This window comes from Rhinopithecus roxellana, chromosome 8 (genome assembly GCF_007565055.1).
Source record: "Rhinopithecus roxellana isolate Shanxi Qingling chromosome 8, ASM756505v1, whole genome shotgun sequence".
Taxonomy (NCBI): Eukaryota; Metazoa; Chordata; class Mammalia; order Primates; family Cercopithecidae; genus Rhinopithecus; species Rhinopithecus roxellana.
The window spans coordinates 91586696-91655449 of record NC_044556.1 but is presented as its reverse complement, the minus strand read 5'-3'; the positions used below and the strand labels follow the sequence as shown (position 1 = coordinate 91655449).

Below are 68754 nucleotides of genomic sequence, written 5' to 3'. Positions count from 1 at the left end.
GGACCAGGCCCAGCAGTCTCGTGAAAGAGCCACCACAGGGCCACAGACCTGGGAGCCTGGCCCTGGGCCACAACCTGGCCACATTCATAACCATGGGGTGGGTGGTGTGGATGGCGGGCAGGCAGAAGGCACTACCTGAACCCCTGCTGCCCACAGCAACCCCGGGAGCCCACCCGCACCCACGCGTGGCCCACCTCGTGCCATACAGGTTCCCTGAGAACTCGGCATGCTCAATGAAGTCACCGGCTGCTATGTCACGCTGCATCACCTCCCTGGTTACAAAGTAGTAATCTGGGGAAGAGGAGGGGCAGTCCAGAGGGCAGACTGGACCTGCACCAGGGCTTCCAGGGCCAGCCGCCCCCAACCCAGGCATGCCTGCAGGCCCCTCCCACGCCCACGACTGCTTCAATCAGATCCTTGCCAGGCAGGAGACGTCTGAGGACCCCTCAAGTGCTGCCAAGTGCTTGAGCCAGAAACCATTTCTCACACTGTCCTCACTGATGGAGATACGAGACTGCTGGGTTCCAGGGGGGGAGTTGGGAGTTGGTGGTGGGGGGAGTGGGGACTGGAGATCAACAGGTGCTGGGGGAAGGTGGTGGGGGAACTGGTGACCATCAGGTTACAGAGGGGATGATGTGGTGGGGTGACTGGAGACCACTGGGTTGCACGTTAAGGGGCGGGGGTGCTATTGGGAAGGGGGTCCCTTGTCTTGAACCAGGCAGGCAGAGTAGCCCTTTTTACCAGGACCCCAGAAGACAGCTCAAAAGTGCTGATAAGCCCAGGACAGGGCTGGGGACAGCAGCACTGTGGCCGCCTCCAGGGTAGGAGGAAGACAGCCCTAGGCCTTGGCTGGCCTCTCACACTGTACCCAAGGAAGGCGGGACACGGCACTGTGACACTGACACCCTGATTTAGCTCACTGGCTCTTGGAGGCAAGGACCCATCTCACAGATGAGGGACCAACGGGGGCAGGAGATGGGCAGCACAGCCAACACAGCTGTAGGGCCCAGTAGCCCTGCCCACACTGGGGGTGCTCCAGTCACAGGGCCCCACCCCACTCACCTTTGCCATTCTCCTCGCCAGGCCTCGGGTTCCTTGTGGTATCTAGCAGAGAGATCTGTCACCCATGAGGGACTGCTCAGAGCGCACTGCCCCACCCAGCATTCCCCTTGCAGTCCCAACAGCACTTGAGCCCCAGGATGCAGGCAGCCAGTGGAGCACACGGCTGGGAAGGCGCAGGAGTCTACAAGGTGAGGGTTCTCCCAGAAAGAGACACTGCGGCCCAGTTATCAGTACTCGACAGACCCAGGGAAGGGAGACACAGGCACGCGGGACAGCAGGAGTGCAATAACCTCAGGTTCTGTGTGGTAGGAAGTGGGACTACTCAGCAGCCTTGAGGTCTACACACCCCCCCGCAAGAGCCCTGGACTCACGGGACACGCTGAAGCCAAAGATGCCGCTGTGCTCCTGGAGCAGCCTCTTCAGCAGGGTGCTCTTCCCAGCTCCCGAAGGCCCGCTCAGCACCACAGGCCTGGGGCCCGACATGCCTGGGGGTGAGGGGAGAGGCTGTGGATAGCAGTGTGGCCTCTGGCCCCCACCTGCTGAGCTGCCTCTGCCTTCCTGAATTCATGGCAGGAAAGGGCTGACCCAGGGATGGAGACATTGGCCTGAGAGTCTCCTGAGAGCCTGGGTGTTCTTCCCCCTGAGCTCTGTCACGTTGGAAGGCCCGGCATACATAGAGTGGCCCTCAGACCAGGATCTGGGCACACGGGAGACGAATGGAAGGCCAGCTTTACTGGGTTCTCAGCTGGGGAGCCCCCCACTGAAATCCACCACCACTGAACCCACTGATCCTGTCAGCCTCCCCAGGGGTCCCTGGCAAGCGATACTGTCTACTCTGATCACACCCTACCCCGGAGCTACCATCCCCACCTGGTGGAGTCACCTCCAAGCCCTCTGGGAGCCTGCCCTGAGACCCCCACCCCACCCAGGAGCCCAGCCATTTGCTCCCATGCATGATGCTGAGTGCTGGGCTGCTAGGTCTGGAATGGAAATGTCCCTGTCCCGCCTCTGTCCTCTGGCACCATGCCCTGCAGATATGGCCTTGTCAAGATCTGCTGAATCTATGCCCATTCCAGGAACTTCTCGTCGGACTTGGGACTCCTATCTGTGATGCTGGTAATGCCAGGAGGGGGTAGGAGGTCTCCCTCCCAGCCCCCAAGGAGAAGGCAAACAGGATCCTAGCTTGGACACTTGTGGCAGGTGAGGGCCCGGGAGCTGGCCTTTGCTTGGTGGGAATCCTCCCCAGGAACAGCGCCTACCTGTTTGCTGGGGTGCGGCCTCTGTGGCCAGCCTAGGGCGGGTCTGTCTGCTGGACTGAGAGCTGAGGGTGCTGAGTCCCTAATCCCCACCACGCCTGCTTCTGGCCCCGCCCTTCTAAGCCAGGAATAAATCCCCAGGGGGCCTGGCCTTCGGCCCTTGCAGGGAAGCAGCCCTGTCCACCTGCTCTGCGGCTGTGCAGGAAGGAAAAGACGGCTCCAGCTCCTGTCCCAAGACCTGCACCTGCCCTGACCTCCCAGCCCACATGAGCTGCACACAGGGCCAGGGCAGCATCTTCAAGTTGGGGTGGAGAGCAGAGCTGAGGAGTGGGGCCATGCACTGCAGCTGTGTTCAGGGACCAGGGCAGAGGGAAGTGGACAGACCCCTGGCGACACGCAAACCTTGGACACAACTCAGGTGAGGCGTGGATGGCCTCCTCCTGTTTGGGGCACAGCCGCCTGTGGGCAGACGAGCAGACAGTGGGAAGGACCTGAGGATGCTCTCCTAATCCCCAATTTAGGCCACCGAGGTAATCTCACAAATGCACCACGGCTGCAACTCCATCATGCACAGGGACACCCACCACACACATGCCACTCCCAGGCACAAAGGTATGCAGGATGTGTGCACAAACCTACCACAAACACACACACATGCATGCACACATACCACACACATGCACACAGATGCACACACACCACACATGTGTACCCACACAGGCACACATGCACAGGCATACATGTCACTGATCACAAACACACCAGACCCCCAGTTAAAAAGACTCAGGAGGAAGGGAACTGCAGGGCACCCACCCAGAAGTCCATGTACTCTCCGTAAGGGATAGACTCCTTCCTTACTGCCTCTTCTGGGCTTTTTGTCACAAGCACATGTCGTTTTCATCTCAGCATGCCCTCCATGCCCTCCTGGCTCTCCTACCCACAGAACTTGCTCCTGCGCTTAGCTCAGGCCTCTCCAGCCCTGCCACCTCCTCTATGTGCCAGCCAACCATCAGCACGCACCACAGTAGCCAGGGTTCTTCATCCATTCAGCTTCTCCCAGTCAGTGAGCCCTTCAACCCCCACAGCCTGGTTCCCATAATGCACTAGCTAGAAGCCCCCCAGAGTCTCCCACAATCAATGAGCCATGCCGCTTGCATGAATTTCTGGAGCCCCTGCTTCTCGCCAGGGTGGAAGGGGTGCAGTTCTCAGGACACATCCAGCAATAGCTACACACCTACTTGAAGCATCAAGATAACAGAAATTAAGACTTGATGATCTTATGGTGACTTTTCCAATACGAAGGAGAAAAAGTTAAGCTAGATCATGCGCTTCAAAGGACCCGATATGGGAGCACTACTCAGACGGTCCTGTGGGCTGGACCCCATGTGAGCTTCTGCCCTGTTGCTCCAGAGCTGGCCCTTCTTAAGGTCACTCCGCCCTGCCAACCCACAGCCAGCATGGCACTGGTGGGTCCGACAGGGCTACCCCGAGGCTGGTCCTGCCCTGTTTCCCCTAGCCCCTGGCTCCAAGCTTTTCGGGTCTGAACCTAGATGCTACGTGACTACAAATCCACACGGAAGGAAACACAGCGGTGACCTCCACTGACCAGGCCTCCCCTCCTTCCTCCTGAGGGAGCACTAAGCTACCAAGGTGAGGCTGGACCCACAGGCAGAAGATACCAGTTCACCCAGCTGCTGCCAGGCAGGGGTCCAGGCTCCAGCCTCACCAAGGGTGTTGTCTGCACAGCTGTGCCTACACTTGCCCAGCACAGGGCACAAGGCACACGTGGCACATCAATCGCCAGAAACTCTGGGAGTTTGTGTGTCCTCAGAAGGGGGAGAGCCACGCCTTCTGAGGATCCCACCAAACCACCACAAGACACTGGTCTCCATCCCCTCCTCGACACCACACCCCATCCCCGACTCCCAGGAATTGGGGAGCTCATGCTTCACTTCCAACTCCTGGGAATGGGGGAGCTGGAGTCCCATCTCTGGCTCCTGGGTTGGGGATCTCCCCCTTTCCTCGCAAGCAGTGAGCGGCAGGTGTATCTCTTCACCACAGAGCCCTGACAACTATCAGACACCAACAGATGCAACCCAGCACAGAGCAGACAGCAGACGCTGGTGGGACCCAACCCTGCCTGCTTCCTCCACAGGTGTTGCCCCTGCACCACTCTTACCCCACCAAGCCCAGGCTTCCAGGCCTCCCCCCCTCCCTCCTAAGGGAGCGCTAAGCTACTGAGGTGAGGCTGGGCCCACAGGCAGAAGACACCAGTTTGCCCAGCTGCTGCCAGGCAGGGTTCCAGGCTCTGGCCTTGCCAAGGGCATTGTCTGCACAGCTGTGCCCACTCTCACCCAGCACAGGGCATGAGGCACACATGATACACCAATTGCCAAGAACTCTGGGCGGGCCAACACTCTGCTCTTCCTGGGTCCCGAGTTCGGCTCTGCCCAAGCGTGAGGGCACAATGAGCAGACTACTAGGGGCCCTGGCCAGCCAGAGAGTGCAAAGGGCAGACAATGAGTGGATGCGGGCCTTGCAGAAGCACAGCCACACCACCATTGGAGACAAGGTGGGGGCACAGGATGCCTGCCTGCCTGGGGAGAGACCAATGGCAGAGCGGACACCAAAGCCACCTTCCATGGAGCACAACCAAGGGAGAAAATTGTGGCCCAGGCCTCATGGCTCCTACAATCTTGGGGTGGAAATCACAGAACCTGACTTTGCCCTGACCAGAATACACGTGTCAAAGGTGTCTTCCTGTGGGCAGAGAGAAGCATTCCAGCAAACAACATTCTGTGTTCTCCACTCTCACCAACCCACAGTCGCAAACCCCAGTCAGCTGCCTGGCAAGAAGCCACACAACCCACAACTGTAAGAACCTGCCAGGCACGTGGTCTCCACAGGAGCTCCGAGATGGAAGGTCTCCTGGGAGCCGCCAGCACAGATCCACGTTCCAGAATGGTCTCTGCCAGAACGCTCCCTGGACTGGGCTCCCATGCTGCCCCAGCAGCCGCTTTCCTGGAAATGCACTTCCTGCTCTGGCGGCTTAATCTCCTCCTTCTGGCTTCCAGCCATCCTAAGGACTGAACAGAGTCACCACCTTGCCCTCTGCCCACTGTTCCAGGAGATGCTAATAGAGGGCTCGACCTTCTGAGAACCGAGAGAAGTTAGCCCCTGCCTGGCCTCTCATAAGACACAATCCACCAGACGTGGGCCTGGGCTCTGGGCTGGGCCGGCTGGATGAAGGGGAAGTTGGTGGTCCAGGCGGCTGCTCTTGGCTGCAGGGTCTCTGGGCACACATCCGGGTAGCACGCGTCCTAGCCTTCAGCAACCTCGTTTTAAATGGGACCACACCAGGAGCAGCCAGGGCGCTTTCGTTTTCACTTTCTTTCCCCCAGGGGGACAGGAACATTCCTTTACCTCCTGGGGAAACCGCGCCCTTCCAGAGCCACAGACGCGAAAACCCCAGCCCTTCACGATGCTGCGCGGCTATGTTTGGGTCTGTCCATCAGGGAGAAAGAAAAACAGGCCGAGTCTTGCACAGGGTCCTCGACAGCAACCCCAGCAAAGGGCAGAGCAAGCCTGAGACAGGAAGGGGCCATGAGCCCAGGGACAGCAGAGGACGACCCAGCCCGGGGTACCAGGACTGGCCTCTTTCAAACAGAGGCGAAACCGAGGCCCACCACATGCAGGGTCAAAATCAACTTTAAGGCACCTGCTTCCCACACCAGTCCTTACTGGGGCATACTTCTAAGGCGACGCTCAAGAATGGCAGCTGGGCAGCTTCAAGAACCCTAACCCGGACTCTGGCCTTGGGAGAATCCGAACCCCAAATGCCACACTCATGCGTCGGGAGGAAGGTCTGCAGTTTCCCCAAGTCCCCATCTCTGCGCCGTGCCGCGGGGCAGGCAGAATCCTGGGAGCCCCAGAATAGCCGGCTCCATCCGCCCAGGACCCCCGGGTTTGCAGGGTAAGGTGGGAACCAGAGCGCACACCGCGCCGGGCCAGCGATAGGGACTCCCGGCTGCTCTCTTTGGCGGCGTGCCCAGCTGTCGGGAAGACACCGAGCGCTCCTACGCGCCAGAGGAGCAGCTCGACACTGCAAGAACTGCCGGCCCGCTCAGCTCCTGAGGAGCGCCCTTTCCTCCAGGACAGGAGCTCCCCCACATTGCCCGCCCGTCCGCCCTCCAGAGCTCCCCAGTTCTCAGGGTCCACAGTTGAACTCGTCACAGGGTGTCCCGGCTAGGAGCAGATCCGGAGGCGGCGTGGACTGGGGGACCGCAAAGCGCAGGGGCCGCTGCCGCTTTGGCCGCAAGTCACCCTCACGACTGTGCTCGTCGTACTCACCGTTCGCTGGGGCCCGGCCCAGGGTGGCCGCAGCCAGCCCGGCCAGCGGGCGCCGCAGCATCTGGGGCCACCTCCTCCGCCCACTGAACCTACGTCACAGCCCCGCACCGGCCCACCTCTGCCCGCGCGAGAGACTGACGTCATGATGCTCCTGCCCCGCCCATGTCTGACACGTTCCTCCCCGCCTCTTAGGGAAGTACTTACCTCAGTGCCGCGCTGGCCCCGCCTCCACTTGCGCCGGCCTGTCGCCACCGCAGGGGCGTTCACCACACCGCCCTCCCAGCCCACCTCCTCCCGCTTACGTCACAGCGCCGCGCCGGCCCGCCTCCACACAGCGCCAACTAACCCACGACCCGCTGGCCCCGCCCACGGGGTACTTGTCCCGCCCTGTCCCTCAGAGAAGTACCTCAGTGCAGCGCAGGCCGGACTTTCATCTGCTACGTCACAGCGCTGCGCCAGCCCGCCTCCTCCCACTTATGTCACAGCGCCGTTTTCGTCCTCCATCGACACTGTAGGGGCCTAACCAACGACTCTGCCAACCCGTTCCAAGCCGGCCACTTTTCAAAAACCATTAATTGGGAAATGTGGCCGTGCGCGTGGCTCACCTCTGTGATCCCAGCTCTTTGGGAGGCCGAGGCGGGAGGATCGCGTGAGGCCAGGAGTTGGAGACCAGCCTGGGGATCATAGGGAAACCCCTTCTGTACAAAAAATTTAAAAAGTTTTTTTGTGCCTGTAGCCCTTGCTACTCGGGAGGCTGACGTGGGACGGTCGCTTGGGCCTGGGAAGTCGAGGCTGCAGTGAGCGGTGTTCGTGTCACTGCACTCCAGTCTGTGTGACAGATCGAGACCCTATTTTTTTCTTTTTTTCTTTTTTGAAACGGAGTTTCGCTTTTGTCACCCAGGCTGGAGTTCAGTGGCGCCATCTCGGCTCACTGCAACCTCCGCCACCTAGGTTCAAGCGATTCTCCTGCCTCAGCCTCCCGAGTAGCTCGGATTACAGGCGGCCGCCACCACGCCCGGCTAATTTTTGTATTTTTAGTAGAGACGGGGTTTCACCATGTTGGCCAGGCTGGTCTTGAACTCAACCTCAGGTGATCCACCAACCTTGGCCTCCCAAAGTGCTGGGATTACAGGTGTGAGCCACCGCACCTGGCCACGGCACTTTATTTCTAAAAATTATTTTAAAGGTTTTTTTTGTTTGTTTGTTTGCTTTTTTGAGAGGGAGTCTCGTTCTGTCTCCCAGGCTGGAGTGCAGTGGCCGGATCTCAGCTCACTGCAAGCTCCGCCTCCGGAGTTTACACCATTCTCCTGCCTCAGCCTCTCGAGCAGCTGGGACTACAGGCGCCCGTCACCTCGCCCGGCTAGTTTTTTGTATTTTTTTAGTAGAAACGGGGTTTCACCGTGTTAGCCAGGATGGTCTCGATCTCCTGAGCTCGTAATCTGCCCGTCTCGGCCTCCCAAAGTGCTGGGATTACAGGCTTGAGCCACCGCGCCCGGCCTATTTTAAATTTTAAAAAAAGTTTTATTGAAGGCCGGGTGCGGTGGCTCACACCTGTAATGCCAGCACTTTGGGAGTCCGAGGCAGGCAGGTCACCTAAGGCCAGGAGTTTGGGACCAGCCTGGCCAACATGGTGAAACTCTGTGTGTACTAAAAATATAAGATCAGCTAGGTGTGGTGGTGCGCCCCTGTAATTCCAGCTACTGGGGAGGCTGAGGCAGGAGGATCACCTGAACTTGGGAGGCAGAGGTTGCAGTGAGCCGAGATGGAGCCATGGCACTCCAGCCTATACGACAGAGTGAGACTCTGTCTCAAAAAAAAAATTGAATGTGAACTGCAGGAGGGCAAGAAAAAAAGTAAAACTTTAAAAAATACAACTTTTAAAAAATGTGTTGGGGCCAGATACCATGGCTCATGCCTGCAGTCCCAGCACTCTTGGAGGCCAAGGCAGATGGATCACTTGCCCAGGAGTTGGAGACCAGCCTGGGCAACATGGCAAAGTCTCGTCTCTCTTTTTTAAAATACTAATAATAAAACAGTTTGTTGGACAAGGGATTGCAACCTGGAATACATGTGCTATGTCGGACCATAGGTGCTGCATTGGGGGAGGTGGGCAAGGAGAAGCTTTTTAGGCAAAAAAGGGGAAGTTCACTGTCAGAGGCAAAATTATGTCATATGTGTTCATTGGTTTCGTTGGCTTTTATTCGTGATTCACGAATTGAGGCAGCCTTCATTCTACAAAATAGAATAAAAGCCCCTGCCTGAATTAGCCAGGCGTGGTGGTGGGTGCCTGTAGTCCCAGCTATTCAGGAGGCTGAGGCAGGCAAATGGTGTGAACTAGGGAGACGGAACTTGCAGTGAGCCAAAATGCGCCACTGCACTCCAGCCTGGGCGGCAGAGCGAGACTCCATCTCAAAAAAATAAAAATAAAAATAAAAAGCCCCTGCCTGGGCGATAGCAGAACCATGGGTTTTGTAAGGTGAGGAGAATAAGGAAACAAGATAGAAAAATAACAGATTGGTAACTTTAGCTTACTTCAGATTACTCTTTTGTAAGGGTTAGAGAGCAGAAGGGACTTCCTTATTATGCCGACTGAGGAAAAACTAATCTGTTTTGGGATTTATTTTCTTATGTGGTATTTAACATAAGTGATTTAATTTTGGTTTGGTCTGGTCTATTGAACCTAGCGCAAGAGATCCGTCCAAAACAATGGCCTCCCATGATTTTTTAAAAACAATTTTTACCCATTTTGATCCGGCTGTCACCTAGCTTGACCAAAACTTAAAAGTGCCTCTCTCAGTTACTGTCAGTTTGGGTTTCTGATCTCAACACGTTATCACGTCATTGATAGGTTACAGTGTCTTCATGATCATGCCTTTTTTTTTTTTTTTTTTTTGAGACGGAGTCTTGCCCTGTCGCCTAGTGCAACAGCACAATCTCGGCTCACTGCAACCTCCGCCTTCTGGGTTCAAACAATTCTCTTGCCTCAGCCTCCCGAGCAGCTGAGATTACAGGTGCCCGCCACCATGCCCAGCTGATTTTTGTATTTTTAGTAGAGATGGAGTTTCACCATGTTGGCTAGGCTGGTCTCAAACTTCTGACCTCATGATCTGCCCTACTCGGCCTCCCAAAGTGATGGGATTACAGGCGTGAGCCACCACGCCTGGCCATTATCATGCATTTCTTTCAGTTTTTGTCATTCCAGCTGAAGAGGGACCATTTGATGTTCAACGGATGGTCACATGCAAACACTTAAAACATTTGAAAGGATACAGTGCACCAGGGCGACCACTATTGTGACTATCAGGAGGATAATACCAAGGGTTTGGAGTATGTTCCTTAGCCAGGGTCCCTGTGAACCCAACCAACGAAAACTGAATAGATCAAACTATATAAAATGGGTCTACCCATTTTATCCAAGTAGTCTGTCTGTTAATTTTTTGCAACTGAGTCTACAATACCTGATGTATTTATCCTTGTGCAACAAGATGTGCCAGAAACCACACAAGACCCATTCGTGTTCAGCTAGTAGGTGATCTATGTAAAATTAAGGCAGGGAGTGAGAAAAAGTGGGTCTGGTTTGCTTTGGTGCCAAACAGTTGCATCAGGGATGTTGCCAAACTTACCCACTAAGTAAACTAAAGAGTCTGTTGGGTCATAAAGATCAGAGTCTGGCCTGACAGACCCAATATTTTTATCAGGTAACCCACAAAAGCTACTGGTGTGAAATTCTAACTACTGAAAGAGGTAGGCATGAGCAAGGAAAAATTGAGAGGGGCAAGAGGCTAGTCTTGTTTGGATATCTGGGGAAAAGCATCACAGTGTAAAATTGTCAACTTCTGGTCCTGATTTGTATTATGACTGTCTCTGGTTATGACAACAGGTGGTTTGGTGAACTCTGTATGGTCCACACGTTGGCATGAGACTTGTCCCTTGATGTTTACATCAAGTTGTCCAGCTTAGTAGTTTTGTTCTTAAGATGGAGAATTGTCAACATATGTTGGAGGAAACAAGAAGAATTCAGGGTCCAGTCCATTCTGCAGGTAGATAACAAAAACTCTAGAACAACAAACAAGGCTACAATCTAATAACAAGTATACTATAATGTTCTTTCTTCTGAAACATACATTTTCTCTTTACAGTTGCCCCTCATTTCTACCAGAGATAATCAGAGTAAGACTAATTTGTTTGCAAAATGTTTAGCCTCATCAAACTTGCTCTGCTTATTTAGATAAGTTCAGTGAGAATAGCAATCAACCACATAGACTCTTTTGAAGTTTGCTTGGCTGGAACTTTAGATCAGGAATCTCAGAATGAACTTTTAAAAGTCTTTCAATGCTAGGAATCCAGTGTAGATAGAATGTGTCTGTAAGTACTGTAGGCAAAGTCTGTGTCTACAGTCTCAATTTCAATATCCCAGTCATAATATAACCAATATTTCCAATTGTGTCCTGTTATAAAGAGGGAAGATTCTCCTCCTCCTTCTTCCTCTTCTTTCTTCTTTCTTCTTTCTTCCTCTTCTTCTGTCAGGGCCTCACTCTGTTGCCCAGGCTGGAGCACAGTGGTGCAATAATAGCTCCCTAGAGCCTTAACCTTCTAGCCTCAAGTGATCTTCCCTCCCATCTCAGCCTCCCAAAATGTTGGGATTAATCCCTCACTTTTGGGAGACTGAGACGCCCAGCCAACAGCAGATTCTATTGAACATATATAAATAATTATTTTGTCATAAAAATAAGAATCCTCATGAGTAGTTTCTAAATTCTGGAAGGATCAGGTAGGGAGAAAAAAGCAAATGTCTCTATTTTTGTTCACAAAGGTATAAGTTACCAAATTGCCTTAAGCTATAGATAGCCTAAAAGAAAAGGTTTCCTTAAATCTGAAAAATGAAAGAACCAGCAATATTTTTGAATTTTAAAAAGACATAGAAACCCATAATTCGTCAGTCCGTTTAGTCTCATGTGATTAATTTTTGTCCTGCTTGATGTTGGGTTAGCAATTTGATGAGTCTAGTTTTTCCCTTAGAGTTCTAGAAATTCTTACCCAGCCCAATGGTATGATCTTAAAATCTTCAGAAACCTATACTTGTCACAGTCTTTTCCATCTGTGGTGTCCTGATATAGAGATGTTGTCCACAGTTCCTAGGTCATAGTTCCAAGAACCATTGTTACAGTCTTTTGTTATAATGTTGGGTGCTTTGGGTCTCAGGAGACAGAATATCTCTGCCCTTCTCTTTCACTTGCCCAAGGCAGGACTCTAATCTGATTGTGGATCAAAAGACCCTCATTCCAGAAAGGGCCCTTCCCCATACTCTGGAGGAAGGACGTGGAGATGTCTTGCTGGGTTTGGATCAGACTTTTTTTTTTTAATTCAATCATGGTTTGACACAGTTATCCATGCTTCTATCATGGACAACCAATAAAGTATAGAAGGCCCACAGGGCAGGGTTTGGGGGGCATTGAGAGAGCTGAACATGTGAAGGCTGAGAGAAAGGTGAAGAAGAACTCATCCACAGGCTGGGAGGGTGTTGCACTCTAACTCCATGAAGACAGAAGCTCCTGCACTTAGGACCCTTCCAGACCTCGCCTTATGAGTCTCTTCATCTCGCTGTTGATTTGTATCCTTAAAAATACCCTTTTTAATAAACCAGCAAACGTAAGTGTTATCTTAACTCAACTGCCACCGCACTGCCATCATAGACACTAGCCACATGCAGCCTATCAAGCTGGCCAGGGTCACCAAGGTTCTGGGCAGAACCAGCTCTAAGGGACAGTGCATGCAGATGCGCATGGAATTTATGGAGGATACGAGTTGCTCCATCATCCACAATGTAAAAGGCCCCATGTGCGAGGGCTTTGTGCTCACCCTGGAGTCAGAGCCAGAGGTCGGGAGGTTGCACCCATCTTGGCTGCTCGCTGGGTCTTGGATATTGGGTTCGACCACTTGACCAGTGAGAATGGTGTGCTGCGTTCTCCTTTATTTTATTCTTGGCCTGCCACACAGGAATTCAGATAAGTCTTGAAATAAAGCATTTGTGTTTCAAGTTAAAAAATAAAATTGGCTGGGCACGGTGGCTCACGCCTATAATCCCAGCACTTTGGGAGGCCGAGGCAGGCAGATCACCTGAGGTCAGGCGTTTAAGACCAGCCTGGCCTACATGGCAAAACCTCGTCTCTACTAAAAATACAAAAGTTAGTTGGGCATGGTGGTGGGCGCCTGTGATCCCAGCTACTCAGGAGGCTGAAGCAGGAGAATCGCTTGAACCCGGGAGGCGGAGGTTGCAGTGAGCCGAGATCATGCCACTACACTCCAGCCTGGGCAAAGGAGCAAGACTCTGTCTCAAAACAAAAACAAAAACAAAAAACAAAACAAAACAAAAAAAAACATGTTTCCCTGAGTTCCGTGAGTCACTCCAGCAAATTAATAAACCCAAAGAGAGGGTTGTGGCACCCCCAACTTGAAGCCAATTAGTCAGACGTTCCCGAGACCTGGACTTGCAACTGGTGTCTGAGAGTGTCGGGGGCAGTCTTGGGGACTGAGTCCCAAGCCTGTGAAATCTGACACTATCTCCAGGTAGATAGTGTTAGAATTGAATTGGAGGACAGCTCGCTGGTGTCTGCTGCCTGGTGTGTGGTGAAAAACCCTACACCTTTCGTCACAGAAGTCTTCTGTATTGTCATGGTGGTGTGAGAACAAAGGAAAAACCCGATTTGAGAGAGTTTTTCCCAAAGCACCAAGGTTTCCATGCATCTCCTTGAAGACACAACCACTTTAGGATTATAGTTGCTTGCAAAACACTTTTAGAAAAGCATGATTATAAACCAATTAACTGTGAACAACCAGACTTTAAATGGCCATGGGTAAAGATCTGATGAGAGTGCCTAATAATAATGTTTCAGTTGACAAGAAAATTTAATTATTTATGTGGCATACAACAATTTAATAAAATAACCAAAATCATGGCTAACATACTGGAGTCTTAGGAATTTATACAATTTATACAATTTATGAAACACATATTAATAACATGTTCATACAAAAATAATTCAAAGATGGCTTAGCATCAGTTATTTGACAATACTTCCCATATAGTTTTCTTTTGAGACAGAGTCTGGTTCTGACACCCAGTGTCACCCACTCTGTACTCTGGGTGACAGAGTACAGTGCTGCAATCTTGGCTCACTGCAACCTCCACCAACCGGGCTCAAGCAATCCTTCCACCTCAGCCTTTCGAGTAGCTGGGACCACAGTTTTGTGCCACCATGCCTGGCTAATTTTTTGTTTTTTGGTAGAGATGGGGTTTCACCATGTTGCCCAGGCTGGTCTTGAACTCCTGAGCTCAAGAGATCCATCCACCATGGCCCCTCAAAGTGCTGGAATTACAGGTGTGAGCCACCATGCCTGGCCCCCATATAATTTAATATGCCAAATGAAAATAATTGGTTTGATATATCTCTTTTGGATGTTCCAGAGGCCTTCTGGAATATCCCAAAATTAGCTTGACTCATAAAGACTTAATTTAGAATTGGATTTTGGGAAATTTGTCAAAATGTAAAAAGGTTTAAAACACTTGATTAAAATCAGATCACAGGTCACTGTGGAATAATAGTCATTGATTTAACCAGAGTAATAAAATACTTCAAAAGGCAAATATAGGTTACAGAGTTGTCAACAAAAACTTAGGTATTTAATATTGTGAAGACACACTTAAATAATCAAAGACCCAGGCTGGGCATGGTGGCTCACACCTGTAATCTCAGCATTTTGGGAAGCTGAGGCGGGTGGATTTCTTGAGTTCACGAGTTTGAGATCAGCCTGGGCAACATAGTGAAACCTTATCTTGACAAAAAAATACAAAAATTAGCTGGGCCTGGTGGTGTGCACCTGTAGTCCCAGCTACTTGAGAGGCTGAGGTGGGAGGATGCATAAGCCTAGGTGACGGAGGTTGCAGTGAGCCAGGATGGTGCCACTGCCCTCCAGCCTGGGCAATAGAGCCAGACATCATCTCAAAAATAAATAACTAAATAAAAATAAAAAATAAAGACCTAATAAAAGCCAAAGCACAAAAAATTATCTTGATAAAACACAAAATCTTCTTTTCCCACACCAATTGAAAGGAAAAAGAATCCTTTACATTCTCAGACCAATACTCCAAGAAAACTTTGTCATCTTAACAAAGAGCAAATAACTACTTTTGCACCCATGTACTATTAATGCTAAAGCTAATTTTAATAAAACCATTCAAATAAATCCATTCAATTTCAGTCAGGTTTGATAACACAAAATTTCCACAAACCATTTATAACCCCTTTGTTAAACAAAAATATGTTCTTCATATCTTTTCCTATCAAACACATATTTTTTTCCCTTGCAGACAGAGTTGTTTTCTTTCTAGTAGTTTAATCCCATATGTTATTATAACTTTTAACTGTTAGAATCTTAATTTCTAGAATACTAGCAAGCATTGTGGTGAACTTATATCAGCATTCCCCATTTCATAATTTCTGGAAACAATATTTCATATTACTAGACCTAAATACACTTAGCTTCTCTATACCATATAAAAACACGATGCCAAAGTGTTTAAACTTATGCTTAGTAATTAATGTTTCAGTATGCTAACTTACTTAAGACATATGTATACCCATGTGAAGGAAGCGTCTGGATGAAGTCCATCTGCCAAACCCTGTGTGGCCCATTAGGCAGGTCAGAATGGCCAAGGGCTGTTCACACTGGTTTTCCAGGTTTGATTTCAAAGCAGGTCTGGCAGGCGAGGTAAGCCCTTTTAGCAAGTCCATTGACATGGCCCTACCAGTACTGTTTCATAAAAATGATCCTCTTTTCCACAGCCCCATGGCTCAATTCATGCACAATACTTAACAGAAATTTCATGGAGAAAAGTAAAAGTACAAGCCTTTTACTTGGTCCACACCAGAGTTGCTCTCTGTCACTGAACCATCAGCCTGTATTTTTCCCATTGTGGTTTTTTTTTTTTTTTTTTTTTTTGGCCTCTGGTGCTCGGTAATGTTCATCTTTAGTCATTGTTCTAAGATCACATATCCTTTGGAAATCTTTCCAACTGGATAACTCCATGACAGAGAATTGATCAGTAGGACTTTTTTTTTTTTTGAGACGGAGTCTCGCTCTGTCGCTGGGCTGGAGTGCAGTGGCCGAATCTCAGCTCACTGCAAGCTCCGCCTCCCAGGTTTACGCCATTCTCCTGCCTCAGCCTCCCGAGTAGCTGGGACTACAGGCGCCCGCCACCTCACCCGGCTAGTTTTTTGTATTCTTTAGTAGAGACGGGGTTGCACCGTGTTAGCCAGGATGGTCTCGATTTCCTGACCTCGTGATCCGCCCGTCTCGGCCTCCCAAAGTGCTGGGATTACAGGCTTGAGCCACCGCGCCCGGCCAGATCAGTAGGACTCTTTTTTTTTTTTTTTTTTTTTTTGAGAGGGAGTCTCGCTCTGTAGCCCAGGCTGGAGTGCAGTGGCCGGATCTCAGCTCACTGCAAGCTCCGCCTCCCGGGTTTACCCATTCTCCCGCCTCAGCCTCCCCAGTAGCTGCCGCCACCATGCCCGGCTAGTTTTTTGTATTTTTTAGTAGAGACGGGGTTTCACCGTGTTAGCCAGGATGGTCTCGATCTTCTGACCTCGTGATCCGCCCGTCTCGGCCTCCCAAAGTGCTGGGATTACAGGCTTGAGCCACCGCGCCCGGCCCAGTAGGACTCTTAAGGGCAGCATTCTTAGCAACATTCTCAGCAAGGTGGTGTCCTCTAGCCTCCATGGAATCTAGTTTCAAATGGCCTGGAACCTTTATCATGGCCACAGCAGCAGGTATTTGTATTGCATATAATAAATCATTAGGTTCATTATTGAAAGTGAGGAAACCTGTTTCCACAACATTCCAAAATCATAAGCAACTCCAAATGCTTACCTGCTATCTGTACAAAGATTAGCAGACTTCCCCTTAGTGAGAAGGCAGGCTCCAGTGAGGGCAAATAGCTCCACCTGCTGGGCTCAAGTGGCTGAAGGCCAAGCTTTCCCAACCTCAAAGCAAGTGGGCGTAGGATATTCACCGTGATTATCCTGGAAGTATGAGCCATCTGTGAACCAGGATAGCTTCATATTGTCCAGGGGAGTTTTCTGTAAATCCTTTCGGGGAATCATAAGATGATCCACTGGCCGGGCGTGGTGGCTCAAGCCTGTAATCCCAGCAATTTGGGAGGCCGAGGCGGGCGGATCATAAGGTCAGGAGATCGAGACCATCCTGGCTAACACGGTGAAACCCCGTCTCTACTAAAAATACAAAAAAAATTAGCCGGATGTGGTGGCGGGTGCGTGTGGTCCCAGCTACTCAGGAGGCTGAAGCAGGAGAATGACGTGAACCTGGGAGGAAGAGCTTGCAGTGAGCTGAGATCGGGCCACTGCACTCTAGCCTAGGTGACAGAGCGAGACTCTGTCTCTAAATAAACAAATAAATAAAAGATGATCCACTAAAATTAGACAGTCATGTGGCATCTCATCCCAGAGTAGAGAGGAAGGAGAGTAGCAGGATTAGGTTTATTACAGCCAGAGAAAGTAATATGGGAAGTGGTTAACAGAAGGATCTCATAAAAGGTGAGGTGGATAGAAGAAAATGTGGCACAAAAATGCTGTATTGAGGATTAAGTTTCATCATGAGTTTTGGAGGAGACAAACATTCAAACCATAGCAGTTGATAATTAGGGTGTCCCAAGGCTGGGGGATTTAATAAAATTCCCTGTTTAGCTTGTCAAAAGCCATATCTTCTGGGTCTTCCCAAACAATGGGGTAAGGTTTGATGTTTTTAGCAGAGGCGTTGGGCCAGAAGAGAAGACCTGGGGATAAAGCAAACCTGAGAAATCCACAGAGCTGGTGCTCAGTTCTGGATTTATAGGGAATTATAGGGATTATACAGGATTATATGTCTTGTATGCAGTCTGGGTCTGAGTGTGGTCCACTTTCTGAAATTAGGTGGCCTAAATATTTTTCCTGGGTTTTTACCCGTTGTAATTTTTCCTTAGAAACTTAATGGCCTTTACTAGCTAAGAGTTTTAACAAGTGTACACTGTCTTCCTCACACGCTGCCTGTAAGGGAGAACAGTGGAGGTCATCCACATATTGCAATAAAGTGGACCCATGAGGAAAGTGACATCTTTCAGGTTGGCCTTTAGAATTTGGAAGTAAGAAGGGCTCTCAGTGAGGCACTGGACATGACCATCCAGGTACACTACTGGCCTTCCCAAGTGAAAGCAAAAGGCCTTGACTGGCCTGGCTGACCCGATGTTAAAGAAGGCACTGCACAGATCAATTGCAGTGAAGAACTTACCATCAGTTGGGATTGAGGTCAGCAAAGTATGGGGGTTTGGGACACCCAAGTGGTGAGGTGCAACCATATTGTTTATTGCACAAAGGTCTTGAACAAATCTCTACTCACAGCCATTAAGTTTCTTTACTGGCATAATTGAAGTGTTAAAGAACTGTGGTACACGACATCACAAGATTTTGTGCCTTATAAGCTGCAGTGATGGATTTTATGACCAATAGATCTTCCTTGTTTGAGGTAATTTAAAGAGTCAGGAAGCTCCAGGATTGAGTCAGTTTGACCTGGTTTGTCAAATCCAAAAATTATTTTCCCCTTTTGGGAGAAAGAAACTCCTGCATGATGTTTGTTTGCAGGCCAGGCACTCTGGTTCCTGCCTGTAATCCCAGCACTTTGGGAGACCAAGACAGGCAGATCACTTGAGGCTAGGAGTTTGAGACCAGCCTGGCCAACATGGCAAAAACCCATCTCCATTAATATAAAAAATATTTTTTAAAAAAAGTACTGACCAAGAAGGTGGACAGGAGCTGAATTACTAAGAACAAAGGAGATCCTGTAAGAGACTGAGGCAGAAAAGGATAGACAGAACTACAAAGACATCCTGAGGTTTGTTGTAGACTGAACACTATTTGTATTTATACTTCAAGGCAGAGGCTGGTTGAGGTTAGTGGAGCTGAACCCTGGAAGTGTGGCTCCAGTAACTATAAGGACAGTTAGGACCTCATTCTTGATATTAAGTGTTATTTCCCTAACATGGTTATGGGGAAAGATGAGAAGAATCCCTATAATTCTTTGGAGTCCATTATTGGGAGTTGATATGGTTTTAATGTCCTGCCCCAATTTCATGTTGAATTGTAATCCCCAGGCTGGGCGCAGTGGCTCATACCTGTAATCCTAAGACTCTGGGAGGCTGAGGCAGGTTGATTTTCTGGGCTCAGGAGTTTGAGACCAGTGTGGGCAACATGGCAAAACCCTGTCTCTACCAAAAATACAAAAAAACTAGCTGGGCATGGTAATGTGCACCTGTGGTCACAGCTACTCAGGAGACTGAGGTGGAAACATTGCTTGAGCCTAGGAGGCAGAGGTTGCAGTGAGCTGAGATTTTGCTACTGCATTCCAACCTGAGTAACAGGCATCGAGAGAGAGAGAGAGAGAGAGACAGAGAGAGAGAGAGAGAGAGAGAGAGAGAGAGAGAGAGAGAGAGAGAAGGAAGGAAGGAAGGAAGGAAGGAAGGAAGGAAGGAAGGAAGGAAGGAAGGAAGGAAAAAAGAAAGAAAGAAAGACAGAAAGAAAGAAAGAGAAAGAAAGAAAGAAAGAAAGAAAGAAAGAAAGAAAGAAAGAAAGAAAGAAAGAGAGAGAGAGAAAGAAAGAAAATTGCAATCTCTATCTAGTATTGGAGGTGGGGCCTGGTGGGAGGAAATTGGATCACAGGGGTGGATGTCTCATGAATGGCTTAGCACCATCCTCTTGGTGCAGTCCTCATGATAGCAAGTGAGTTCTCGAGATATCTGGTTGTTTAAAAGTGTGTGGCACCTCTCCCATGCTCTCTTGCTCCTGTTTCACATTCCGCCATGAATAGGAGCTTCCTGAGTCCTCTCCAGAAGCAGATGCTGCATGTTTCTTGCACAGCCTGCAGAACTGTGAGCCAATTAATCCTTTTTTCTTCCATATTACACAGTCTTGGGTATTTATAGCAATTCAAGAACAGCCTAATAAAGGAATATATACCTTGAGGGTTTTGAGGGAGGGGTCTTTAACTCTCTTTAACTTACAGCAACCTCTCTTCCAGTGTCCAGTTTTTTACAATAATGGTAGGGGCCAGGAGGATTTTGTTTGGGGGCTTCCGTTTGTTGCAGCTGGTGGTTGAGGATTTTGTTAATTTTCTTTTTATTGGTATCCTCATGGAGCTGATTGGCCAACCTTACTAAATGTGGAGTGGACATGGCTTCCCATTCCATGTGGGTTATTTTCACAGGTTGGGAAAATTCTTAAGTTAGGCTATTCACAAACATAGAATTAAAGGCTATTCGGGTAGAATAAACATTTACAGAAGTCCAGAATTGTCCTTAAAGACAATGCGGAGTCAATTGTAATAATTCTGAACTGGTTCATTTGAATCTTGTTCCAATCTATGGCTTTAAGGAAAACTTAAAGATAGCTCTGGGCTTCTTTAGATTGTGAGCTTGTTCCTAGTATTGGGGCATTTGTCTAGTTCAGATGGAATCCAGTTAGCTTTAGCCATCCAATGTTGGGCTTGGCCTTCATCAACAAGTGTATGAAGCAGCTGGTATAGATTGGGGAAGCTGAACTGATAGGCCTGGATTACCATGTTGAATTCATCAGCAAATCAGTTATGGTCTTCACTGACTTTTGGGAATTCCTTGGCAGTGGCTCTGAATTCAGCCTTCATCCAAGCCTTGGTCAAAGGAACATAGGAGACTTGGGATTTAGCTGGGTCATCAGTGATCATAGGAAGGGCTATAGGAAGGGGAGGAGGAGGTTCCAGGGAGGAGAGAGTCTGGGCCTCTAAGGCTTTTTTTTTTTTTTTTTTTTTTTTTTTGGCCTCTTTTAATTGTTTACTTGTCTCAACTGGCTTTGAGGCAGTGTTTTGTATAGAGGTAATTTCTGAGTTCTGAATGTGCTTTGAAGCTTCAAGATGCCAATTGTAATATGTCTCCCATTCAGACTGACCCTATAGCCATGGTCTCCTAATTTAGTTCTCAGAAAAGTAAACTTCGGAAGTTTGATCTGCAAATGGCCATTGGAGCTCCAAATTATCCTTGGTGTAATTTTTCCATTGGTTCAAAAGGGTGCACAAGGGTGAGCCTGAATGTCTGGACATGGAGCTGACTGGGGTCCTGAAGGAGGGTTGCCCCGCATGCTTTAGAATTTGGGAATCCCACTCCCTTTCTTAATCTCTCAAAAGCAAAAAGAAAATCCTATTGGTCCTTTGAGGAAACTAAAACTCATGAACAAAGTGTTCTGCTTTCATAAGTATGCCTTTCACAGGATGCTTGTTTTGCTTGGTGGGTGGCCTTTGCTCTAAGTTGTCTGACCTGTGACCACGAAGCCCTTGTTATACATAAATTTTCTTGAAACTGGTAGGCCCCCAGTGGTAATATTGCCTGTCCGTAACCAGTTTGTCCTTTCAAAGGAATCTTTGACTTTGGAGACTCTAATCTGTTATAAAATGGTGGTGAGCACCCCAGTGACTCTTAAGTGTTCAACCGTGTCTAACAATGTTGTGTTATTTTGCTCTCAAATGATGTTTAGAAACAATGAAAACAAGGGGAAAAGGTCTAATTTGCATGCAAGCAGCCAAAAATGAAACCAAAAGAATACTCACCATGTGGAGGCTAAAGCAACTCCATCTTGGATGCCGGTCTTCCATGCTCACTTCTGATTAACCCTAGTTCTGGGACTTGTAGGAGTGTGGACTCACCGCATATCCTGCTATAGGTCAAAACAGTCTCTTCACATTATCATAAACGTGAGCATAAATCCTGCCTTTTGGAAAATTCTTATCTTTCCCTGCAGGGTTGACTTCAATTGCCCTACATATTCCTTCCTTATAAAGGCCTGAGTCTAGCGGGTAACAGTGCAGGGATCCACCATCTGCAGGCTGCCTGAGTCATGGCTTTTGTCCATAAGTCTCTATCAAATTTTTTTTCTGAGATTTCAAATTTGTCAGCCTCTTTCTTCAGCCTCTCAGCTCCCCCGGCCTTTTGCAGGAAGGTTTGCATAGGCTGTTCCAGTGCAGAACACACAAGAAAGGACATGGTGTCAGTAGAAACAAATCCCAAATAAAGTCAGAGAGTTCAATCAAAAGGAGGGAGTTTGAATCCAAGACAGAACTAAACCACACAGAAGAAAGATTACTCATGGAAGCTGAGAGCGCAATGGACTCAGGTGGGTACTGCACACAGTTCCAGAGGTTGCCGATCTGGGAAAAGCTCCTCCTTTCTGTGTCAACCTGAAGTTGTTAGCAGTGGTGAATCTGTATGGGTCTGCACTGACCTGAATTCTTGACACACCAAGGCAAGTTTTAGAGCAGGAATGAAAGTTTATTATTAAAAAGTTCTAGAGCAGGAATGAAAGGAAGTAAAGTATACTTGGAAGAGGACCATGAGGGCAACTTGAGAGATTCAAGTGCGCGATCTGACCTTCAACTTGGGGTCTTATACATTGGTATGTTTCTGAGATCTTGCATCTCTTCTCCCCTGATTCTTCCCTTGGGGTGGGCAGTCCACATGCTCAGTGGCCTGCAAGAACTTGGAAGGGGCCACATGCACAGTGTGTTTACTGAAATTTTATGCATGCTCATCTGAGGCATTCTTCCCTTACCAGTTGAGTGTTCCTAGAGGAAGGTCATACACCAGTTAAACTCTGCCATTTTGCCTCTTAGTGCTCCTGCTTGACCCCACTCACCCAACTCCTGAGATCTTATTTGGAAGCTGCTGATTAACAGCTTCAGGTGTTATCTGTCTATTAGGAGACAGCTTTCCCTGGCACCAGCTGCAATCAATTATTTTAAAGCAACAGTTTAGCAACCGCCTGATCATCACCTGGTGATCGTCTGACATTCCTGGTTTGGGAGAGGGCCTCTCCTGCCCTGCTCATGTCTGCCTAACTACCTACTGTAACAAAATGAGCAAGAGAGACCAACTCTCAAAACAAAGAGTTTATTTGTGAATAGCCGAGGAATTGTAAGCCGGGATGCATGTGCTTTGGTGGACCATAAGCATATTTGAGGGGTTGGGACAAGAGGAAGCTTCTGAAAGCAAAAAAGAGTAAGCGCATGTAAGATATTTTGAAACAGAAACTGTTGTTCACAGGGGCTTATTGCAGACAGTGTTTGTTCATTGGTGGTGCTGGCTGTTGCTAGCAGAGGTGTAACTGAACTCAGGTCTGGGCCACTTGAATCTTGAAAGGCAAAAACTCAAGAGACAAGCTTTGGTAAAAGGAAAGTTAGCTTTATTCAAGATGCCAGCAACCCAGGGAAGGCAGTGAACTAGGGTTCCAAGACCACCATTCTGAGTCATGCTTCTAAATCAGAGGTTGTTAAGGGAAATTAGGGAAAATAATGAAAACATTCTCGTGAAATGTGGGCATTCTCAGGTGGGCGGTTAACCCTTGCCTTCTTGGTCAATGCTTTGTGGCCTTCTGTGGGTATGGTCAGGCCGGCCAATTCATTCCCAGAGTTGTTGGTTGGCATGTTTTTAAAAATCTCTGTTGAGGGTCCTCTTTTTCTGAGGCCATTTTTAGTGAATAATCTAAAGACTCAAGCAAAGGAATAATTGTATTCAAGCAAGCAAGTTTTCTTCTAACAGAGTCAGTACTGCTATAGAGGCTCTTCATAGAAGAGCCTCTTCTTCCATGGAAGTGACTTAACTGAAAGTTCTGATAGAGAAAGTCACCTGCTTATGTCACAGCTCTGCACTGGCCCACCCCACTTGCCCCTGCAGTGACATAGGTCACCACTGTGCAGACCTGGCTTTAGTCAACCCATGCCACCCCCTTGGGTTTTCAGCCTTATCGAGACTGGCTTTCTAGAAGAAAACATTTTATTTGGGAATAGCAAAAGATTGCAACCAAAGGTATGCATGTGTGATATTGTGAAATATACATATTTAGGTTTTGTCTCCATTTTGGGGCCTCAGAAACAGATATCCCCAAAATATGGCGCTTTGACATGTGGAAATGAAGAAGCTGCAAGGTCTCTCTGACCTTCCCCACCTCATGTCTCCCAATTCTCTGTCTCTCCCAAAGCACAGGATAAAGTTGTTCTCTTAAGCTCCCTTTTCTGCCTAAAGAAGAAAACAATTACCTCTGGTTCCTTCCCTGAGTTTTTATTAACTGAATTCATATTGCAAGGAGAAAGTCTGAAGTCAATCCACCTGGACAGATGTCACAAACCACCACCTACCCTGTGAGCCCAACAGACTTCATGGAGGCTACTGTATGCTCTTCAAGCCCTTTGAACTCCCCTAAAAATCATTTACTGAGCTCCTAAAATCATTTATGCTTCCCCATCTCCCTTGCCCCTAAGGGCATATATCCATCTGTACCCCACTCAGTGGTGGGGTAGTCACTCTGAGATTTTTCTCCCATCATATTAATAAATATGTGTGTCATATATATTCCTCTGCTTTGTCAGATGATTTCCAGCAAATCTTGAGGGTGAAAGCCCTTTTCTGGCATACAACACCTAAAGTCCTTGAAATCTCTATAAGTAAGTGATTTTTTGTATGCTAATGAGTTGACTGGTAGCTGGCAGCCCCTAGGTAGCTTCAGAATGGGGCTAGTCACTGAAAAGATCAAGGCAGGATTGGAATTTTCATCCTCATCCCCACCTCCCCATGTCTGGGGTGGGGAAAGGGACTGAAGGTTAAACTGAGTACCTGTGGCCAGTGATTCAGTCAATCATGCCTAAGTAATGAAGCCTCCATAAACACCCCAAAAGGACTAGGTTTGGAGAGCTTGGGTAGCTGAACACGTGGAGGTTCATGGAGGGTGGCTGACCCGCAGAAAGCGTGAAGCTTTCAGCCCTATAACTCGCCCTGTGTATCCCTTCATCTATATGCTTTATAATAAACCAGGAAACTTAAGTGTTTGAGTTCTGTGAGCTGCTCTAGCAAATTAATTGAATCCAAAGGGGGTCCCAGGATCCATACTTGATTGCTGGTAGGCCAGAATACAGGTAAAGTAACCTGGGGCTCGAGATTGGCATTCAAATAGAGTCGAGATGAACAAAGGAAACCCAGCTGCTATCCGCTGAAGAACTGATTGCTTGCTTAGTGTGTGGGGAGAAATACCCATCTGGTGTCAGAAGCACGTTGTGATAGCCAATGATTAAAGAATTTCTTTAAAAGTGTGTTCTAAGAGTATAATGTGAAAAACTGTGTTTGTTTTAATCCACTCAGCATGCTATGAAAGTCATAGGCCCACCTGAGGAAAATCGGGAAAAAAGGGAGTTTTAAAGACAAACAGAAATCCCTGTAAACTGCTTTGAAACTATCAATCTAAGAAAAAAAGTAGAGAAAATTATCTCTAAATATGTTGAGTTTACTCAGGAATGAGAAATGAGGATTATAATTCAGAATGCACAGAAGAGTGTGTTAAAGTGAACTATATATGGCCTGAGGGCTCCATACTTCTATATTTGAGTTTTTGTGGATGAACTATAACCTAGTTTAATAGGTAGACAGCACTGAAAACTTAGGAATATGCACCTGTAACAATAACTAAGTCTGGGCCAATCCCAGTTGCCATACTTCAACCATTCATACCCTGCTGTGTGTTCAAACTGTGTTCAAATAAGGCAAATACTAACCCGTAACCAATCCAACTGTTCTGTACCTCACTTTCGATTTCTGTATGTCATTTCCCTTTTTTTGTCTATAGATCTTCTTCCACCATGTGACTGCACTGGAGTCTCTGTGAATCTGCTGTGATTCTGGGGGCTGCCCAATTCACAAATCATTCATTGCTCAGTTAAACTCCTTTAAATTTAATTTGGCTGAAACTTCTCTTTTATCAGGTGGTGTCAGAAGTGGGATTCGAGGTAGGGCCTCTAGCAACCCCCAGGAGTGCTGAGTGAATATGCAAGGTACCTGCAGGACCCACTTGTGTCCACTGATCTCTTGGAGCAGCTGAGGATTGTGGGTAAGCTCTCAGATTTCAAAGCTCCACAGATTTGTGTTTTGAGCTCTGAGTTTCTTTGAGCAAATTTCTGATTCCAAACTGGGTTTGGAGGTCACGACAGAAACTGGGCTGGGTGGCTTGGCATGGTGGCTCACCCCTGTAATCCCAGCACTTTGGAGGCTGAGGCAGGCAGATCACGAGGTCAGGAGATTGAGACCATCCTGGCTAACACAGTGAAACCCCGTCTCTACTAAAAATACAAAAAATTAGTCAGGTGTGGTGGCAGGTGCCTGTTGTTCCAGCTACTCGGAAGGCTGAGGCAGGAGAATGGCATGAACCTGGGAGGTGGAGCTTGCAGTGAGCTGAGATGGTGCCACTGCACTCCAGCCTAAGCGACAGAGAGAGACTCCGTCTCAAAAAAAAAAAAAAGAAAGAAAAGAAACTTGCCTGGGTACAGGAACGGATTTGATCTGGGAATTAACTGGCTTTGATCCAGTTAGAGGCCTTTTACATATGACTGGGTCAGAAACAAACTGGTAGTAAGCAGTAATATTGCATGGGTTATAAAATTTGGCTCTTGAAAATTCACAGGGATTTTTGTGTTCTACCCCTTTGTTTCATTTTTCTTGTGCACTTAGGTAGGAAAAATCACTGGCTAAGTTAATTAAGAGAACCTGAGAATAAAGCCAATATTTTAGGTAAAAATAGGAGTCTTAATTTCTGGAAAACTGAGTTCCTTCTGGATTACACATTAGGCCTAGGAGGCAGCAAAGTCTTACACAAATGGCAAAATCTTACTAGAGATAACTTACAGTGGAATGTTCTGAATGAGCAATGCATTGAAGTACATTTAAAAATGAGGGCTCTCAAAAAAGTCCCTTTTGGCTAAGAACGGGTTAGGTACTATGGAATGTTAACTGCTATTCTCTTTGGAATAACCTGCCTTGCACTCTTTGCTGATGGTTGAGGGTGACAGGATTAGGCATGTATGTACAGGATAGTGGCACATGGGGAGCTTTTTCCTCCCAAAAGGGGAAACTTGAGAGCTGATGGTACTGCGGGAAAAGATATCTGTGCTACTGACAAGCAGCTACCTGAACTTTGCAGCATTGCTGCAATGAGTCAGTCTTTCTCTGGCCTCCCTGAGCTCCTCACCTTCCCCATCCTGCCACAGGTAATACTTTTCTTTCTCTACCTTTCCTTTCCTATCTTTTCTGTTACTCAGGGCAACCATCTGGCCCGGAGACCATATGTTGAAACTCCTAGTTGGAGGTTGGATTAAAGGTGATGGGGCCCATCTGGGGACAAATTTAAGACTTGCCAGTTTGATATTGGCTGCTAAGCAAAGTGGCTAATGTCTGTGTCTTATCACACATATTTTGCTCTGGCCAGAATGAAAACAGAAAATTTTCCTTTGTGTTGTGTCTTGGCCCCCAGGGCTATGGTGCAGCCAGCTGGGTCATTAGGGCCACTCAGGGAAAGAGAACCCAGAAGTCTGTCATGCTAGCAAAAGGGTAAGAATTTCTTCCCAGTCAGAATTCTGGTCTCTCTCTCTCTCTCTCTCTCTCTCTCTCTCTCTCTCTCTCTCTCTCTCTCTGTGCAAACTCATTGAATGAATGGTAAAAATCACTGTTTATCTCCTCTGTAAATTGTGATTAATGGAAGAAAGGATTTGTGAGGCTAGTCTTGAACTGTAGCAAATCTGGTGTGCTTTGTGTGCTTTTCTGTACTGTTCTGTCATGAAGAGGGGTACCTTAGGATAGACGCCTGTAAGCCCACTTTTCAAGATGGCTCAGCAAATTGGTCAGTTATGTCCTTGGGAGCTTGGCCTTTAATTATGTGACCTTTAATTATGGCCTTTAATTATGTTTTCTCTTTTCACAATGGCGGGCCAGATTCAGGGTTCAATCCCTAGATTAGGGGATGAGCCTTTCTCATTAATATTTGGGTGACCTTTGCCATTTTTAAATTCTCTTCCCCTCCACAAACTGTCTTGAATTTTCCCTTCTCAGAGCACCTATGAGGTTACTTTCGGTAAAGTTTAAAAGCCAGAAATATCAGCCATTTGGCCTGGCTAAAGTCAGATAATAAGAAATTTTAGAAGGACTTTATTAAAGAGTTCTATGGTTAAAAGTCAGCTTAATTAAAAGCAGATATTCAAGCTCTAACAGCCTGGGGCTCCTTGGGGAAAACAGGAGGCACCAGAGACCCTCTCCTGGCCCTGTTCTTCCAAGGACTCCACCCTAAAGCAAATAATCCAATTAAACTTAAAAACTGGCAAAAAACAAAAACAACAACAACAAAAAACTTACAACTACTGTAGTAATCTTTCTCTATCTGTGTAATTATATATGTGTTGTTGTGTATGTAATGTTTATATAAAAGAGCTCTGATTTGAACAAAAATAGGCACTTAAATCAAATATTTTAAAAGAAAAAAACTGTAATGCCTTTTAATTCAGGTAACTTTAGTAATCTTTGGAAAATAAAAACAGCTTTAAAAATTATTAAAAAAATAAAGACATTTATTTTAGCCTAAAATTTATTTATTTAGTATTTAGTGTTTAGTCTAAATTATGCAGGTCAGATATTAGGTTTTCTTCATACTTTAAGGTCATAAACTGCTTTGACTTTTGAAAATTGTTCAACTAATTTTGGAGACATTAAATTCTAAATAAGGCCTGGGAATATGTGGAATTAGCTATGCCCCCTAGCTATGAAAAGAAGTTTACAAAGAGAAGAGACTTTATATAAGAAAGTGTCTTGTAAGCTAAATTCTTGTCCTAAAGTAAAACGACTGGTTGTTTAAAAGAGGGATGTTTAAGACAAGCCAGGAAGTCCAAGCATGTCGTAGATGCTCTGTGTAAGTTGTGAAATGATTCATAAAAGAAAATTTATGCACCAAAAGTGAAAGTTGCTAAGAATTACCATTATAACATGTAATTGAAACTACTGAAAAAAAATAGGTTTTAAGTGTTTTTGGTTAAGAGATTATAAGAGGGCATAGGAATATAAATTTCTGCCTAATTTAGAGGGTTAAAGGATTGTTTTAAATTAAATTAAACTAAAGGTTTAAAGAAATTGTGGAAGGTTTGTAAAAATTAACCTTGTAAAATAAATTCTATGTGTGAAAATATTGACTAAATTTAAAGGGCTATTAATTGTTTTTTTTTCCCTAAAATGAACATCTAAATAAAAGCACAACAGGGTTTTCTTAAAGCACTAATCTGCTCTTTGACAAAAATTTGTAAAGGATTATAAAAGGTCTATGAAAATCTCGCCTTATGGTCAAACTGATTAAGACTGGATATGTTTGTCTGTGAGGTTATATTGAAAACTGTAGTTGACATTAATAGTCCACTAACGCAAGGGTGAAATGTGGCTTTCTCTCTTGAACAAAATTTTCATGTAATATTGAAAGATAATGAAAGATTTTGTTTGCCTTTTAAATACACTACCAAAAAAACCCAAAAAACAAACAAAAAAAAGGCGGGAGGGAATACACAAGACAGATTATTTGGAAAGGTAAGTCTTCTATTAATGAGTAAAGGTTTTTGCCTTTTGAAAAATTTTTGAGTCATGATTTTGGCCAAATGAATGACTTATGGTAAACTGGAATTCTAGTTCATAATATCAAATATTTTAAACCTTTAACATTTTTTGTTTTTTGAGATGGAGTTGCGCTCTTGTTGCCCAGGCTGGAGTGCAATGGCATGATCTCAGCTCACTGCAACCTCCATCTCCTGGGTTGAAGCAATTCTCCTGCCTCAGCCTCCCAAGTAGCTGGGACTATAGGTGTGCACCACTATGCTTTGCTAAATTTAGTATTTTTAGTAAAGATGGGGTTTCACTATGTTGGCCAGGGTGGTCTCAAATTTCTGACCTCCAGTGATCTGCCTGCCTCAGCTTCCCAAAGTGCTAGGATTACTAGGAGTACAGGTGTGAGCCACCACATCCAGCCCAAGATGGTCTTTCTTCTTCTTCTTCTTTTTTTTTTTTTTGACTGGAGCTTCATTCTTGTTGCCTAGGCTGGAGTGCAATGGTGCAATCTTGGCTCACTGCAACCCCCTTCTCCTGGGTTCACGCAATTCTCCTGCCTCAGCCTCCTGAGTAGCTGGAATTACAGGCACCTGCCACCATGCCCAGCTAATTTTTTGTGTTTTTAGTAGAGAGGGGGTTTCACCATGTTGGCCAGGCTAGTCTCAAACTCCTGGCGTCAGGTGATTCACCCACCTCAGCTTCCCAAAATGCTGGCATTACAGGCATGAGCTACCGTGCCTGGCTCCAAAATGGTCTTTTCTGACCTGTAACTTTGGAATGCTACAGAGGGCCCCTAAAGCATCCAAAAGAGAGGTAAACAGAATTATTTAACATGTTAAGTTACATGGAAGCATTGTCAAAATAAAAATATTTAATCATCAGTTTATATTTTAGTGGACAACAATATATGTTCCAAAATTGTAGGCCAGGCACAGTGGCTCATGCCTGTAATCCCAGCACTTTGGGAGGCCGAGGCGGGTGGATCACGAGGTCAGAAGATCGAGACCATCCTAGCTAACATGTTGAAACCCCATCTCTACTAAAAATACAAAAAATAAGCCAGGCGTGGTGGCGGGTGGCTGTAGTCCCAGCTACTCAGGGAGGTTGAGGCAGGAGAATGGCGTGAACCCAGGAGGCGGAGCTTGCAGTGAGCCGAGATGGTGCCACTGCACTCCAGCCTGGGCTACAGAGCAAGACTTCATCTCAAAAAAAATTTTTTTTAATAGGATTTCTAAAATTCTAATATGTCTGAGTATATACTGTCAATCATAATTATGGTTATTATGTTATTATACATGACAGAAATAACCAGATTCCCTTGTATAAAACTGCTAACCCGAGTGGAACAGAAAAAATTAACTAAATACAGGCCAGGCACAGTGACTCACACTTGTTATCCCAGCACTTTAGGAGGCCAACGTGGGCAGATCACCTGACAGGGTCAGGAGTTCAAGACCAGCCTGGCCAACATGGCAAAACCCCGTATCTACTAAAAATACAAAAATTAGCTGGGTATGCAGTGCAAGTCTGTAATCTCAACTACTTGGGAGGCTGAGGCAGGAGGATCACTTGAACCTGGGAGGTAGAGGCTGCAGTGCGCCAAGATCATGCCACTGCACTCCAGCCTGGACAACAGAGTAAGACTCTGTATCAAAAAAAAAAAAAAAAAAAGAAAAAATTATTTAAATTCCAAGAAAATACTTTGTCAGATTTTCATGTTAAACCAGCCAATACTAAAATTGTTTAGATATACAATTTGAACTTCAAGGTCTGAGTCAAATTACCTATGATAACCCATTAGTTATCAGCGCTATGTACCTAAATTGGAGAAAAAACTGGTATTCAAGAGGACGTAAGTCCAATGTTAAGCATGGACTCATGGAAAACCAGGATGGCCACCTTGTCCCTCTTGAGACTCTAAGGCTTTTGTTATTAAAGGTTCTGGATTTTATGACTCATCATGGAAAAGATAAAATGATCCAAATTGAATATACTGATGTGGTTAATTTGTAAATTGCAAAAACTGTTTAAAACTAGTGCTTCCACAGTTGCCAGGGACAGCAGAGCTGAGGCTGCTCTCCTGGACACTGAGCAGAGTCCTGTGGCTCTCAGGTCTTTTTGAGTGGGGAGCTGCTGGGCAGCCTGGGATCATGGAAGAGAAAGCGCTAGAGGTTTATGATTTGATTCAAACTATCTGGGACCTAGAAAAGCTCAATACATTAGAAGAACTGGAATTGGTAAAGGAAAGTTATATGGAAGTTAAGGAGATAAATGAAGAAGACTATCTGGTTATTACCAAGTTTACATCAGAGTACCTCATTGATATTTGGCGATTCTTATGGGGCTGTGCTTGAGAATAAAACTTCAGCGGTGTTTACCATTTAAACATAAGTTGGAAATCTACATTTCTGAAGGAACCCACTCAACAGAAGAAGACATCAGCACACAGATAAACAACAAAGAGCAAGTAGAGGCTGCAATGGAAAACCTCAGCTTATGGGAAATTGTGGAACAGTGTGTCCTTGAACCTGACTGGTAGGTATTTTAAGAGTCACTAACCTGTAATTGATATATTTGTTTAAACTCTTTGTATAATGTCAAAGACTCACGTTTAATACATAGATGATTTGTACCTCAGATCATTTTTTAAAGGATTATTTCCAAGCAAGATTTAATTTTAAGGTAGTACCTAATTTGTTCAGTGTATAACATTCTCAGGATCTGTAACACTTAAATGATCAGAATAATATTTTCTAGTCATCATGTGTAAGATGAGTTGCTATTTTTCTGATGCCCATTCTGATGCAAATACTTTTCATGTCCAATATCTACTGTGCCCAAATGTACTCAATTTAAATAATTACTCTGTAAAATAAATAAGCAGATGATTCTTATTTAAAAAAAAAAAAAAAAAAAAAAAGCAGCCGGGCACAGTGGCTCACGCCTGTAATCCCAGCACTTCGGGAGGCCGATGTGAGGATCACAAAGTCAGGAATTCAAGACCAGCCTGGCCAATATGGTGAAACCCTGTCTCTACTAAAAATGTAAAAATTAGCTGGGTGTGGTGGCGGGTGCCTGTAGTACCAGCTACTCAGGAGGCTGAGGCAGGAGAATCGCTTGAACCCAGGAGACCAAGGTTGCAGTGAGCTGAAATCAGGCCCCTGCACTCCAGCCTGGGCGACAGAGCAAGACTCTATCTCAAAAAAAATAAATAAATAAGAATAAAAAATAAAACCAATGGTTGGTTCCATATTCCTGGGAAGGTAATCAAACCTTCAGGTACATTTGGCTACCTGAAGCCAATGGGTCATTAAAACATGTATAAATAAATTTCATTGCACTGTCATTTTCAATGCATGTTTTTGTTATAACAGCTAATTACTATGCCAGAGTATATTTTCACCAGATAAAGAAAACCTTTTATGATTCACTGAGGACAATCAACCCCTTCACAATCTAGAACCTGAAGACTGAATCCTCTGAGAACATCAGAGAAAGACTGTCCTTCTATACTGCAAAAAAACTTTGGAACCTTGAACCTTGGGTTCATAAACAACTGAGAGGGGTCCCTCTACACTCTTGGAACTGTACACCTTTTGGAATCCTTAAGGTAAAACTAACCCAGAAAGTTTCTTCCCAGAAGAAGATGGCATCCTTGACGTGAACAGTTTTTCCCAAGATCACAGATCAAGACTTCTATCATGAGACTCTTATCTTTGAATATTTTTTCCTTGTTTATGCCTCTATGAACAATAGAAAATGGGTTCTATTATGTTCAGTTATAGGGTATACTTTTATTTGTGAAGGATTTTGCAGTCTTATTCATGTATAAGACATGAATAACCTTATACTTTGATAAAGACAAAATGAAGGCCCAATGTAGGTGAAAAACTTTAATTGTACATACATTTCCTCACAATCAGTAAAAACTCCTCTTAACCCACATCATGGGTTTTAACAGAGTCTCTTTAGAGAACATGGCCAGGGGGCCTTCACTTTTCTAAAAGGACGTCATTTGTTAGGTCCCTTTTCCTCGGTTTAGAATAAAATGAGCAATAATTAAAAATGTATTCCTCATAATAGGCTCTCTAGCAGATTCTACTGTAAAGGCTATCATTACACAACAGACTTTAAATTCTCTTGTGAAAGTTATGCTAAATAATAGAATTAGCTAAACAGAAAAGTACCTGTGCAGCTGCTGGCACTTGTGGCCTATGGAGGAATACATTAAATGTAGATTATAAAAATTCAGTTGTAGAGGATTAATGAAAAGATCATTTAGTCAAGCAAGTAGACCCTTTATCTCACTCATTCTTTAATCTATTTAATTTTAGGTGGTTTGGTTTATGGGGACCCTGGGTAAGGAGCATACTCCAAACTCTTGGTATTATCCTCCCAATAGGCATAATAATAGTCTCCCTGGTGCACTGTATTCTCTCTAAGGTTTTAAATGTTTGCATGTAGCCATCTCTAGAACCTCAAATGGTCTCTCTTCAACTAGAATGAAAGAGCTGAAAGAAATATGTGACCATGAGGATACCATAACCTATGAATGATGTACTGACACCAGAAACCCAAAATGATGGTAATAGAGTGGTGCTAAGGCCCCAAATTTTGGTCACAGTCTCACCTAAGTGAGAACCTGACCAAAAAGGGGGAATTTTTTAAAAAAAATACAATTATGGGAGGCCATTGTTTTGGACTAAGCTCATGCACTAGGTCCCAACAGGCCAAACCAAACTAAAATGGAGTCACTCATGCTAAATGTGACATAATCAAACTAAGAATACACATAAATCCTAGAACAGACCAGGTTTTTTCTCCTGTAAACAGAATGTTCCAGCATAAAGACATACCCTCTACTCAGACTTTGTTCCTACCTTTGGAAAACTCATTGTTTTACTGTTTCCAGTGGGTTTCAGGAGCAAATAAGTATATCTACAATGGTGACAGTGACAACAACTAAAGGTTTGGTCAATCTCTCAAAATTGAGAAAATGACCAAAAGAGGGGAGTTGTTGAAGCGAACTAAATATGGCCTGAGAAGGACTTCATACTTCTATATTTGAGTTCTTGCAGATGAACTGCAACCTAGCTTAAGGTAGATAGACTGAAAACCTAACAGGGGCATGCAACTGTAATAGCTGCCTCCTGGCCAATCCCAGAGGCTGTACTTCAATCATTCATATACTGCTGAGTGTTCAAACTGTGTTCAAATAAGGCAAACACCAACCTGAAAACAATCCAGCTGTTTTGTACTTCACTTCCAATTTCTGTACATCATTTACCTTTTTTTTGTATACAAATCTTCCACCTCGTGGCTGTGCTGGAGTCTCTGTGAATCTGCTGTGATTCTGGGGGCTGCGCGATTAGTGAATCATTCATTGCTCAATTAAACTTTAAATGTAATTCAGCTGAAGTTTTTCTTGTATCAAGTGTAAACCAAAAATAAAAAAAAACTTAGAAGATTCCCCAGCCATCTAAATAGACTTCCCCCTTGGCCAGGGAACTCTTAATTTTTTTTTTTTTTTTGACAGAGTCTTGCTCTGTCACCCAGGCTGGAATGCAGTGGTGCGATCTCGGCTCACTGCAACCTCTGCCTCCCAGGTTCAAGTGATTCTCCTGCCTCAGCTTCCTGAGTAACTGGGATTATAGGCACACACCACCACGCCCGGCTAATTTTTGTATTTTTAGTGGAGAGGAGGTTTCATCATGTTGGTCAGGCTGGTCTCAAACTCCTGACCTCGTGATCTGCCTGCCTCAGGTTCCCAAGGTGCTGGGATTACCGACATGAGCCACTGTACCCGGCCCACAGTCTTTTATCTTAACCCAGACATTCCTTTCTGTTAATCCCTGGTCTTTAGGTAAATTCAACCAATTGTCAAACAAAATTTTTAAGTCCACCTATAAGCTGGAAGCCACCATCCTTGACCCCCGCATTGAGTTGTCATGCCTTTCTGAACCAAACCAATATAGGTTTTAAATGTATTTGATTGATGTCTCATGCCTCCCTAAAACATATAAAACCAAGCTGCACCCTAACCACCTTGGGAACATGTTCTCAGGACCTCTGTCCTGAGGGCTGTGTCACAGGCCATGGTTACTCATATTTGGCTCAGAATAAATCTCTTGAAATATTTTACAGTTTGACTCTTTTTGTCAACAACAGCAAGCCACCAGCACTCCTGGTGAGGGAAGGGTAGAGGGAACTTTTTATCAGCGAAATGGGAGAGGTTGACAGAAGCTGCTTAGAAAGAGTTCATTGGTTCCAGAGGCCCAACGCCAAAGCTCAAAGTTGTCCTCAGTTCATTGGTGGAGCTGCCATTACTGGGCAAATGTTTCTTCCGAGCATCTTATCTGAATTACTGTAGTCACAAAGATCGTCTAAATTTTATCAAAGTAGGAGACCCGCGAATGACACAAAAGGGTTTCTTGCGGGGTTTTTCGAAAGTCCTTGCAAATAGTTCTTATCTCACACACTAAGCCTGAGCCTCCTGTCCTTCCCAGCCCTGTCTGTCTGGGCCTGACAACGTGATTTCATTCCTTATTTGTAACTTTCACAAAACAAAGGCCCTGGTCTCATGAACTCACTGCACAAAGTGACCCTGCTTCGCTGGGGCAGATAAGCGATGCTATCTGCCTGCCCTGGTCCAAACATCTCATCTGGAATACTGCAGGCCAGTGGAAATGCCCGGAATAAACTCTGCTTACAAGGTAATAGTAAGCCTCACTGGCATTTCAGAAATGCGTGACAGCTGCTTCCTTAGGGCCCTCCCCACTCCATTTTGGTTACGTTGTGACATAAATTACTCCATTTTGAACTACAGGGTCATTCCTCAGCCCCCGCCAACCCCGCGGATGCCCCCTCAGCTCTGCTGTATCAGCCTTTCAGATCCTCCTTCAGCCTCTCAGGTCCCCCTCAGCCCGCTGCGTCCCTCTTCAGCCCTACCTTGAACTTTCCTCATCCCCACAGATCCTCCCTCAGCCTCCCTTGATTCCCACCTCAGCGCCCAAGGATCCTCCCTCACTGCCCCCTGCGACTTCCCTCAGTTCTGCGGATCCCCCCCTCAGCCTCTTGGGACCTCTCTCACCCCTTCTAGAGCCTTCCTCAGCCCCGCAGATCCTTCCGCAGCTCCCCCTGGATCCTCCGTCAGGCCAGCTGGTGCCCACTCAGCCCCGCGGATCCTCCCTCCCTCAGCCCCCACCGGGATCCTCCCGCAGCCCCACCTGGGTCCTCCCTCAGCCCAGCTGGTGCCCCTTCAGGCCCGCGGATCCTCCCTCAGTTCCCCTGCGTCCTCCCTCAGGACCCCTCCTGGGTCCTCCCTCAGACCTCCGGGACCTCTCTCAACTCTCCTGGATCCTCCCTCAGCCCTGCGGATTCTCCTTCAGCTCCCCACCCCGGGTCCTCCCTCAGACCCGCGGGTCCCCCTCGACCCCGCTGGCCTGCCCTGGTCCTCTCGTAAGAACGGAGGTCACCTGGCCGACCCCGCCTGGCTCCTCGTACTGCCACAGCGCCCCGCAGGCCCCGCCTACCTAGGCTTCGCCCCGCCCACGAGATTACATCACATCGCGCCGGCCCCGCCCAACGGGGGGTATTCTTCGTGTCTCACCGCCCACTCTTGCCTCGCCCGGCCATAGAATACGTCCTACCGCGCGACGCAGCGCCTGCCAGTGACGTTGTGGGCTGCGGCGCTGCAGCACCCAACGCAGTGAGTGTGCCGTGACCTCCTGCGTGGCCTCGTCCCTGGTCTTAGTTTCCACCGGGCAGTGGGAGTCAGGACCGCCTGTCCTCAGGCCCCTCCGCAGCGACTGTGGCGGCTGCAGGTTGGCGCCTCGTGTGGGCCGGGAGTAGAGGCGGGGGGCGCTGTACTCTACCTGTGGAGTCGGGAGGGAGGGAGAGAGAGAGGGAAGCAGGGAAGGGGACTGGGGGCTGCACCTGTACTGGCCCCTTGTCCCCATGCGGTCTAGCAGGAAGGAAGAGGTAACTTCCCCTGAAGACCCTCCTGGACCAGCCCCAGGCTCCTGTGCTCGTGAGGCCGAGGGAGAGGGATGTCGGCATAGGACACGGAGCAGGATTTCCATTTTAGAGGCAGCCGGACCTGTCTTCAGGTCCCTTCCTTGGTGAGAGGGGTACGCCAGAGGAAGCTGGGCGCTCGGCCGCCGTGCAGCCTCGTCTCCTGGAATCTGAGTATTGGAAACTGGGCTTTTACCTCGGATACCTCAGCACAGACTCCCATGGGAATCCAGGTCACAGCAAAGCAGCCCTGGGCCTCCACTCTCCTTTAAGCAAGCATGACAATCCTCACCTGACTGGGTTTTTATTAAAACTAGCAATGACCTTAGAAAGCAAGGCATGATCTCAGCTCCACTTTTGAGGCTGCAGTCCATTTAGAGAGGTTTCCCAGACTCGGTAACGGCCAGAGCAGACAGCCTGTGCCCTGCCGCAGACTTACTCAGAATTTTTGGTAGCAGTGACCATCTTCTGCTTTTGGAAAAACCTCTACAGTCGGTTCTGAGAAGTCCAAGGGTTGCTGGGAGAGGTTGGTGAGTGGCGTGGTGATTACATGTGTCTTGGAAGCATCCTGGGCTGGGATTTGATGAGAACCCATTAGGTGGAAGAACCTTCCTTTTAAAAAAGATGTCTTCATTCTCTACCTAGCAGGTTGCACGCCAGGGCCTGTACTTACCACCACCACGTGCCACGGGACTCTAAGGAGGAATGGCGGCTGTGGGCAGCCTGCTTGGGTAAGCATGGACTTTTAGGTCCCTGGGTATTACTGTCAGGGGCCACCCAGGGAACCCCTCTCTTCAGCAGGAAATGGCCATTCTAATCCTCCCTAGTCCCAGCTATTGTCCACTGTCCCCTGTGCTGGAAGCTTTGTGCCCTTGCTCAGCCTGGCAGCCTCTTCCTGGCTAGGGGGCCAGAGCGGCTCTGACCACCACCTGCGGCTCCTCAGGAAGCCCTGAGGCTCATCCTGCTCCTAGCATGGGTCACCAGCTCTGGTAGTGTCTCCTGTTGCCTGGCAGTGCCCCATCACGGCCAGCCTCAGTCATGTTGGACCAGTGCTTGCACGTTTTTCTGCAGCCTGCTGAGGCAGAGCACTGTGAAGGCCACCGAACCTGCACTCCGCCACCTGCACACATCCTCCTGGCAGGCCGACAGCAGCAGGGCGTCACTCAGTCGTGTGCACCGCCAAGCTTATGCACGACTCTATCCTGTACTGCTGGTGAAGCAGGATGGCTCCACCATCCACATCCGCTACAGGGAGCCACGGCGCATGCTGGCGGTAAGCTTCCCTCTCCAGGTGCTTCCAGGTGCTGGGCTGGGGTTCAGGCTGTGGTGGGGGTGGTGGTGGCCAGTCGCCTTAGGATGGACATGTGGCTGTGATCACTGTACCACATGACAGGAGTCAGGGGAGCAGGTGGTTGTTGGAGGATTGGAGGAAGGCTTAGATCCAAAACTGACTCTTAAGCGCCAAAATTAGATAGGACTAACCAGTAGTGTGTTTTTATTTTTAAAATTTATTTTTTGAGACAGGGTCTTGCTCTGTCAACCAGGCTGGAGTGCAGAGGCACGATCTCAGCTCACTGCAGCCCTGAATCCCCGGACTCATGCGGTCTTCCTACCTCAGCCTCCCGAGTAGCTGGGACTGCAGGTGCACACCACCATGCCTTGCTACCTTTTTGAAATATTTTTTGTAGAGATGGGGTGTCTTTGCGTTGCCCAGGCTAGTCTTGAACTCCTGGGCTCAAGCGATCCTCTCACCTCAGCCTCCCAAAGCACTGGGATTACAGGCATGAGTGAGCCACCATGCCTGGCCTTGTGTGTTTTTAAAAACATCAAATCTGAGGAAAACACAGAACAATTTATTTTAAAGACTGAAAGCTTTGAAGGGAGAGACCAGTAAGAATGTTTGAAAATCAAGCTAGTATAGGATGAAAGACACAAGTTGACAGGAAGGCCCTGGGCTGTCCCCTCAGTAGTTCTCAAGGTCCCTCGATCCACATGGACAAAACTTGGTCTGTCCCCTGCAGATGCCCATAGATCTGGACACCTTGTCTCCTGAGGAACGCCGGGCCAGGCTGCGGAAGCGTGAGGCTCAGCTCCAGCCGAGGAAAGAGTACGAGCAAGAGCTCAGTGATGACTTTCATGTGGAGCACTACCAACAGTTCTGGAACAGGACCAAGAAGTGACCGTGGCTCCAGCCACCCCGGGACGTTGATAAGATGGGAGGGCTGTTCTTAAATCACATATTCTCGAAGCTGCCACCTGGAGTCTGTGTCTGTCCCCACACTAGGTGTAAGCCCCAGACTGGCAGCTCGTCCCCGAAAGGCACCAGCTCAAGCATGGAGAGGGCTTAGTGGACTAGCAGGGTGAGGGTTGGTTTAGATCAAACCTGTGGGTTTTGGACACTGCTCTGGGGCTGTGGTGCACACGGACAACTGCGTGGGCAGTACCCAATACCTCCAAGCTCTAAGCTGTGCCTTCCCAGCCTCAGAGGCGACTGCCCTCCTGACAGCACAGTGGCCCTCAGGTTGGTTCCTAGGAGGGCCTGGGTGTTCTGGGACTCAGGCATCAACCTTGGTGGGGCAGCCCTAGGACCATCTGGACCACAGCCTGCAGCTCCCTGCCCTGGCCCTGCATTCCCAGGCTGCCCCAGGGAAGGTCCTGCCCTGGGAGGGTCCCCAGAAGAGCAGCCAGCCCTGGTTGTCCTTGACTGCTAATGGGGTCTGAAAAGCACAGCCCAGGGAGATCCACAGACCCTGCTCCATCTGTCCAGAGGCTGATTTCACTTAGGACCAGCTCCAGCTGATGTGCAGGCACCTTCACACACACATCAGCCCAGTTTTGGACAGCTCAGGGCCCGGACTGCTTCCTGTCCCTGTCCTGGGGTGTTACTGGGTCCCAGCTGGCAGGCTGTCTCACTGACACCTGGAGTGCCCAACAAAGACTTCTTGCAGTGGTGTTCTGGAATTGCCAGGCAGGTGGGAGTGTGCTGTCATGCCCCTGTGATGACAGTGCTTATAACTGAGGAGCCTGGGCAGTGTCCCCACCTCGCAGGCCCTTCCCCTGTCCCTTAAGTTTGTTCCTGGCCCTCTGCTCATCCTGCCGGCCTTCAGCTTTGCTGAGAAGAGCCTGCAAGGGACGTTCCCTGTCCCTGCCCCTGTCCCTGTGACCCAGCAGTACCTGACCTCACATGGATGGGCTGTGTGGCCGCCTGGGACTCTGCCTTGCAGGGTTACTTCCTGAGCAGCCTCCCTGGAGCCCCCGTCTCTGAAGCTGTGGCTCAATCTCTGTGACATATAGAGCCAGCTGCCCGGCCACACTGTGCAGTCACTTGGCCCCTTCCTCCAGTGTACCCAGCCTCCTCCCTCTATAGTGGGCTCCCCTGGGAACTCCACCCTCCTGGGTCCAGCTTTGCTTCTGTCACAGAGGACACCACTGTGACCAGTGCCCCCAGCTGGGCCTCCACCCAGCAGGCACAGGCCATGCAACCTCTACCGCGGTGACCCCTCCCCTGTGGCCTACAGCTTGTCAGGCTAATGGGCTCAAAACTGACCAGGTCTTCCCCAGAAACCTGGTCCTCTTGTTGACAGGTGGCTGCTTCATCCTCACAGTTGCCCAGACCAGAGCCTCAGAGCCGTCCTGGACTCCTCCCCAACATCCACCTGGCCCTGCTATCCCCTCTCCACCACACCTGATATCCAGTCAGTGGTCACACTCCACAGCTGGGCCCTGCCCATATGGCCCAAGTCCACCCTGGCCTGGCAAGCCACAATTGTACCCAGGAGTTGATGCCCTACACCCAAGGGAGCCTTCCCAGGAGTGGGCCAGTCACCTTCTGTGTGCCTGGCTGTGGCCTGTTGCTCTGCCCTTGCCATGCACCTGCTCCATGATGCAAGCTCACGCAGCACCTCATGAGGGAGATGGCAGCTGGTATTTGCTAAGTAGATAGATGAGCCAGATGGGCTGTCTGCCAGGCTGCTCTAACAGCCTGACCCATGGACTGGGTCACTAAGAAACAAATTTCCCACAGTTCTGGACACTAGACCTGTGTTTCATCCAGTTCAACCTGTGGCTGGAATTGCCCCAAAAGTGGTGGCAGTAGAGTTCCCACAAGGGATTGCCCCACACCATCCTGAGATGGGGCTGGTTAGGATTCTACAGAAAGATTGAGCATGCCAGGGCAATGCGCCCAGAACATTTATTAGCAGGGCTTTTGTACAGAGTGGGTTGCAGCAGTTCTTGCAACGGGTGGTGAGAGAAATGAATGTTCTCTCTTGGTACTGTCCATGGGGAGGGGATTGTCGAATGGAGTTTATATGAGGGTTTAAGGAATCTGGCTCAGGCTGGGTCCAGTTTCTGTGTTTTGAGCAACAACCTAGATGCTGTCATCTGTGCCTGGGAACGTTCATGGCTATGGCTCAGGTTCAAGTCTGCAGAGGAAATTATACCGTTGGCGAGGTCACAGAGCGGCCAAGGGACTCGTTTCTTGGTCAGCACTGGGAATGAAAGTGGAAAGGTGAAGCAGGGGGACGCCACAACCTCCAAAATCAGGGTGCCCATCATGCTGAGGTTCTGGTAAGGGGTCTCTTCCAGACTACAGACTACCCGCTGCCTTCACACAGTGGAAAGCTGCACAAAGCTCTGGGGTCTCTTTTATGAAGGCTCTGTCCTCATGACCTAGTCACCTCCCAAGCACCAACGCCTTGGGTTGAGGATTTCACGTGGGAGTTAGGGTGCACATTCAGTTTACCATGGCAGGGATGGGACCAGTGCTCTGAGGGTGTCTGGATAGCTGCTGGTTCATCCAGAAGTTTACTAGGTAATACTCAGAAATTCCACAAATCATTAGGGCATTACCTTGTTAAGCTCCCCATATGGAATCGCGGCTGGCAGTGACCAATTGGCGGTGTTAGCTAGGCGCATCCTGTGTCTTTTCTTTTTTTATGGGACAGGGTCTCGCTCACTCGCTCAGGTTGGAGTGCAGTGGCGCGATCTCCTGGGCTCAAGAGATCCTCCCGCCTCAGCCTCAAAGCGTTGGGACTACAGGCGCGCGCGCGCCCGGCCCATTTTAACTTTTTTTTTTTTTGAGACAGAGTCTCGCTCTGTCGCCCAGGCTGGAGTGCAGTGGCGCGATCTCGGCTCACTGCAACCCCGCCTCCCGGTTCAAGTGATTCTCCTGCCTCAGCCTCCTGGGTAGCTGGGATTACAAGTGTGCACCACCACACCCAGCTAATTTTTGTATTTTAGTAGAGACGGGGTTTCACCATGTTGGCTAGGCTAGTCTGGAATTCCCGACTTCAAACGATCCGCCTGCCTGGGCCTCCCAAAGTGCTGCGAGAGCCACAGCGCCCAGCTCCATTTTAACCATTTCTAAACGTCCAGTTCGAAGGCGTTCCCGCGCTGGGCAGGGTAGGCGCAGTGCGCAGGCGCCCAAATCCTGCTTGGAGGTGATGCGCGTGAGCACAGAGCCGGGGCAGTGCGCTGCGCAGGCGCGCGCGGCGAGGCCGGGTGGGCGCCGGGTGACGTCACGGCGTGCGACGCGAAGGCGGGGTCGGGCCTGGGTCCGAAGGTAGTGGGTACAGAGGGTCCGGGGTTGCGGGTCGCGGGCCGCAGGCCCCAGGCAACTGCTTCCCGGGCGCCATGTTCGGTTCCAGTCGCGGAGGCGTGCGCGGCGGGCAGGACCAGTTCAACTGGGAGGACGTGAAGACTGACAAGCAGCGGGAGAACTACCTGGGTCGGTGGGCGCGGTGGGCGCAGCGGGCGGGCTCCCGGGCGGGCTCCCGGGCGGGCGCTGGGCTCACGGCGCCTACGTCCGCAGGCAACTCGCTGATGGCGCCCGTAGGCCGCTGGCAGAAGGGCCGCGACCTCACCTGGTACGCCAAGGGCCGGGCGCCGTGCGCGGGCCCGAGCCGCGAAGAGGAATTGGCAGCAGTGCGGGAGGCGGAGCGGGAGGCGCTGCTGGCCGCCCTGTGAGTGTCCGCGGACATCAGCGGTCGGTGCTTGGCACAGCGCTGCCGGGGCAGGGTGGGGCCAGGGGCGGGGACTGGGGGTCGGGCTGGGCGGGGGCTGGGGGTCGGGCTGGGCGGGGGCGGGGCTGCGGGGACTTGCGCGGGCGGGACCCTCAGGACGAAGGCTGGAGTGGTGGGGGGCCGTGGTGGGAGGAGGTCCGTCCGTCCTGACGCCTGCCCTGGTCCTCTCGCAGTGGCTACAAGAACGTGAAGAAGCAGCCCACGGGCCTGAGCAAGGAGGTAACTCCCTGGGGTGGGGGGCACGTGGAGGGCCGTGGGTGTGGGGCCGTCCCGAACGCTCCCTGTGCTCCCGCACCTGCAGGACTTCGCGGAGGTCTGCAAGCGGGAAGGAGGCGACCCCGAGGAGAAGGGCGTGGACCGGCTACTGGGGCTGGGGAGCGCCAGGTGCGAGCAGGTTTCCAGGGGAGGGCAGAATTGCTCGGGTGAGGCGGGCCCTTGACGGACTGTCTTCATCGCCGTGTTCCTGCAGTGGCTCCGTGGGCCGCGTGGCGATGTCCCGAGAGGACAAGGAAGCCGCCAAACTGGGGCTGTCTGTGTTCACGGTAATCCCCGCCCCGCCTGACCGCAGCAGGGGCCAACAGGGGTGGGGCGGGGCGGGGGCACTGAATGGAGCTCCCCGGGGCGCTGCGGGGCGTGGTGTGGGGCTGGCCCGCAGACTCCTCCCCAGAGCGCGATTCTTCCGCAGCATCACCGCATAGAGAGCGGCGGGCCCGGGACCTCGGCAACCTCGGCCAGGAGGAAGCCGCGGGCGGAGGATCAGACGGAAAGCAGGTGAGGCTGCACCTACTGGGCGAGCTGCGCGCGGGAGGGGGTCTCGGGAGGACCCAGCGGCTCCCGCTCCGGCAGGTAGCAGCTTCTCTTGGCGCAGCGGCCCAGCCGGTGGCCTGCCCTACTTTATCTCCTGTCCCACTTTTAGGTTTTTCCCCAAGGCAGTTTCTAGGGTCACCCTTGAAGAGAGGTCCTAAGTACTGGCAGTGGTCGCGGGCTGCGCCGTGGGAGGGCGCTCAGGACCTGGGGCGGGGCCTTTTCCTTCCGTGGGTGGCACCTCCAGGGCTTCTCCTGGGTGGTTAGCCTGGGCCTGACCCCAAGAGTGGCCTGGTGGGTGCAAGTAGGAAGGTGTCAACCTGTCAAGGGCACAGCTGGGGTGTAACAGGGCTGTGCTGTGGATAGGGATATCGCATCTGTTTCTAACCCAGGGCAGCCACTGGCCACGTGACTGCGTTACTGAGGAGTGGAATTTGTAGTCTGATTTAACTGATTTAAAGACGCACCTGTGGGTGGTGGCTTCATCTCCTGGTTGGGGCCTGTGTTCACTCTCTTGGCCTGCAAGACTAGTCTGAGGTACGCCTTGTATCCTCCCTGTAGCTCTGAGAGCCACAGGAAAAGCAAGAAGGAGAAGAAGAAAAAGAAAAAGAAGAAACACAAGAAAGAGAAGAAGAAGAAAGACAAAGAACACAGGCAGCCAGCTGAGGCCGCCTCCTTTCCCACATCTCCTGAGAGGTATGTCCTGGTCCATGTCTGCCTCTTGTGGGTGGGAGCCTGGTTGACTCCTTCTGAGTGACTGCCCTTGGTCTCCCCAGGCCCAGGCACCACCACAACTCCTATTCCAACTCCCCCTGTTGTAAGAGGAGGAGGCAGGGACACAGTGGGGACAGGATAAGCCCGTCTCGCAGGTGGCATGACAGAGGCTCTGAGGCCTGATGGCTGGACTGTGCTCACTGCTATTGTGGGACCCTGAACTCTCCCTTTGCCTTGCTTGCCTCCTGCCTTGGAAGCCCCTCGTGTGTGGGTGAAGCCCGGGGCTGCTCCTGTGGAAGTGGCTCTGGGCACCAGCCTGTGGGGCTAAAGGCTGGACAGCTAGCTCTGGAAAACCTCCAGGTTTCACATAGCGGGGATGGTCCCTGGCTTGCCCTGCAAAGGTGAACCTGCCCAGAGGTACCAGTAGAAGCTGGACTCCCTCTGCCAGTAGACAGCAGCCATGGGCCTATGAGCGGTCTAACTGTGGCCAAGTATGGTGACTTCTATTTTTCCTTATATTGACTCTTTATATTTCAATAAATATATTTTAAAAGGAAGGTGTATCATCCTAATTGGAAGGTCAGTGTCAGGAGTTAAATGAGATCCCACTGGGAGGTTGGAGCTGGGGTCTGTCTTCCAGGAGTCTGAGGCCTGGTGATTTTTTTTTTTTTTTAGTTTCACTTTTGTTGCCCAGGCTGGAGTGTAATGGCACTATCTCAGCTCACTGCAACCTCCGCCTCCCAGGTTCAAGCGATTCTCCTGTCAACCTCCTGAGTAGCTGGAATTACAGGCGCCTGCCACTATTCCCAGCTAATTTTTGGCATTTTTTAGTAGAGACGAGGTTTCACTGTGTTGGCCAGGCTGGTCTCGAACTCCTGACCTCAGGTGATCCACCCGCCTTGGCCTCCCGAAGTGCTGGGATTACAGGTGTCAGCCATGGCGTCCATCTGATTCTTAATGTTCTGGGGGAAAGTAGTCCTCCCATGTGTGCCCAGAGCCCCACCAAAACCCAGGGAGGGCCGAGGCCATGGAAGCGGGTGCTCAGCTGGCAATGTGGGAACCTGGGGCAGAGAGCCCTATCCCTGCGACAGGTGAGGTCAAGGACTGCAGTCTGTGGAGGCACAACCTCAATTGGGTGTGGGGGTTGCGGGGTCCACCAACTGCCTGCTGCCCCAGCCCCCAGGTCTGCTTTTCCTGGGCCAGTGGGCTAGGTGTCCCCTCTGCCTGACCCTAAGAAGGATCAGGGCTGTTCAGGATGTGTGTGGCCACCAGACTGCATGGCATAAAGATGGCACCTGGGCTGCATCATAGTTCACTGCAGCATTGCAGTTTTGGGATCAGAGGCATGAGCTCCCTCGCCTGGCCTGTTTCTGACTTCAAAGGAAGTTAAGCAGACCTTCCTCAGGGCCCTGGCCAAGGTGTGGCTCCGGTGGCTTTGACCTCTGCCCTCACCCTCACGTGGTTACTGGAGTGGAGACTGTGCCGTCTTGGGTGCTGTCAAGGGGGATGAAGGTCGTCGGGACTCTGCCCAACAGAAGGCAGACCTTAGACCTGCTGATGGCCACATCCCACAAACAGGTAGCTGACTGGCAGCTCCCTGCTGCATGGCATCTTGAGGAGAGTTGGGGGCTGTGCCCACTCCGGGACCATTCCCCGGTTGGCACAAAGCACTATGTATGCTAGCAGTAGCCCTGCCCCATAGTCAGTTATATAAAGCGGGTTCAGCAGCAGGCCGAGGGAGGGAGGGATGGAGGCTGAGGTCTTCCATGGTGCCTGCTAACCCCTGCCCTGTGTGGCCCAGTTCTCACTGGCTGGGCCCAACAGGACTGCGAACAGAGACCAAGGTCAGTGTGGGCAACCATGCTGGAAGAGCCTCTCAGACACAGAGAAGTGCCCACACACTCAGGAGGGGACATGGGGAGGGTATGGACTCAGGTGGTGGCCCTAGGCAGTCACCTGCACTTCCTGAAGCTGGCTGATCCACCATCTCCTGGGGGCAGTATGCCTACGTGGAAGCACTGGAGAGCCGGTGAAATAGTTAAGAGATTTTATTCTAATAGCTATAATTACAGTGCTTGTTTGTCGAAATGAAAACTGAAAACAAGTATACAAAACAGTTGATTACTAATCGTGTATTGAAAGCAGTAAGAGGTTCCACGACACCAAATAGACCAGTTCTGAGGTTTCCCCAAGATAAATTTAACAGCTCCAGCTTCTTCAGTGTTTATCAAAATACAAAAGAAAAAAGTAGAGGTTGTCTTTTTCGATGGCAAATCGGACCCTTGCAGGCTGAGGGAGAGAAAGCTACATCACACACAGAGGTGGGGTGCTCCCAAGGGGCTGTGGGTCTAGGTGGACCGCCTGCCCGGCTTACACGCGCTCCTGCTGGTGAGGCCCCAGACATCCTGCCAAAGTGTCTGAGCGAGCACGAGGGTTGGGGACGACGGACCCACTCTGGCCACACGGTCACCGAGGGACAGATGGGGCCCTGCGTCCCATAGGCTGCCTGAAGGTGGGTGGGGCGGCCTGCGGGAGAGTGGGGTGGCTATGGGCTCCCAGCCTGGCCCCTGCGAACCGTGGGAGCACAGGGACAAGCACATGGCTATGGAATGCAGGGTGACCCAAGGACAAGCGAGTTGCGGGGATCTCTACTATGACCATGCAGAATTGATCGCGGTCTGCTGCGCCACCACATGTTCCTGAGGGAACAGCTGGGCTGGTGACCAGCATCCAGGCCATAACTGCAAATCTATGCTAGGCGGGGTCTCCCTTCTGTGTGTTCAAGTGTTCTTGACTTGGATTCTTAACTATTTTAAAAAATGCACTGAGTTTGGGTTAAAAACCAACCACCAAAATGGATTTCAACACAGCTCTAAAGCCAAGGGCATGCCCAGCTCTCCCAACACAGCGACTCCTGGAGGCCAGGTGCCCATGGGCCTAACTCCCCTCTCAGCACTTAACAGTGAGTTGATTTTTCTTTTTACAATAAAAAAAGCTGAGTAATATTGCATAGGAGTACCAGAAACTGCCTCATTGGAAACAAAAACTATTTACATTAAATAAAAAGCCTGGCCGCAGGCTGCGTCTGCCACATTTACAGCACGGTGCGATGCACACGGTGACCAAACCACGGAGGCAGCTTCTGGCACTCACACCACGAGCCGCACGTTTGCCACATGAGAGTAAAGCAGAGGGCAAGAGGAGTGAGAGGGAGGGGGGTCGCATTCACTTCTGGTTCCGGAGCTGATTGGACAGCCAGTCCAGTCCTTCATAGAGCCCGTCACCGCTGGTGGCGCAGGTGGCCTGAATGTACCAGTTCCTGTGGCGTAGGGAGTGCAGCCCCAGCTTGTCTGTGATCTCAGCTGCATTCATGGCGTTGGGGAGGTCCTGGGGGAAGGAAGGGTTCATGGGAAGGGCTGTCCCCAGGACACAGAAAGGGGCCCCACCAGCCTCCAGTAACCCCTACCACCAGGCGCCCTGGAGGAACCCATGCTGGCGCCTCACATTACCCAGGCTGGCTCGGGTGCCTACCTGCTTGTTGGCGAACACCAGGAGGACAGCATCCCGGAGCTCGTCCTCGGCCAGCATTCTCATGAGCTCCTCACGGGCCTCGTTCACGCGCTCTCTGTCATTGCTGTCCACCACGAAGATCAGGCCTACGGGGCAGCCAGTGTCAAATGGTCATGGGAACACAGGCCCCCTGCCACATCTATGGGCATCGATGCTGCATCTATGGGCTGGCCCCCCTCTCTAGAAGCAGGAGGGCCCATGGGACCAGGCCCCAGCCACTCACCTTGTGTGTTCTGGAAGTAGTGGCGCCACAGGGGCCGGATCTTGTCCTGGCCACCCACATCCCACACAGTGAAGCTGATGTTCTTGTACTCCACGGTTTCCACGTTGAAACCTGGGTGCGGGATGCAGGGTGAGGCCTTGTACCTTGGCCCAGTCCAGCCCAACCCACTCCCTACTGGCCCCCACCTCACCTATGGTGGGAATGGTGGTCACGATCTCACCCAGCTTAAGCTTGTACAGGATCGTGGTCTTCCCCGCAGCATCCAGGCCCACCATGAGGATGCGCATTTCTTTTTTGCCAAAAAGGCCCTTGAAGAGGTTGGCGAAGATGTTCCCCATATTTGTGGACAGGTGGAAGGACACTGGCCAGGGACACCTGGAGAGACAAGGTGCTCCATGTCTGGTTCTGTGCTGCCCAGCAGCAGTTGCTCAGAGCCCACCCAGCCAGGAACACACCACTGCCTCACCCCACCTCCTGGAAGCCTGCAGGGAAACAGGGAAACAGCCCTGCCTCCCAAGCCCCCCAAATCCACCTCAGGATGGGGGCTGAGGGAAAACAGCTGAGTCAGGAATTGAGAAGCTGTTGCCCTCACCTTGGGAAGCCATCCCCATGACTGCATGGCCAGAAAGGCTGCCTCATCCCAGCCTACGCAGGAGGGGACGCTGGCTGCCTGAGGACTGGCTTCCAGGTGCGTGCAAGGCTCCTCTACACCCCAACACAGAACTCACTCTGCTTCCCCACACTCACAAGGACCAGAGCACACAGGACCAGGCCAGACACAGCAGGCCACCTTCAGGGACACACTCCCATGAGGAAATGCCTCGATGGGGCACGCACGCCATGAGTGCCCCACACCGCAATGGTAGGGGTTCCCTCAGCAGAACACAAATATCAGGGACAGCAATTAAGTCGACTGGCTGGCACCCACCATCAGAGCCCTGCAGAGACTCCAGCAGGAAGGGCCTCCAATGCCCAGACGCCTCTGTAAGGACACTGAAGCTGTTAGGCTTTGGCCTCACTGCCCAGCAGGCACTTGCACGAATCAGGTGATTTTATTCCCAACAGGGACTTGAGAAAAAACTGGTCACTTTCTGAAACACTGACTGCTTCTTCACTGCACCCGCAGGGGGGCTTACCCTGAGTAAAGAAGGCTTCTGCCTTCAAGAGGACATGCAAGGAGCCTGTGACCACGCCCATCCCTCATCAGACCTCCTCCACCAGGGGTTCCACACGGAGGCAGCTTTTGGCTAAATCATGGCCATGACTGTCTGCTGTGACTTTCTCATCCAGTCAGCCCCGCGCACTACAACGAAATGCCTCTTCTCCATTTCTCAACATTGGTGAGAGCCCACACATGCCTGCGTGTTTCAGTGGGTATGAACTGGCCGCCCGTGTCTGATTTGACACTGCCATCATCCCAGATGAGCCGCAGAACTCCTTCAAGCTGGATCAGTGTCCTCTGGACACTTTGCTCTTGGTTTTGAACATATCACCTATTCTGAAACTTAAATGAATTCTGAAATTTATAAGGACCTTCACTGTAGTGTTCCCTTTTTGGGGACAGCGAGGTTTTCTAAGCCCAGAGGAAGACCACCACCCATGGAACACAGAAGAGCCTGAATACGTGCCCTCTCAGTCCACTCCTGCAACCACTGCCAATGAAGACACCAAAATGACACACACACCTTGAAGGGCAGAGAAAAGGGAGGAAGACCCTGGACGTGATGACTGACCAGGCAGAGAAAGCTGGACCACCTGGGACCCAAGGGATGAAGCTGGGACTGTCTAGGGCAGGAATGTCCAATCTTGGCTACCCTGGGCCACAATGGAAGAATAATTGTCTTGAACCACACACAAAATATACTAACACAACAGCTGATGAACCAAACCAAAACAAACCCCCCCACCCCCCCAAATATCAATGTTTTATTAGAAATTTGTGTTGGGTCAGGTTCAAAGCCATCCTGGGCCACATGCGGCCTAAGGGTTGGACAAGCTTGGTCTAGGGGAGCAGCTGCAGCAGGGTTTAGGCCTGCGCTGAGCCATGACAACACACTTGAGCCATGAAATTCCAGAATAATTCCTGAGAGTCCTATATGCCCCAGCAGATCCACACACAAGCAACTGGAGCTCCACCCCCACCCCCTAAAGAGACTGGCCTGTCTGCCTTTGAAAGGCCACCAACATAAGAGACCCAAATATAAAAGGAATCTGGAAGAAAGCAACCAAGACAGGAGACTGAAGACAGAAGACTATGTTAACTTAAGATATCAACTAACGGAAACCCTAAAAGAAAGAACGTATGAAATTACGGGGTGAAATTTTTCTGTGTTCCAGAACGGGGACCCAGGGCCGAAGCACAAAGCCAAGGACCTAGATGAGACCCACTAAAGGTTCAAGGTGGACTCCAAAATGCCCAGAGGCAAATGACACCTCTGTTGCCCCAGAGAATGGAAGACTCTGAAACAGTGCTTTCAAAACCCGTAGAACATGACCTTTAATTCTATACCCAGCCAAAGTATCCAACAAGTGTTAGGGAGAATGAAAATAACTCCCAAACCGCAGGGCCTCAGACCTCTCACGTGCTCCCCGCAAGAAGCTCCCCCAGGGATCCAGGGAGAGGATGCAAGCCCACAGCAACGTGGAGAGAGAGCAGCAGCCTAGCCAACTCCCTCAGACTGGAGCAGGAAGTGGACACCTGCAAGAATGGGGCACACCACCTACGTGTTCTTGTATTATGGGGTTGGGCAACTCTGGGCAATGGGGAAAAACTAATGACAGGTTCGCAGGAAAAACTCAAAAACATGAAATGGAACGAAAAGAGGGCCTTTTATGAGTTACTCCAGGAAAACATATGGTGTACGATACTCAGGGAGTCCTGATGTTATTACTGGGGTGTTGGAAAGCTAAGGCAAGGGTGTGTGGTGTCAAAGGCTTGTTAACTTTACAAGTTAACAAGTCTAGAAGGACTTGACTCCAGCACTGTCCACGATCCACACATGCCGGCGCTTGGGAGAATTGCAGCTCACTGCAACCTCCTAGGCACGATCTCGGCTCACTGCAACCTCTGCCTTCCAGATTCAAGAGATTCTCCTGCCTCAGCTTCTGGAGTACCTGACTACAGGCGCGCGCCACCACGCCCAGCTTATTTTTTTTTATTTTTAGTAGACACAGGGTTTCACCATGTTGGTCAGCCCACCTGGGTCTCCCAAAGTGCTGGGATGACAGGAGTGAGCCACCGTGCCTGGCCTTTTTTATTTTTATTTTTTTTTCTAACAGACCAAAGCATTAGAGTCCCCAGAGGAGGGAAGCAGCCCTGCAAGGGAATGGCAGAACCAGGAGGGCTGAACCTCAGGTGTCAAGACATCAGCACAGCCAGCCTAGTTTCTCCCACCCACAAGCACATCTGCGGCCCTGCTGCACACATGGGCAGAGGGTGGCTGGCACATCCTGCCTTGGCACATTCCAGCATCCCCACAGGACCCTGGACCTGCCAGCCCCTGCACCATTTACTGCTTCTGTGACAGGTGGAGACCCAACAGAGTCTCGGACGAGGGAGAAAGATCCACAGCAAACCCCGCTCTCAATTCCAGGGCCTAACTTGTGTCATGCCCAGGCCAAGTGCTGTCACCCTTTCTTCCACCAGAGTTCCCCCCACACAAGCCAAAACCCTCTTTTCAGGTTCATCGGAATTATCCTGTGGTAGCAGCAAACCCTGGCTTTCTCAGAGCCTTCCTGCTTGTACACGATGGGACCCCTCACACTATGAGAGGAGGGCTGCCCAGCAGGAGGATGCCAGGAGCCGCCAGTGGCTACTTCTCTTTCCTGACCACCCTGTGGGCTCCAACTCTGGGGAAGAAAAGTCTTTTAGGAAGAATGTTTTTTTCTTCAGTGAAGACCAGAGACCAATGGTTAAGGTGGCCTTCAGGCATTACACCAGAGAACAGGACAGTCACCTCTGGCAGCTACATTCCCTGACACCTCACTGAACGGGGTGGGGAGAAAATGCAGCTCTGTGAGTTCACATCCGTTTTGTGTCTATGAATGGATCCGACCAAAATGGTCCAGATGCACAGGGGAGCCAGCGCCTCTGTGGCCTGTACCCAGACCACCAGCCAGTACCATCCTCGGTCCCTTGCAGATCTCAGGGATGCTTTGGCATGAGTCAGGGAAGGGAACAGGCGCAGGCAGAAGGTAGATCATTTTCCCCAACCTGTCAGAGCTGGTGTACGGAACAGAATCTCTAAGTGACTTGAACTGACAAGAACCAACAAAAAGACAGAGATACCTCCAACCTCTAGCACAGGACAAACAAGCTCCAGGTCCAAGATTTTGTTCCGCTGACTGACATCCACGAATGGGGCTCACATGATGTGTGCTCTGCTTACATGGAAAGCCAGTGACATCCAGAGTTCACTTTTTGAGACAGGGCCTCACTCTGTCACCCAGGTTGGAATTCAGTGGTTCGATCACAGCCCATTGCAGCCTTCAACACCTGGGCTCAAGCGAACCTCCCACCTCAGCCTCCCAAGTAGCAGGGACTGCAGAGGCACGCCACCACACCTGGCTGATTTTTAATATTTTCTACAGACAGGCTCTCACTATCCTGCCCAGGCTGGTCTTGAACTCTTGGGCTCCAGTGATCCTCCTGCCCTAACCTCCACAGTAGTTAGAACTATGCGTGTGAGCCAATGCACCCCACCCAGAGTTCTTTTTTAAAAAGCTTTTATTAAAGTCAAGTTCACTGACAGATAAATTACACACATCTTTATAGTTCATAATCTCAATTTTACTATCTAATCTGAGGAAACTGAACAAAGTTGATGACTTTCCGAAGGGACTCACGTACATTATACAACATTTTAAGGATTTCTGAGGAACAGCAGCCTTTCAACAGTCATACATATAGTGTAGATGATCAATTTTGTGAAAGCCTGTGTTCATTTCCCACATGAGGATTTTCATTTTAAGAGAGTCCTTAAAATGAAATGCAATATGGCCATTTATTCTCACCTGCACAAGCTGCTGCTTGTTTACCATAGCAGCCAAATAAAGCCTATGGTCATCAGTCTACCCACCAGCCAAATGCTCCATTTCTGTAGGCCTGACATTTTTCTGCAACTGAGCACTGCATTACATTTTGTCACTATTTTACCAAAACTCATGTAAAGGGAAAACTAAATGTGCCGATAACGGTGACAGGCAGACACATCTCACAAGCCAGCACAATTGTGACACAGGTGCAAATCAAAAGGCATGATCAGAGGGGAAGACACACGACCGAGACACTCTATGGACCCAATCATGTTGAAGAGACTTACAATCATGCAGACTGAGACAAAAGAACAGCACACACATTCTAGAACTCTCATTCTGGCCTGCATCTGAAGGTGAGTCCCACTGAGTCTGCTGGGTTTTTTTTTTACAAAAGTTTCAGGATGTTTTTAGAGGAGCTCATTAGGCATTACAACTTGATGCAGTGACCCCACAAGCCATTAGGAGACGAGGGTCCCCTCTAACACATCTGCTGCTGGCCTTGAGTTAAGGGAGGGCATTATCTATCAGTTCTTTCAGATGGGGCAATCGGTGAAATTCAGTTTAGATCACTGTTTGTCAGCTTAAGATTCAAGGTGGTATCTTAAATCAGTTTGTGTACTGACAGCTAGAAATGAATTCCATTTTTGTGATTCCACCTCATGGACTGAGTTGTAGGACTACAGCTAATGTGAACACCAAAGAGTCACTGCCCACTAACTGCTTATTTGTGTATTTCTTGCTTCTTGGTATTTGTGAAGTGTTACTTAACTGTCCTCAAAGCACCTCACCAAACATAAGCCCTTCTGAAATATGCAGATGCACAGCTCTGAGCACACACCAGGTGGGCTCCCAGGGCTTCTGAGGGCAGTGTCTTATGACCCCTGACCATAGCTACAATGAGGGACTTGCGCTGGCTATGCATACAGCATCACAGCAAACGCCATCCAGTCCTTTGTGCTGCCCCTGCCCTGCTCTCTCAGTGATGGGACTCTGGTCTGTCACTGAGCACAAGGCCCTCTAGAATAAAACCCATGTTTCCTGGCCTCCCTGCAGCTGTGCAAACCCTGTGAGTCAGCTTTGTCCATGGATGCCTACACAAGGATATGGAAGGGGCACCAGAGCCTGGGGCCTACCGGTATTTCTACTCTGGCAGGCAGGGTGCAGTTGACCTCTACCTGGTCCCCAGTGCAGTGACTGACAGACTAGTCACTGGGAAAACCAAGACCAGAAATGCAAATCCACACTAGCCCACAACACTGAAACTCACAACACAAGCTGAGAATGAGGAACCTGCAGGGATTTAACACTGCAACGCGGAACAGTCAAGAAACACAGCATCCCTGCTGTGCAGGTGACAGATGCAGGGAGAATACTTCAACCAGCCCCATCCCCAGGGCCAAAGAACCAGCAGTTTGAGGTCAGTTTGGTGCCCACAGGGGAGACCCTGTCTCCACAGGATTTCTGACCAGAACCCCAACTCCTAGGTGAGGTGCCAACGCCCTGGATCATGGCCCAGCCCAATTCTGCCAGGAGCCTATGCCGTGCCTAAGGGCTCTTCCAACTTGAGGGGAGGCACTCCCAGGGGCCTGGGCCCTTGTGATTCACTCTAAACAGCATGCTAAACAGCGAGTGACTGTGATGGCACAGCACCAAGTCAAGAGGGCAGGATGAGTGTCCATACCCCAACCATCTGCTAGCAGTGCGTTCCCCTATACCTCACATGGAGGCCGCTGGTTCCAGCAATGACCAGAGGCTGAGTCCACAGTACCCATCTTGGCATGGTCAGCGCAGACATGGCAGAGCTATCTGATGTGACAATGCTACCCTGGTTTTCAGGGGAGTGCCAAGAACCCAGGAAGAGAGGGTGAAAGGGCCTCTGACCTCTGCTGGGAAGTAAACCTCATTTATTCAGCTTTGCCAGTTCACTTCCTGAACTACACACTGACCACAGACATGCTGGGCACTGAGTTACTGCCAGGCGCTGTTTGGGGTGAACATGGGCCCACCCTTGTGTGGGGCCAGGGGATCCAGCGCCCTAAAGGCCCCTTTCCATATCACTTGAAAAAAAAAAAAATGGGGAACTGGAACAGCACACTGCTGGTGTTGCTGTCATAAACTGGGAGAGCAAGTTGCTCCTTCCTCCAACTACTAGGAGGGGGTGGGGCCCTTGCAGCTTCTCCATACCAGGTTAAAGAAAATTAATGCAGTGGCTGCACCAGTAATTGAGCCAATGCCTAAAACTTGATTTCTGCCTTCAAGAAACTTTCATTTTTAAAATGTGGGCTGAGGGGAAACACCACACAAAGACTTGCTCTTCCAGAGGCATCAAAAGCGAAGTGCAACAATGGGAGTGGGAGCCATCACCAGGTTTCCCCCAGCTTTGGGATGAGCACTGCCTTGCCACCCCACTCCACCCCACCCTGGTCAGACATGTAAAGGGACAGGGACACCCCCAACAGGCCCTGGGAGGCCACTACCCTTGCAGGAAATCCTCGCTTCTGGATGCACTCCAGAAGGTAAGAGAAAGGCACACCGCAGGGACACACTCTGGGGACCTCCCCTCAGGTGACCTAGGTCTCTCACACACACTGGCATCTACCCTGCTCTCCAGGTGATGGCGGCTCCTACACAGAGACCCCATATTTCTCTTCAAGGCTTTAGACCCTCCTCCCAATTCCTGCCCCTTGACAGCTAGCTTTGCTGCCGAAACCCCCCACCCAAACCCAACAGGCATTCTCCACTGTGATGCGAGTAACCTCCCTCCTGCTCCCCAGGCAAGAACCCTGTCTCCAGCCTCCTCCTGCATGTTCTCAGCACACCAGTCAGCCAGGTGACCCAATGCTCTGCTCAGAGCTGCCCCACGGCTGCTTCCAGATCAGGTCCTTGCAACAGGCTGCGTTGGTCCACAACATAATGCCCACACTGTGCTCTAAATGCTGCCTCTGGCAACCCAAAAGGAAGTGGAGACAGCATCCCAGCACTCGCACAAGATGGCAGAGAACCACTGCTCTGCCCCAACTATGATGCAACGGGGAGTAAAGGATAGTGACTTCACAACTACGCTAGAGGACCAAAGGTGGCAGCCAGAGAACCACCCTTACCAGGCTGCTCATGCACGGACACCTCCAACCTCAAGGACAAGCTGTGTCCATGAAGCAACCACTGTAGTTTTTCCTTCTGGAAACCGAATTCTTGCTATGATTCTGAAGAGAACAATACACAATCATCTTTGATTTATAAGGTGATTCTGTTCCTGAAACTTCAGAACACCTGTTAAAACTATGCACAGAAAAGTTTTTCTTTTTTTTTCATATTTATAACAAGTCTAGGACATAGGTCTAGGTCATCTGGGACATTAGATGACCTCCCCTACATGAAGGTCAGACAGGAAGTGTTCTTGCCACTGCCAAAGGTGCCAGTGCTGCCACCCAAAATGCCCCCCCAGATTCCCCAAATCCTTTTTCTGGGGATCGTAGACCCCCTCTGAGGGCCGCTGCACACCCCAGCAGGCTTCCCACCCAGTATGCACCCTGCTCCTGGCAGGTCTCCAAACTCAGCCAGCACATCCACCTCAGGGATTCTACCCTGATTGTCCCAGGCCACTCCGCATCTCTGCTCACATGGCACCTGTCAAATGACACTTAGCCCCTTCTGGATGGTCCTGGTATCTCCCTGCCTTCCCTCCACCAGTGTGGGTGGCTCTGTGTGGTACTCACTGTCACAGCCCCTGCCCCCGTGGAGCCTCATGCTCATCAAGTAGGGCTTCCTTTGCCCAGAACAGGCCTTCCTCCCCAGCCTCCCACCCTCTTCCGCTGGGTACTGCACAAGTGACTCACTACCAAGGAGAGGAGAAAACAATGGCAAAAGAATGTTTATCAGGCCCCTAGGGCTCATGAAAATCAACTGTATACATCTGCAGATGTGCTTTCCCTAAAAATTAAGTTTGTCACAAAAAACTTATCGCGTCAACAAGGAATTTCATGCTGTTTAAAAACTACTCACGTGTGGGTTAGTCTGAACATTCATTTGACTGTAAAAATGTGGAAAAATGGGGTTGAAGATGCTGTTAACTACTGAAGGCAAAAAAGTGTGGCAGCTCAGTGATGTCAGACACCACAAGAGGGATGCATGTTCAAAATCTGTTTTCTAAACCTGCCCCCAGGTCCTCAGCTGGTGAGTAGGTATACATTTTTTTTTTAAGAGCTAAGGATCTTGCTCTGTTACTCAAGCTGGAGTGCAGTGATATGATCACAGCTCACTGCAACCTTCACCTCCTAGGCTCAAGTGATCTACTCTCCTGCCTCAGCCTCCCAAGTAGATTGCACTACACAGGTGTGAGCTACAGTGCCTGGTTAATACAAATATTTTAAGGAATATGTCACCACCAAAATTGCCAGATGTATTCATAGTATTTTAAATATAAATCAATAAATTTGATTAGTGAGTGAGCAACTGCATTCCCATCTACAGAAGGTATGAAGCACAGGCACATCTAACTGCCTGCGTTCCCAATCCTCAGGATGAGTCTAGATATCTAGCAATAGTCCTCTTGACCATTTGTACCTAAATCAAACCTATAAAATACTTAAAAGTTTTCCGTATAGTGTATATGGTACTGCAAAAATAACTTGCTGTATGACACAAATGGAAAGATGTCTCATATCTAGCCATGCTACCACTGGAAGTCCTTTGGAAATGAATCTTTCTAGCTTGCTGGCATCCCTTCAGGGAGTAAAAACTATTTTAATACATTCTGCCTAGAAGATTTTCAAAACACACTATTTTGAGGACACAGGAAAACCCAAACTCAGTTTCTCACTTATAACACAGGTCGCTTCTCACACTACACGAGCAGGGGTTTCTCCACACATGCCAAGTAAGCAACCAGTTCTGCGTTCTGCAGCAGACACCGGCTAGGTGTCCTTTAATTCAGTTCAATTCTGACACTGTCCACCTGGAGGCAATCACAGGCTCCAGGTTATTTTACCTGTGTTTCTGGACAACCATCTATAAATCAGGGTTCCCATAACTCCTTCCCCTTGGGTTCAATTAATTTGCTAGAGTGGCTCACAGAACTCAGAAAAACACTAAAGTTTACTGGTTTTTCATAAAGGATATTACAAACAATACAGATGGAGAGATGCATAGGGTGGGGTATGAGGGAAGAGACACAGAGCTACCTTGCCCTCCTGGGCATGCCACCCTCCAGGAACCTCCATGAATTCAGCTTTCTGGAAGCTCTCTGAAAGCCCAGGCAGGCCTTTTGGGTATTTCCCATCAACAAGGAATTTCATGCTATTTCAGTATTGTACTTAAGTGTGGTTCAGTCTGTACATTCCTTTGTACAAATGTGGAAACACAGGGCTGTAGATGCTGTTAACTACTGAAGGCAAAAGTGTGGCTTCATGATATTGGTGTGATTGATTAAATTATTGGCTACTGGTGACCAGCTCAATCTTCAGTCCCTCTCCACTCTGGGGAAATTGGAGAGTGGGGCTGAAACCCTCTAATCCTGCCTTGGCCCCGTGACTAGCCCTACCCTGAAGTTTCGCAGGGGCTGCCCGTCACTGGTCAACTCATTAGGGTACAAAAAGACATCATCAGTTTGGAAATTCCAAGTATTTTAGTAGTTGTATGGCAGGAAATGGGAGGCAGGCCAGATATGTATTTTGCAATCCACAACTATAGACTTCTAACTTCCTGAAATGTTCATGGACTGAATCAAGTCTCCCGTTCACTTCATGCTGTATACTAGCAGTGAGCCCTGGCCCTCAGGGGTGTGGGAGAACGTCTGCCTTCTAAACAGAATCATTCTCAATTGCTGTGCCTGTGAAAATCTGCCTTTTATGCTTTCCCTGTCTCTTCTCTTGATGTCATTTAGGCTTCTCCTGTTATCAGAGCCTGTAAGAAGCACCACCCTTCCCAGTCTGTTGGCTGACAACCGGCTGCAAGCCCTTGTTACCACTGTGTGAGAACCAGGAAACCAGGATTATTAGTCAAGGACATTATGGCTAATCAGCCAGCCTCACTGTCTCCTCATCCTTGTAGATGGTTGAGTGACAGGACCCTGGGGGAGGACCTGAGAGCCTCCTGGGAACAAAAAACATCCAGGACATGTCTGTCAAGTTGCTAACAAGGTCATCTGACCCACCTGAAAATGTGAAACTACCTTCCAAGACGGTGCTGGGCACCTGCACAGCTGTAAGGCGGTAAGTGCAACTATGCCTTAAAGAGTTTATAACCACCACAGGAGAATACGAACCTGAGGATGAAGGCAAGTCCTGGAATCCCAACATGAAGGGGCTAAACCTTTTCCAAAAGACCACTTCAGATGCTACGGGCAGGATACCCCTACCAACCAACCACACCAGTGAGGAGCAGGCACAACACAGAAAACACAAGTTCTCATAATTTAAGATCCCCACTGCAAGGCCTTTTCGTGTTTCTCTGCCAATTACCTCTGACAGTGCACTCTACTTCCTTTCACCCTCTTGAGCTTACCCAGGTGAAAGGTCAGGGGGAGAGGACAGAATGCCTATGAGAGACAGTATGGGCCCGCCAGCCCAGGTTGGCTGCAGCCTGTTGCTCAAGAGAATGGTCACAGCTCAGGAAGAAGTGTGTACAAAAGCTTGGTGAGCATGGCCTGTGAGTAAGAGCAGGTTTAAATACACCAAGGAAACATTTAATTTGAAGAATCTAGAAAGAACTGCTTCAACTCTCTGAAACCACAGTCATATACTTCGCGTGTGAACTTGCACAACAGGTTTTTTCCTCTTAGTTAGGTCTACTTCTATGATCACTGCAGCAGCTGACAGTCCATATTAAATTTTACTGAAGTGAAAAATGAAAGACCAAATCCATCTTCCTATAGTTTCAAGCCTGTCCAGTCCGTAGGGGCAGATGAGCAGGTGAAGATGTCTGAATGTCCTCTCCATATTGTGCAAGAGGTACAGCGCATAGTTAGACTACATGATGTACAAAACCAGAACTGTGAGGGGCACAGAACCAGTTTTTGCTTTTCACTCACAGTCATTGTGTGACTCAGCTGTTGTCCACACCAACTATTTCAAATCTTTTCCAACTAGCAAATCTGAAAAACTGCCTGACAGGCAACAGCATATTCCTACTGCTGCAAGGATTTGGATTTATTTTCAACAAGATACACCTAAAGACAAGTGACAGATATTCTCCGGTCTACCAACATGTGAAAACGTGGACAACACACCTCTAACAATGTGGCCAATCAGATGTGTGACTAACATTTATACTACTCTTCTCAATTTTGGACCCAGCTAATAGTACGGCATTTCAGGACCTTATGGTTCTGGCTACCTTGGTAGTGCTGGTGAAAATTCAAATTAAATGAGGACACCATCCATGCAGTCACACGTGTTAGACAATGGCTAACGCAAAAGCAGAGGGCCACAGGGGCCGCACATAACTGCACCTCGGCATCTCACACTCCTCCCAACACACTGCGGAAAACGCCAGAACCACCAGCCTTGCAACAGCCGGCGGCAAAGAAAACTGCTGACCACTAGTTCTGTAACAAGAAATACAACTGCCCACTCCAATAGGGGCAGTGGCACCAACTCTACAGCTCTCAACTAGGCGGCGACTTCGGGGACCATCCAAAGACTCCGACCTCCCTTCTTTTCCTGCCTGCGATTCCGAGCGCATTTCTGCTCAATTCCTGCAAAGCAGCAACTGGCTGCCTGGACGGAAAGGGAGAGTGCCAGGAGGTGCCGTCGGAATGGTTATCTAACACTCTAGGTGCGCACGGCTGTCCAGCCCCAATCTCACAAGCCGTAACCACCCAGGCTGTGCCCCGAGAGAGCGCTGGGGCCGGCCTCTGCGGCCTAGAGTCTGCGAGCAGGTCGTTCCGCAGGAAAGTTAAAGATTCACCAGCTCAAAAGAGGCCTTCTTATCTACTGCCGAGAACGTCAAGGAAACCACCCTGGAGTTAAAGCGAACATGGACCGGCCCTCTGAAAGCCACCAGAGACTTCATACTGACCCCAAATCGCGTCTCACTGGTGTGAAGGGAGGCACTCTGGGCTTCCCCGAAGGTCCACGCATTCCGTTCAGCAGACAGGGAAAGGCGCGGGGTCCTGTCCACTGCCCACCCGCTCGCTCTCACAGCCCCTGACCCAGTGCCTTCCTCAGAGAAAACACGAACTGGATGGAGTCGGGAGGCGAAGGTGCAAGCCCCCACCACCTACGTGACCTTGACGGCGTCTTGGGGCCGCCTGAGCCTCAGTTTCCCGGTCCCCGAGGCGGCGGTCCGCCCGGATGCCGCTCGCTAGCGGCACTCGGGTGGAGGAGGCCCCACAACCCCCACCGGCCCCCGAGGCCGCTACCCCAACCCTCAACGCGCGGGCGGCCTCGGGAAACGTAAGGGGCAGAGGCGAGGGAAGCAGGAAGCCCAGGTTTCCTGGAGAAGAGCCTGGCGTCCCGGCTGACTTCCGGGCGACGGGCGGGGGCAGAGACCGGCAGAGGAGGACAAGGGGCCGCGGGCGACTCCGGGAACCTGTGAGGGGCGCGAGGAGCTCACCGACCCGCCCGCCCTCCCAGCCCCGACTCCGGCCGGGCCCCAGCCTCAGCCCGGCCCGTCCTCGTCCGCCCCCGGCCCGGCCCTGTCGCCGCCGCCGCCGGGATCGCGGTGCCCTTCGCGAACCTCACGTCGCCCTGAGGCCAGTCCCCAGACCCCGCCAGCTCCAACTTGTGTGCGGCCCACACCGACCCGCGCCCCTCGCCCTCACCTCAGAGGCTGCTGCTCCGAGCCAGGCGTTGGTTTCGCTCCCACAAGATGGCGGCTCTGACGGCGGCCACGTCAGCGCCTGCGGGCGCGGGGAACGCCGGGTAAGGGGCGGAGACGCCGGGAGCTCCGCCCACCGTGCCCCCGCGACGCAGGCGCGCTGGCTCCAGAAGGGCTGCAGGGGGCGGGGCCGGGGACACCCCGCCCCGGGCCGCGGTCCTAGCTCGCGCGCGCCCTAGGGGCGCGCACCCATCTGCGCCTGCGCCTGTGAGTCTTCCGAAGAGACACCTTGTGGCTCCCACACGCCCGTTTGGCAGATTCGGAGACTGAGGCCCGCGCGGCTGCTGCAGCAACTGGAGCGGCGGGGCCGGGTTGCCACCCTCCTCCTCCCCGACCCGGCAGTCACCGCGAGCCCTCGGGGACCGCGTGAGGACTGGGGTGCGAGGCGCCCCTTCGCCGAGATTGGGGTCCCTGGCTCCCAGGCTGCGCGGGTCCGTGTGCCCCGGCCCTGTGGAAACCTGTGGCACTCGCGGGGCCGCGGCGGAAGGTCCGAAGGAGGGAGGCCTGCTGTGTCCCCGCACTGGCCTCGGTGCCCCGGCGGCCGCAGTGACTCGCGCGGACTCATGCCGGGGAATTGGCTACAGATGAAGCAAAGGAGGAGGTGGCCTGGGAACCCCAGGGGGAGTCCGGGGCTGTGGGGGTGGGGCCCAGAATTGGGGACGGGTGCTCAGAAGGGAGGTCACAGCGGTCTCTAATGAGTTGGCCTTTCAGCTGAGATCCAGTTGAGGCGGAGGAGACCCTGCTCCCAGGAAGCCCTCCTGGATTGGTCAGAAGGGAACAGAGGCCTGGCTCTGCCCACCACCCTCAGGTCTTCTTGCCTCTTCCCTTGTGCAGCTGTGAGGGATTGGGCTTGTGGGAGAGTGTCCGTGCAGCACAGTTCTCTGGGTATTCTGGAAGTCGGGAATCAACATGATTTGACCAGGGGGAGGCCCGGGGGCAGGGCCTAAGGGGTGGGGTCACTGGGCCTGGCCCAGGCCTCCTGCGCCCCTTTGCTGCCGCCATCACCTACCTTGCTTGCCCCTTGGGCAGGGCGTCCTCACTGCCTCTGCAGGCTGCGATGGTCGGAGTTCTCCCCCAGGGCTGCACCTGCGGTGTCTTCGAAGAACCCCAGAAGTGGTGACCCTCCTGCCCCCAAATTCAGTCCCATTTTCTGCCTGGGGCTCCCGACTGAAATCTCACCTCTGTGAAGCTGCGGCAGGTTGTCTGTTTAGGGGAAGGAGGTCTCCCTCCCACCCTACAGGCATCTCAGATCCTCTGGAAAGTCCCAGGGAGGGGTGTGGATGCCTGTGGAGCCTTTTGATTGTGCTACCTCTCCCCGCTTAGCCAGAACTGGGCCATGTGCGGACATTTCATGGGGGATACATGTAGTTATGGCCACTTTAGGGCTGAAGGGACCTGGCTTTGGTTCTCTGATGGCAGAGCGTGGCTCCAGTGTCACTGAGTGGGGATTGTGTGGGAACTAGAGCCTGCTTCCCCTTCCTTTAAAATACTCTATTTTTTTTTTTTTCTTTTTTTGAGATGGAATCTTGCTCTGTCGCCCATACTGGAGTGCAGTGACACAATCTTGGCTCACTGCAATCTCCGCCTCCTGGGTTCAAGCAATTCTGCTGCCTCAGCCTCCCAAGTATCAGAGATTACAGGCGCCTGCCCCTATGCCCAGCTAATTTTTGTATTTTTAGTGGAGACAAGGTTTCATTATGTTGGCCATGGCTGGTCTCGAACTCCTGATCTCAGGTGATCCACCCGCCTTGGCCTCCCAAAGTGCTGGGATTACAGGTGTGAGCCACCATGCCTGGCCCCTTTAAAATATTTTATTTTAAATGTAAAAAATGCAGACAGGAAAGAGTGTATGTCAGATACATGCACAGTTTAAAAAGTAATGGATTTCTGTATACACAGCCCTAGGGTTAAGAAATGTACCTTCCCCAGCCTGGGCAACATAATGAGACCCCATCTCTACAAAAATTTTACAAAGATAGCCAGGTATGGTGACACATACCTGTAGTTCCAGCTACTCGGGAGGCTGAGGTGGGAGGATCACTTGGGCCCAGAAGTTCAAGGTTACAGTGACCTAGGACTCTGCCGCTGCACTCCAGCCTGAGTGGCAGAGTGAGACCCTGTCTGAAAATAATAATAATTTTTTAAAAAGTCCCTTTCCGCTGATTCTGTGCTCCTGGTTTGGCCTCCCCACCACCACCAGGACAAAAGTGATGTCTTCAAGCCAGACAGGTGCAGGGGAGCCCAGGTAGTCACACCCAGATTTCTGCCCCTGGAAACAGACCCACTAGGGAGCTAAGAAGTGTCAGGCAGTGAGTTCCTGGGGAAATTGAGGCCCCGGTGCTCTCCCAACACTGCCTAGGGAGTAGGGATCCCTTTCTCTCTACTCTGAGGTCCCTGGGATCAGATGAGGTTTAGCCAAGAGGGGTGGGATGAGCTGGCTAGAGGAAGGGGATTGGGGGCCAGGCTGGACAGGGACCCTCCAGCCTTCATGGCTGCCTCCACTGTCAGTCTCAAAGATGCCAGCTCAGGTGGGGCTGGGCTTCTCTCTTCTGGGGGTGGCTGCACCTGAGAACCAGGTCAGAGACATGGATGCCAAACAACGGAACGGGCTGGCCTCCTAGGGAATGCGGCTAGAGGGACAGATGAGCTGTCTGGAGCAAAGAAGCAGGAATACCCATGTTGGAGACCTAGTAGGCAGCCATTGTGGCTAGGTGAAGGGGACCCCAGCCCACCTCAGGCCTGGCAGGCACTTTGGTCAACCTCTGAGTGCAGGGCTATGAAGTGTGTGGCATTTGAGCCAGGTCACAGATGTTCAGAGAGGTCTCACATGTACTTGATGTCACCCAGCTAGGATGAAACCCCTCTGAAGCTTGACTACTCCATGCCCAAGTCTGCTTATTGCCAACACCTTTACTCTTTCCCCAGCCCTGCCCTCCCTCTTGGGGAACAAGCGCTTTGGTGCCTCTGCAGACTGCAATGTTATCTTGGATTCCTCCAGTGATGGGCAGCTCACTACTAAACCAGGCATCCCAGGACAGAGTTCTCCTCTGTGGATTTCCTGCCCCACTCTGTCTCCCACATGGTTGCTCTGCCGGCTCTCTCTGTTGGGAGACTATAGATGAGCTAAAGCTGGAGAATCACACTCCAAGATGCCAGGGCATTCTGTGGGGTGGCACTGCCTCCACCAGAATCAGTACTTTCTCCTCACACTCAGGGCTTAGTCCAAGCACTCAACCTCTAAGACCTGTGGCAGGAAGAATTCATACCCTTAAAGACTTCTCTGGGGGGTGAGGTGGGGATAGGACCTTGCTGTCCCCTCTGCCTGGCCCCGTTTCCTTCTCCCCCAGACCCCTACCCAAAGCCTCCCCTCTGACTGGTCACACTACAGGACCTGGAGCATGCCACAGGAATTATTATGGCTGTTCTGACTGCATGGGCCCTGGGAGAGGCCCCCACCTCCCAGCTCAGGGTGGCCCTGCCCTGCCTTCTGAGCCTGGGCTGGGGTCTGGGGTCATTCAGGAAGCTGGTGGCCAGTGGTGGGGGTTCCAGGGGCTTGCCTGCACTACACAGTGGCTTAGGAAATTACAGTTGAGTTCCGTGAACTCCAGGGAGTTAGCTCATATTCCTCTGACTTCTGGTCCTTTTGAAGCATCACCTGTTTCCCCTAATACTCCGGCCTCAGTTTCCCCATCTCATGCCAGCCCTCCAAACCTCAGATGAAAGCCTAGAGCTGCACATGCCCCTCCTCTGGACTAGCTCTCGGGGGACCTTGTTTTCCCAGACAGGCTGGCTTCTCAGGGCAAGGACTGTTTTCTGTCTGGTTCCAGCCTCTTGTCATGCCTAGGTGGACAAATGGGGAGCCAGTGAGGTGAGCAGTCTGGGGAGGGGTTGCAGAAAAGCACATCTTGGCTCTTCTTAACCTCTGAGTGACATTTAGCATTTCCTCCCATCTCGAATGCAAGCAGCATTCCCAAAAAGCAGTATTAGCAGTACCTGTGGTTTTTGTTGCTGAAATATCAGAACTTTTCATCTCAGAGCTGTTGCATGAAATCTGTAAAGATTTTTTTCTCTTTTTTATTTTTAAAGACAAGGTATTGCTTTGTTGCTTGGGCTGGTCTTGAACTCCTGGGAAAGTGACCCTCCTAACCCAGCCTCCCAAAGTGCTGGCAGTACAGGGGGGCACTACCACGCCTGGCTGGAAATATTGTTTAAACTCCCTGATCAACTGAAGTGACAGAGGTGGCCTGCTTTTACCATTTAAGGTGCTAACAACAAAAGAAGTTCTGACTCTGGGTACACGTACTGATCCACTCCTCCCATCGGGATAACAAAATACATGGCATCCCCAAAGTGACATACCACAAGTCTTAAAGTGTCTGATGGCGCCATTTCTCCAGTCTCGTTCATCACTTATCTTAAGCATTGGTGAAACCCCACTTGGCTAGAGTGGTGCCTGCCTGCACACATGAGCCTTCTCCCTGTCCTGGACTCAGATAGTAGCCCTGACTGTGGGCCTCTGCCTACTTTCAGACACTCCCTTCTGCCCGTGGGACTTTGGCAAGTTGTCTGCCTGCCAACTCCCCACCCTAATACCTTGCCTTCCTTGCCTCCTTCCCTCCCTCCCTCCCCCCTTCTGTCACCCCAGATGGAGTAGAGTGGCATGATAATGGCTATTTGAGCCTTGAGAACCCGGGGGGGATCCTGGGGGAGAGGGATCTTTCCAGTCTACTTCCAGGCTGGACGTCAGAACCTGGGATTCTGCAGAGTGACCCACTTTGCCCCACAGCTCGGGGCCTGCCTGGGATCTCCTTGGCCAACATCGAGACCTGTATCTGAGCTCAGAGCCCTGGAAATGAACTGGGTGCTGCCCCAAGGATTTGAAGAGACATGTCTGAAGGTGTGGAGCTACTTTGCTCTAGGGCCTTTTAGAGTCAGAGCTCTCTGGGGGCAACCAGGGACTGGGGGACAGACAGGGGGTCTGTGGCAGGGGACACAGCCAGCCTCGTGACCAGGGCCAACACAGAAGAACAGATTGCAGCTCCAAATGTAGAAGCATCTTGGCAGTGAGCTACCGTTGCTGTGGGCACACAAGAGGCTAAGCAGACTTTTGACAAAAGGCTCTGCTTGTCAGGGGATGTTGGCATCAAGTAAGGCTTGTTTAAGGCGAACCTTATATGGCAGGAAGTCAGAGATGGGAGAGATGTGTTGGTGAGGAAAGCTGGTTGGGGGGCTTCCCTCTGTCCTTAGAGAATGACTGATTGTGCCCCGTTTGGGAAGAGCAGTGTGGGTGAAGGGGCAGGAGTCTCATCTGGCTGAGGCCTGTAGGTGGGTGTGAGAGAGGTTCCACATGGAGGTGTGATGAGGACACCAGCAGGTGGCTCACCAGGGCATGGGGCCATGGCAACCCCTGGGTGACGTTCCCATGAGGTGGTGGGGTGGGGAGTGAGAAAGGGGCCAGCCCCCAGAGATGGGGGAAAGGGAGAGGCACATTGTGAAGGTGCCTGCCGGGCTTCCCTTGGGTAAAGCTGTTCTTTTGAGACCCACCTCCAGGTTTTAGGGGACTGGAGTCTGTATCTCTCAGGGCTTCCTCTCCACCTTCCAAGCTTCTAGGCAGAGGCTAGCAGGAGGGGTACGCCTGGGCTGGGGTCCTTGTCTCCAAGATGTGTCACAGACTCACTCTGTGTGTGACCTCCCCAGCTTGGGGGCTGCACGGAGCAGTAATGTCTCAGGACGATATTGGGGACTCCTGTGGGGTGGTCAACTTTTCACCACCCCAGAGAAGGACACTAAAATCAAAGTGGCCAGGCATGGTAGCTCAGCCTGTAATCCCAGCACATTGAGAGGCTGAGACAGGAGGATCACTTGAGCTCAGGAATTTGAGACCAGCATGGGCAACGCAGTGAGACCCCGTCTATACAAAACATTAAAAACTTAGCTGGGTGTTGTGATGTATATATATTCCCAGCTACTCAGGAGGCTGAGGTGGGAGGATCACTTGAGGTCAGGAGTTTGAGGCTGCAGTGAGCCTTGATCATGCCACTGCACTCTAGCCTGGGTGACAGCGAGTCTCTGTCTCCAACAAAAAAAAGAACAAAAAACTAAATGGATCTTGTTCCACATAGGGCAGACAGGACCCAGAGGACATAGCAGTCCGCAGCAAAGGCACTGGATTCTGAACAGCCCGTTTCTTGTTTGGGGAGAGGGGAACTGTTGGTCCCGGTATGTGGTCCAAGGCTTGGTGACAAATTCCAGCAAACGTTAATGGTTTAAAACGGCAGTCCACATAGATTCGTCTCTCACAGTTCCTGGGAAGCAGGACTCTGGGCTCCATGGCAACCTGGTTCTGCTCTAAGGTCTCAGCTGAGGTGT

At 50.2% G+C, this 68754-nt stretch overlaps 4 protein-coding genes across 13 annotated transcripts in view; 2 read left to right on the top strand and 2 right to left on the bottom strand.

The window, feature by feature from the left end:
- Nucleotides 1-6802, bottom strand: part of GUK1 (guanylate kinase 1) — an 8617-nt gene extending 1815 nt beyond the window's left edge. Inside the window, exons 1-4 of one of the 2 annotated variants that reach the window (XM_010375715.2) lie at nt 6669-6802; nt 1434-1547; nt 1063-1104; nt 195-291 (exon numbers count right to left, since the gene is read on the bottom strand). In XM_010375715.2, coding sequence (XP_010374017.1) covers nt 195-291; nt 1063-1104; nt 1434-1547; nt 6669-6729 — 314 coding nt within the window. In that variant the 5' untranslated portion in view covers nt 6730-6802. The other variant, XM_010375714.2, reaches the window with a different exon arrangement.
- A 30035-nt stretch (nt 6803-36837) lies between these two features.
- Nucleotides 36838-39458, top strand: MRPL55 (mitochondrial ribosomal protein L55). Of its 9 annotated transcripts, none has more exons than XM_010375712.2 (5): nt 36838-37007; nt 37155-37304; nt 37846-37928; nt 38269-38470; nt 39219-39458. In XM_010375712.2, the coding sequence occupies exons 3-5, from the start codon at nt 37903-37905 to the stop codon at nt 39375-39377; spliced, it is 387 nt and encodes a 128-aa protein (XP_010374014.1). In that variant the 5' UTR covers nt 36838-37007; nt 37155-37304; nt 37846-37902; the 3' UTR covers nt 39378-39458. The 9 variants fall into 9 exon arrangements, with proteins under 9 accessions (XP_010374014.1, XP_030790742.1, XP_030790743.1 ...); XM_030934882.1 differs by having other exon boundaries at nt 37843-37928; XM_030934883.1 differs by having other exon boundaries at nt 37155-37313.
- Nucleotides 39459-42525: 3067 nt separating this feature from the next.
- Nucleotides 42526-45298, top strand: C8H1orf35 (chromosome 8 C1orf35 homolog). Its single transcript, XM_030934875.1, has 8 exons — nt 42526-42925; nt 43010-43160; nt 43394-43439; nt 43522-43604; nt 43690-43762; nt 43906-43991; nt 44586-44720; nt 44801-45298. The coding sequence occupies exons 1-8, from the start codon at nt 42832-42834 to the stop codon at nt 44919-44921; spliced, it is 789 nt and encodes a 262-aa protein (XP_030790735.1). The 5' UTR covers nt 42526-42831; the 3' UTR covers nt 44922-45298.
- A 1472-nt stretch (nt 45299-46770) lies between these two features.
- On the bottom strand, nt 46771-62446 carry ARF1 (ADP ribosylation factor 1). The gene is made up of 5 exons (XM_030934876.1): nt 62330-62446; nt 48722-48906; nt 48532-48642; nt 48270-48394; nt 46771-48125 (listed from the first exon to the last, which is right to left on the bottom strand). The coding sequence occupies exons 2-5, from the start codon at nt 48867-48869 to the stop codon at nt 47964-47966; spliced, it is 546 nt and encodes a 181-aa protein (XP_030790736.1). The 5' UTR covers nt 48870-48906; nt 62330-62446; the 3' UTR covers nt 46771-47963.
- Between the last annotated feature and the right edge of the window lie 6308 nt (nt 62447-68754).

Excerpts from the sequence above, each read along its gene's own strand:
- MRPL55 (XM_010375710.2), top strand. The coding sequence starts at position 37,903 with ATGGCGGCTGTGGGCAGCCTGCTTGG. Across the intron at positions 37,929-38,268 it reads GCTGTGGGCAGCCTGCTTGG|CCTGCTGAGGCAGAGCACTG; the intron begins GTAAGCATGGAC and ends GTTTTTCTGCAG. Across the intron at positions 38,471-39,218 it reads AGCCACGGCGCATGCTGGCG|ATGCCCATAGATCTGGACAC; the intron begins GTAAGCTTCCCT and ends TGTCCCCTGCAG.
- C8H1orf35 (XM_030934875.1), top strand. The coding sequence starts at position 42,832 with ATGTTCGGTTCCAGTCGCGGAGGCGTGCGCGGCGGGCAGGACCAGTTC. Across the intron at positions 43,605-43,689 it reads CTGGGGCTGGGGAGCGCCAG|TGGCTCCGTGGGCCGCGTGG; the intron begins GTGCGAGCAGGT and ends GTGTTCCTGCAG. Across the intron at positions 44,721-44,800 it reads TTTCCCACATCTCCTGAGAG|GCCCAGGCACCACCACAACT; the intron begins GTATGTCCTGGT and ends TGGTCTCCCCAG.
- ARF1 (XM_030934876.1), bottom strand. The coding sequence starts at position 48,869 with ATGGGGAACATCTTCGCCAACCTCTTCAAGGGCCTTTTTGGCAAAAAA. Across the intron at positions 48,643-48,721 it reads GACCACCATTCCCACCATAG|GTTTCAACGTGGAAACCGTG; the intron begins GTGAGGTGGGGG and ends TCCCGCACCCAG. Across the intron at positions 48,126-48,269 it reads TGGTGTTCGCCAACAAGCAG|GACCTCCCCAACGCCATGAA; the intron begins GTAGGCACCCGA and ends TCCTTCCCCCAG.